Source organism: Trifolium pratense, linkage group LG2 (genome assembly GCF_020283565.1).
Source record: "Trifolium pratense cultivar HEN17-A07 linkage group LG2, ARS_RC_1.1, whole genome shotgun sequence".
Lineage (NCBI taxonomy): Eukaryota > Viridiplantae > Streptophyta > Magnoliopsida > Fabales > Fabaceae > Trifolium > Trifolium pratense.
The window spans coordinates 67,540,822-67,612,910 of record NC_060060.1 but is presented as its reverse complement, the minus strand read 5'-3'; the positions used below and the strand labels follow the sequence as shown (position 1 = coordinate 67,612,910).

At 33.3% G+C, this 72,089-nt stretch overlaps 5 protein-coding genes, 1 long non-coding RNA gene and 1 pseudogene across 13 annotated transcripts; all 7 read right to left on the bottom strand.

The window, feature by feature from the left end:
• Positions 1-2,487: 2,487 nt before the first annotated feature.
• Positions 2,488-5,929, bottom strand: LOC123909411. Of its 7 annotated transcripts, none has more exons than XR_006809909.1 (6): positions 5,432-5,929; positions 4,906-4,998; positions 3,733-4,820; positions 3,448-3,516; positions 3,276-3,349; positions 2,488-2,791 (listed from the first exon to the last, which is right to left on the bottom strand). It is a non-coding gene; the product is annotated as an uncharacterized LOC123909411 (long non-coding RNA). The 7 variants fall into 7 exon arrangements; XR_006809910.1 differs by having other exon boundaries at positions 3,733-4,814; XR_006809913.1 differs by having other exon boundaries at positions 3,733-3,800.
• A 3,605-nt stretch (positions 5,930-9,534) lies between these two features.
• On the bottom strand, positions 9,535-11,146 carry LOC123905281 (replication protein A 70 kDa DNA-binding subunit B-like). The gene is made up of 7 exons (XM_045954893.1): positions 10,997-11,146; positions 10,638-10,905; positions 10,451-10,547; positions 10,239-10,360; positions 10,072-10,153; positions 9,712-9,999; positions 9,535-9,622 (listed from the first exon to the last, which is right to left on the bottom strand). The coding sequence occupies exons 1-7, from the start codon at positions 11,144-11,146 to the stop codon at positions 9,535-9,537; spliced, it is 1,095 nt and encodes a 364-aa protein (XP_045810849.1).
• A 3,563-nt stretch (positions 11,147-14,709) lies between these two features.
• LOC123909626 lies at positions 14,710-16,970 on the bottom strand. Of its 2 annotated transcripts, XM_045960498.1 has the most exons (3): positions 16,833-16,970; positions 16,618-16,684; positions 14,710-15,234 (listed from the first exon to the last, which is right to left on the bottom strand). In XM_045960498.1, the coding sequence occupies exons 1-3, from the start codon at positions 16,850-16,852 to the stop codon at positions 14,971-14,973; spliced, it is 351 nt and encodes a 116-aa protein (XP_045816454.1). In that variant the 5' UTR covers positions 16,853-16,970; the 3' UTR covers positions 14,710-14,970. The 2 variants fall into 2 exon arrangements, with proteins under 2 accessions (XP_045816454.1, XP_045816452.1); XM_045960496.1 differs by lacking the exons at positions 16,618-16,684; positions 16,833-16,970 and adding an exon at positions 15,316-15,624.
• Positions 16,971-31,434: 14,464 nt separating this feature from the next.
• LOC123905280 lies at positions 31,435-32,236 on the bottom strand. Its single transcript, XM_045954892.1, has 4 exons — positions 32,233-32,236; positions 32,157-32,164; positions 31,660-32,010; positions 31,435-31,575 (listed from the first exon to the last, which is right to left on the bottom strand). Exons 1-4 carry the CDS (start codon positions 32,234-32,236, stop codon positions 31,435-31,437), a joined length of 504 nt encoding a protein of 167 aa, XP_045810848.1.
• A 798-nt stretch (positions 32,237-33,034) lies between these two features.
• Positions 33,035-37,914, bottom strand: LOC123905279 (annotated as a pseudogene).
• A 5,238-nt stretch (positions 37,915-43,152) lies between these two features.
• LOC123905278 lies at positions 43,153-46,809 on the bottom strand. Its single transcript, XM_045954891.1, has 9 exons — positions 46,785-46,809; positions 44,921-45,217; positions 44,746-44,827; positions 44,533-44,654; positions 44,347-44,431; positions 43,955-44,242; positions 43,767-43,863; positions 43,607-43,672; positions 43,153-43,380 (listed from the first exon to the last, which is right to left on the bottom strand). Exons 1-9 carry the CDS (start codon positions 46,807-46,809, stop codon positions 43,153-43,155), a joined length of 1,290 nt encoding a protein of 429 aa, XP_045810847.1.
• A 12,844-nt stretch (positions 46,810-59,653) lies between these two features.
• Positions 59,654-61,364, bottom strand: LOC123905276. The gene is made up of 7 exons (XM_045954890.1): positions 61,215-61,364; positions 60,811-61,078; positions 60,635-60,731; positions 60,410-60,531; positions 60,242-60,326; positions 59,870-60,157; positions 59,654-59,777 (listed from the first exon to the last, which is right to left on the bottom strand). The coding sequence occupies exons 1-7, from the start codon at positions 61,362-61,364 to the stop codon at positions 59,654-59,656; spliced, it is 1,134 nt and encodes a 377-aa protein (XP_045810846.1).
• Positions 61,365-72,089: the final 10,725 nt, after the last annotated feature.

The following is a 72,089-nucleotide window of genomic DNA, read 5'->3' as shown; positions in this document are numbered from 1 at the left end:
AGCTTCTTCTTTGGCTCAGAGGGCCCAGTAATCTTACTCCACTGTCTTTTAAGACCATAGATTTTCTTTTCCTTGGCAGTCTTGACATGAACATTAGAAACAACTACACCTTTACCAGCATTGCTCCTTAACTTCCTAGTACTAGAAGCAGGAGTCCTCTTAGTAAGGTTGAGATTGTCCACATAAATAACATTTGAATCTTTCTTAGCAGATTCATCAACATTCAAAGGAACAAACATAGTTTTACCACTATCATCAACATAAGGGATCACATAGATATCATGAACAAAAACATTATCAGTAGTAGTTGCTTCAGAACCCTTTTCTTTGTCAGGAACAATAACATCATCTGGAGACTCGGGTATCACGATGTTATCCAAATTTTCCCGTGCTGCAGATGTTGTAGCATCATGTGCAGCATCTTTCTCAGGAACACTCTTCTTGACATGTTCCAACACAAAGTCATCTTTGACCTCAGTTGGAGCGCTAATATCATTACCAACAAATGTTAAACACAGCAGGGGAGAACACCACATAACTTTCTCTGACAAATACTTTCTCACCACAAGAAACATCCTTATCCTCAACAAACACACAATTCTTACCAAATCTTCAGATGTTTCAACATTACCCATAACAGCGTGCATTACTAAATAAGTTGAAGAGAAAACTGCACGCCACACTTGCAATAATTGCTATAACTCTTCAGATAGGCAAATCCCAAGTTTGCCTCGCAATTTTTCAAATTGGACCGCATCTAGAGCCTTAGTAAAAATATCAGCCAGTTGTTCTTCAGTGGCAATATGCTCAAGAGTTATAATACCTTCTTCAACAAGATCTCTGATGAAATGGTGCCTAATATCAATATGCTTCGTCCTGCTATGTTGGATAGGATTCTTTGAAATATTGATGGCACTAAGATTGTCACGGTACAATGCCATAGCATCTTGTACCACATTGTACTCCAGCAACATTTGTTTCATCCATAATAGTTGGGAGCAGCTACTACCAGTAGCTATGTACTCAGCTTCATCTGTAGATAAAGACACACAGTTCTGTTTCTTGCTGAACCAAGATATTAGATTGTTGCCTAAAAAGAAACAAGCTCCTGAGGTGCCTTTTCTATCATCTGCACAACCTGCCCAATCAGCATCACAATACCCCTCTTGCATAGACTTGTTCTTGTAGACCCACTTGGTACCAATCACATTAGTAGTTTCTGGTCTAGGAACTAAGTCCCAAACTTCATTCTTCTTGAACTGATTTAGCTCTTCTTGCATAGCATTTATCCAAAACTCATCAGTGAGGGCTTCCATAACATTTTTGGGTTCAAACTTAGAAACAAAACAAGCATTAGGAACTAAGTCAAGTGTCCTTCTAGTAGTAATTCCATGATTAGGATTACCAATAATCAGATCTGTAGGATGATTCTTTTGAGTACGAATGGATGACCCTTTCTTTGAAGTAGCAAAGATTGGTTCAGGTGTAGTAATCTCTGTATCATTCTTGAATTCCTCAATAGTTTCAGAATCTATACTACCTGGGATAGATGCTGTAGCATCTTCTGTATCATCTTTCACAACTTCACTTGAAATATCATCTATTACTACATTTAGAGATTCCATCATGGTTTTGGTTCTGTAGTTATATACTCTGTAGGCTCTGCTATTTGTTGAGTATCCCAAGAATATGTCTTCATCACTTTTAGGATCCATTTTAGTTCTTGGTTCTCTATCAGACAAGATATAACATTTACTTCCAAACACATGAAAGTACTTAACAGTAGGTTTTCTACCTTTCCACAATTCATACAGAGTAGATGTAGTTCCAGATCTCAAGGTGGCACGATTATGAATATGACAAGCAGTGTTCATAGCTTCTGCCCAAAAACCATGAGAGAGTTTCTTTGCATGTAACATTACTCTTGCAGACTCTTGTATAATTCTATTCTTTCTTTCTACTACACCATTTTATTGTGGTGTAATGAGAGATGAAAATTCATGGATGATGCCTTCAGAGGCATAAAAGTCAGAGAATCTAGAGTTTTTAAACTCCTTTCCATGATCACTTCTGATCCTTAACACAACATTGTTTTTCTCTCTTTGAAGTAGCACTACAAGAAAATAACCACTTTGCGACAGTTAAAATTGCAGTTTGCGACAGTCGAAACCGTTGCAATTGTACATCTGCGACGGTTGTCAAACCGTTGCTGATTTGTGTGTTGCAAGTGAACTTTGCAACGGTTTTGAAAACCGTCGCTACAACTGTTGCAGCTGTTGTTGCAACAGTTTTGAAAACCGTCGCAATGATTTTTCCTAAATAACACTAAATTTGACGGCAAAGGTTGCAACAGTTACAAAACCGTCGCAAAATTCTTTTTTAAAATAAAAATTTAAAACATTTTTTATTTATTTTTTATGCATTTAAATGTCTTATTAAATAAGCATTACATATCCATACAAGAGGAAGAAAATTAAAATGCACAAGTATATAAATAACTTAATCTCATTCATATAATTCATTCAATAGTGACAATATCCATACATCAAAAATTTAATCTAAGTACTTGAAACTCCAAAGAAAAAATTAATGTAGTTCAAACATTCAAAAACTAAAACATAAACATTAGTAGAGTGGCTAAACATACAAAACATTATGTCAAAATAATAGGTTCATGAAATATCTAAATATTCCGAAGTATTTGATGTTGCTTCATGATCCTTAATTAGTGCTAGCTAGACTCACTTAAGAAGGAATGCCTAACATCTCTTGGGGATTCTATGTTTGTTGCCTGAAAAAACATACAAGACAATGATTAGCAATATCCAAGTACTCCTAACAATCAACTAAAAAGCAGTGACACTCAACAAATAATCATATATTGATCCACCACCTATAATCATGTTTTAGTAAACCAACACCTAAAGCTAAAAATTGTTGGTAATCAAATTACATGATACATTTTATAAAAACAGTTTTTTCAAAACTATTTTACAAAAGGGATATTAAAAACTAAAATCCAAAACAGTATCAAATAGACCTTGAAAAATACTTTCAAATTTAGTTTTAATGCATATTATATCACCACCACTACCATAGGATAAAGCTCTCCTTATATGAACTCTAGATGGTAAAAAGTAGTCCATGAAACATATGAATGTATAACTTTGCAGATGCATAACTTTGCAACATCAACACAAATGGAAGATATGGATAATACTAATCCTAGGATTATCACAATGAAACACAACAACTAATGAGTATTGATATGTTACCAAAAAGTGAAATGGAATATCCAGATTAAGCTTGTATGAAGCGCTTGATTCCATCGTCTCACGGGTCTAAGAGTCTACAGCAAGCCAAAGAATATGCAATGAATGACTTAAGCAGTAAGAATTATAGAAATTAAAATCATATTTTATATCCTTAAAGAAATGAATTACCCACTTATTCAGCATTTGCAAGTGACTTCATTTAGCCCTCCACAACAAACTTTTCTATGATGAGTCCTGCAATCTGAAAGGAATTAATAATCAATGTTCGTTTAGTTGAAGTTTGGACTTTTGATGCTAAATTCTTCTTCAGAATTCTTGCATCACGTACTTAAAAATATTAACTCCTGAGATGAACAACATAAGAAGCAAATAATAAGTTTAGTGAAAAAACATCATCATAATGAAGAAGTGTAGCAGAGAAAATATTATTACATTAAGGGAAGTAAGGGAAACTTACTTGATTGTACAAGCCAAAGCCAACATGATTCATTTTCCCATCATAATCAACACCTAGTTAGTATCTATCTGTAAAACAATAGTAAATGATATTATAAGACCTGTGTCAAAAATAAAATCACAATCACACTTATTAGGCAATGGTGGCATAACGACACTGAATTCAAAATGAGGAATGAGAAAAATTTATAGCATCCAATATTACTTGCCTCACATCTCACAGTGCCTCAAAAAGATTCAATGTATAATTGAATGCATAATTGGAAAAATGATTTTTGAACATTCAGAGCCTTCTCATGATATTTCAAACACATATCACATTGAATTGCAAACATTATGTTCAAAGAAGCAACAATGAAACACAATTGTCATATGAGTTCCAATGATTAAGAATAAAGACTATGTAAATACACCCTTAAGGAAACTCATACGTTATTAACAACACATGAGTGGTATTTTTAAGCTTCAAAATAGTAACAAGTTAAGAGAAAAAGGTCCACAAGAGTTTACCATGTTGAGCTTGAGAGATTCCAAACACAAAACTCAACTGTGGTTAAATGAAAACTCAAAAAGGATTAACACACGAGTACACAAGCTAGATATTTGATCTTTCAAAGCAAATTTTCACTAACCACAGTAGCACAACCTGAACTTATATGATTTTAAACACAAAATAGTCATGATGGTTCAACATAGATGTTTCTAAAATATGCTACATTAAGTCCATAAAATTCTAATACAAAGAGAGAGATCAAGTCCTCACTACTCTACAACCCTTAGTTATCAAAATGTATCAATTTCACTGTCATGACTATTTGAAACAAGTGAATGTCTCGTAAACCCTAATTCACATTCAATGCCCTAAACATCAATCCTTTCCTACTCAACAAATAATTTTGTACAGTTGAACACTATAAAAAGAAAAGGAGAGCAAGTAAACTCAAAGATTAAAGTGATATTCAGACAGATGAGGAGAGCAATTGAACACTGTATAAAGATGTGTTTTGTGATTCACGTATCATCTAATGAGAATCAGTGAGGCAACTGCTACTGAAGAGGAGTTCACTCACAAAAACACCAGATCTGCGGCTAAAGCAATATGTAAATTGACAAATGCAAATGTTAAGAAACACTCAAAGATGGCAGAAAATTGGTGGATTACTCGCCCACTCACCTTGCTGGGTAAAGGGATTCATGAATAGCTTTGTCTTAGAGTTCTCGAAGTGGAATCTCTTCCCCAATTTGTGTTCAGACTTCAAAAACAGAACTGCAAAACAACCAGAAATGCAGTGACAAACTGTAATTATGCAGAAGCACACAAACCAGAAAATAATGCAGCACAAGAACATGGTATGGTAGAAAATTAATCACAATAGTAAAGTAAAGAAATAGTCACAGAAATAAACAAAAAAGAGATTGAAGGGTCAATCATAATAGACAAAGAATTAGAATCATACTATAGCATGATATACTATAATCACTAGTATTAGAGAAATATTAAAATATTAAGTACCATATCTCCAATAATACAAATAATTAATATCAAAAGCATGAACATTCAACATTACTAAATGACCAAGATCCATACTGAGTTGTAATAAAATCAAAATAAAAACCCCTACTCTTCCATGAAAAAAACAGCACAAGCAATTTCTTGATATTAGTAAGCGATTCCCGTTAAGGAAGAGAAAGGAACGCACCTCAGTGATGGTAGTCGACTACGTGAGGCGAGGAGCGAGTGGCAGTGAGGGAAAGTTCCGGCGGTGGTGGTGTGGCACTTACAGGGACGCCATATCTGAGTAGTGAAAGAGAAGCTTCATCGTTGGAGACAGAACGAGAGAACGAACAAGGGAACAATGAATCTCGCAGGAGAAAGAACGATGGAGCGATGGAGATTTAGGGATTTGGAATAGTGGAAAGGAAGCTTCGTCGTTTGAGAAATTTGGGGAACAAGGTTCGTTGATTTGAATCTAGAGAGTGATTGGAGCGATTAGGGTTTAGAGGAATTTTTTTCATGACAAAGAGTAAAGAGTGAGAGTGGGTGGTGATGAGTAAGCTAGTTCCCAATTTTAGATGTAAAAGCTGCGATGGTTCCCTAAACTGTCGCATCAACCGTTGCAAAATCTGGAAAAAATATACATTGCAACGGTTGTGGCCGAACTGTCGCAAGTGAAGTGTTGCAAAGTGATTATTTTCTTGTAGTGTAGAATACATAGATCTTTGAATACATCAAAGGTCTCTGATTTCTTTCCAATAAAATTTATCCAGGTATATCTAGAGAAATCATTTACAACAACATAGGCATACCTTTTTCCTCCTAAGCTTTCAGTTTGCATAGGTTCCATCAAATCCATGTGTAGAAGCTCAAGAACTCTGGTAGTGGTAAGATGCTGCAGCTTTGGATGTGGCTTCTTGGTTTGTTTTCCAATTTGAGATTCACCACAAATGCTTCCTTCTTCGATCTTGAGATTTGGCAAGCCCTTGATGGCTTCTTCAGGTATAGCTTTCTTCATGCTTCTTAGGTTTAGATGACCAAGTTTTTGGTGCCACAATTTTATTTCATCTTCTTTCGTGATTAAGCATGTCGACACATTTGCCTCTTCTTGGGGAACCCATAAGTAGCAGTTGTCTTTTGATCTGACGCCCCTCATCAAAATTTCACCCTCATCATTTGTAACCAAACATTCAGACTTGGTGAAGTTTACCTTCATCCCTTGGTCGCATAATTGACTGATGCTTATTAAATTTGCAGTCAATCCTTTTACTAACAACACATTGCTTAGTTTAGGCAAGCTATTACTGTTGAGCTCCCCTATACCAACAATTTCTCCTTTAGTACCATTACCACAAGTTACAAAACTAGTTGAGTAAGACTTTAAATCAACAAGAAATTTTTCAATTCCGGTCATGTGTCTTGAACAACCACTATCAAAATACCAGTCTTCCCTTGATGAAGCTCTAAGTGATGTGTGAGCAATCAGAGCAGTAATCTTCTTCTCAAGTTGAGTATCATCACTGGTCTTCACATTCTTACCTTTAGGTTTCCATTCTTGTTGAGTGGAGGCAGTTGTGGAAACTGGTTTAGGCTGATGATGCCTGTTAGGGTATCCAAACAATTTGTAACAAAAAGGTCTTATATGCCCTTTTCTGCCACAGTAGTGACATATCCAAGAGTGATGTTTTCTTTTGTTCTTTGACAAGGGATGCTGCTTATGATGTTGTAGCATCTGTTGAGGCATCTTTCGCTTATGAGTTTCTTTTGGATGCATGTACGTGAGATCTGGGCTGTAACCTTTGTGTTTGTTGACATTCTCATAACTAAGCCCAATATGTTTAGGCTTTAGAACATTTTTCTCTAAGATTTCTTCTAGTTGACCATCAGCTTTATGAAGTTTATCAAGATGATCATCATCTTTATACAACATGTCAGAGAATTTTCTCAAACGCCAAATGTCAGCATTTAATTTTTCAATGACTTCCTTAGCTTCATCAAGATCAGAGGATAGATAATTTACCTTCTTCTGGAGCTCATCCATCTTTGATATATTTTCAAATTTTTCTGTCTTCAATTGATTGATGGTTACCTTTTGTTTCTCAATGACTTTGCATATTTCTCCACTCTTGAGGCAGAGTTCTCTGTAAGAATCAGCAAGTTCTTCGTAGGTTACCTCTCCATCACAAGATTCTGTATCAGATGTAATAGTACCTGTTAAGACTGAGATATGTTTGGCAGTCACAGATGCTGTATCATCTTCTGAGTCATCATCATCAGACCAACTGACAGTTAGTCCTTTCTTCGTTCTTTTCTGATATGTTGGACATTCAGGTCTGATGTGACCATATCCCTCGCATTCGTGACATTGAATATTCTTGTTTAAGCTTGACCTTTCATCACTCTTAGGTTTTCCTTGATTCACAATGCTGCGCATAGTGCCTGGAGCATCATTCTTAGAATTTGGTCTGGGTCTTTTGTCCATTTGTTTTAGAACTTTGTTGAACTGTTTTCCCAGCAACTCCATAGCTTCAGAGATACTTTCATTAGATTCTTCATCCTCTTCTAGATCTTCTTCATCATTTTTGGATGAAAAAGCAATGCTCTTATTTTTCTTTTCACTTCTTCCATTTACAACACTTTCATAAGTTTGGAGTGATCCAACCAGTTCATCCAGCTTCATCTGAGATATGTTTTTGGCTTCTTCCATAGCTGTGACTTTCATATCAAATTTCTTTGGAAGAGATCTGAGCAATTTTCTTACTAACTTTTCTTCGGGAATTTTCTCCCCCAAAGCATCAAATTGATTATCATAATCTAGAATAGTCATATGAAAATCTTGAATTGTTTCCTCATCCTTCATACGTAAATTTTCAAACTGAGTAGTAAGGATCTGTAATTTGGACATTTTTACCTGAGGAGTACCTTCATGAACAGTTTCAAGAATCTTCCATGCTTCCTTGGCTGAGACACATTTTTTGATCAGTTTGAAAATGTGTTTGTCTACCCCATTGTATAATGCATATAATGCTTTTGAGTTTCCCAAAGCAAGCTCATCTTCTTCTTTAGACCAGTCCTCCTCAGCTTTTAGTTCAAGTGTTGGCTTTCCATCCTTGTCCATGACCACAGGGGGGTCCCATCCTTTCAGAACAGCTTTCCAAGTTTTGCTATCCATAGATTTTAGGAAAGCAATCATGCGTGATTTCCAATAATCATAGTTGGAGACACCAACTAGAAGTGGTGGTCTGCTTACAAGCCCTCCTTCTTTGTCCATGTTGCCAGACATTCTCCCTGGAGCTCACCCTATAACCAGAAAGGGTGTCTGCTCTGATGCCAATTGAAATCTGGCACGCAGTGAACACAATGCTGCACAGGATGCTATAGCATATGTTGCAGCAAGACAGTCGCAGAACACAGTAAATAAATAAATAAATTGCAGAACAATAAATAACGCAGATAATTGTTAACCCAGTTCAGTGCAACGTCACCTACTCTGGGGGATACCAATCCAGGAATGAATCCACTATAATAGCTCTAGTTCAAAGCCCTCGACCAACACCCGGTACTTGACTTATCACCTAGACACTACCCGTGCAATCCTACCTAAGAACCTCTTAGATAATGAGACCCCGTCCCAAATTCCCTCTAACAACACGTACCATGTTGCTGTCAATAATAACGATCAAGATGGAGACACTCTCCTAGAGACTAGACCACACTCTTGCTTAAAAGCTTATGAGTGAATCACACACACTAACTCCGTGCTTCAAAGCTTAGGAGTAGCTTACAATTAACAATAAAAACACAGTCCTAAACTTGCATCAGAGTGACACAAGAAAGGCTGACAAAAGACACAAACTCTAAACCTTAAAAATTCACACTTTGTAAAAACACGGTTTAGAATACATGAGTTGTAAAGGCTTGAGGCTTCACATATTTATAGTCTCCAATTGTCTTGATGTCCAAGTTAGGTCTTCAGACTTGTACAGCTGTGAGAATTGCGGCCCAACCCTAAATTAATTTCAAAAATATAATTTGTTTGTTTCATGTTGTACCAAACAAAAAAAAACGCCAAAAATATAATATAATTATATTTTTGTTTTAAATCACTTTCCTTTGACCGACTTCAATAAAACTTGCTGAGTAAGTCTCGTCTTGCCTAGACGCACGTGCCTGAATATATAATTGAAGCAAATCTTGACTCAGATTTGAAATAAAAATTCTGCACGAAAACAGAGCTTCAGTATGCTGTACTATAATGCTACAGCATCTCAGTTCAGCATCTGGCTGGTTGGCTTTTGCAAAATGTAGTCAATCAAAACACCAACACATATCATCATCAAAAACAATGAAAATAGCTTGCCCAGATCCATCACAAACCTTGAGCTTTACCCTAAACCTAAATAAAACAACAATAAATCTAAATAACTAAACAAAAAATGGAAAAACAAAACCAAAAACAAAAATATAACAAATAATCAAGACAACCTTGGAACCATTTCAAAAGGACGTTTTGTGCATGGCTTGCAATAAAATGCACCAGAGTCAGCAGAAACTATTCTAGCACAACTACATCCGGGATACCACCAATCCTCACCCTCGACCAATCCATCAACAGTAGCACCAACAACATAAATACCGTTTTCAACACTTTCAAGTAAATTAACTATGGAAATTTTGGGATAATTAACCAAAAAATCATCCTCAAAAGCTGGCTTAGGTTGAAACCCAAAAGCAGGAATGGAAGACAATGTTTCAACACCTTCAATAGGAAGACTGAAGAACAAAACATGCATTAATAAATGAAAATAAAAAAATTAGTATGAAAAATAGTAATTTAACACAAACCCATTCTTGAAAGAAATAGCTTCTGGTATTGAAGGATTAACATAAAACCTTGTGCTCAACACACCTTGAATAGCAACATTTCCTATAAACATAGACAAATAAACTTTAAGTTCTTTAATAAAATAAAGAACTCCAATCAAAGAAAACAAACAATAATTTTAAATAACCTCTAAAATTTCTAATTTTCGCAAACTGAACTATCATAAGAGGTAATCCATTATCACCACAGCCAAGCATCTTCTCAAGATCACCAACATCATCACCGGACATAATGCATTCACACTTTCCACTAAAATAATAATAAATATCAGAGATTAGCACAAAATTAAAAAACAACTCAATTTAACTAACATTTGGTGATAAATAACAAACTACAAACCTATAATCAGCCATCTCAAACACAATCATGGGAGTAATCTTTCCACAAAAAACATATTCCTTAGGAGGAGAAATACCAGTGATCAACCCAACAACATCTGCATATAATTTACAGAAAATATTTAACATCCACAAAACATATTTCACAAAAGTTATACCAATAATAACAAATCGTAAGACATACTAACCAACTAAAAACTCATGACCAGAAGTACGATTGCATATGTCTCGAATATTACTTAGTGACAATCCAAATCGATCTATACCATTATTTTCACAGCTTTGAACCTTTGTTTTCAACTGGAAGATAAGTTTATAGGGGTGTGGAGTTGTGCGGTAAAGACCAGATACCTTATGTACTTTGAAATAAAACAACCTATAGACATCACCTTCATTGAGTTTGAAACGAAACAAATTCAACAAATGGGGAGGAACAGTTGCATGAATCTTGTCACCCTATATAAAAATAAAACAACCAATAAACATACAAAAATGAAAAAGTAAGCTATCAGTAAAATATAAACACTAAAATTAAACATAGACATACCTTTTCATCAATAAGTACCATCTCAATTGAATTAAGTTGATTAGGTTTTGCGAAAGAATACAGATTCCACAAACGAAGAATTCGAACCTTGAATCGCCATGCCCGAACACCAGGACCAACAGAATCAAGAGTATCAAATGCTTTTTCCATAACTCAAAATTATTTGCTCAAGACACTTTACCCCTATATTAGTGAAACCAAATGAAAATGATGAAAATAACAAACTTGGTAGCTATATTTATACCCAAAATAAGGCAAAATAACCTAAAGCAAAACTTGAACAAAATTGATTACTTTTGTTTGTTCCCCATTAATGCTAGATATGTCAAACTCACCAAATCAACTCAAACAGTAAAAAAGAAGAAAATATCTATAAAATAAAGAGTAACCATGTAAAACGAAAACCATACAATTAATAAGTTAGGTGCCTTTCTAATCAATCCCATCAAACACAATAACACATAAAACTCAAAAATAAAAATTCAAACAAATTTTGTTTAAAAATTCAAACCACAAGATTCAATTAAGCAATGAAGTTAGCTTACACATCAATGTGATTAGAGGGAATCAAATATGCAAATCATATCACAAATTACTTAAAATAAAATTACTACATCACAAGAATACATAAAGTGAACACAAATTACTTGAAATAAAATTACACACAAATTATTATATCACATAAATAGATAAGTTCAATACAAAACACTTGAAATAAAATAAAACAGAAATAACTAAATATTTTACATAACCATAGAATCTTAGGATGAAAAAGTTAAGGCTTAATTAGTAAAATGGTCCCTTAAAGACATTTTTGGTTTCAGATTGGTCCCTTAAAGAAAAAAAGGTTCAAATAAGTCCCTTAAAGAAAAAAAAGTCCGAATAGGTCCCTTAAAGACATCTCTGTTAATCAGGTTGGTCCTTAAAAAGAGGTCTAAATAGGACCAAACTGATTAACGGAAATGTCTTTAAGGGACCTATCCGGGCTTTTTTTTCTTTAAGGGACCTATTTGGACCTTTTTTTCTTTAAGGGACCAATCTGAAACAAAAAATGTCTTTAAGGGACCATTTTATTAATTAATGAAATGGTCCAATGGATTCAGGAAATTATGAATTAATCATTCTTCATAGAAATACATAGTTATCAGCTTAAAAATGTATGGTGTGAACCAACATTCTTTTGGCTGATTTAGTTAGCCTGAAAATTATGATATCACCAGCTTTGGCTGAAATATTCTCCATAATCTGCCTCCAATCCTTAGATATATATTTCTCAAACTTATTCCTTTTGGCAGTAAGAATTCTGCAGTTAAACCATTCCCCATGTCTTTTAGTTTGCACAAGGATTGACCTTTGTTTTTTGTCCAAAGCATTCCTAACAACCTTTTTGGGAAAATGCTGTTGATTAAATTATAAACTTTAATTAGTAACAGACATAAATTTCTGAAAAATTAAACAAAGATAGACAAAAACATTACCAATACTTGAAGTTTGCCACTATTAGCAGCTGCAGCAGTAACCCTCATCTTCCACCCAAAAACACCATCCAATTTACAACTAAGGGGATCAATATCTCCAAGTTTTGCTCCAGTTTTACCTCTTATAGGATTTGACTCATTAAAATTTCTTTTGGATCCAGGAACCTTATCAATCAGTGGCTTTTTTGCATCAGATTTATCTTTAACACCACTTAAATTAACAAAATCATGCTTTTCATCAAAGGATTCATCATCACCAGAATCAACACTAATTATCTCCTTATTACCATGTTCAATCACCTTACCTAACACTTTCATCATAAAATCATTACTCTTGGAATTATAACTAAATAGAACTCTGGTTGGTTGAGAAAATGCAAATTCTTCAGAAACAACTTTTCCAGAAGTAAGATAGTTACACGAACGCGAAAGATGCAATGAGACCTCGACACAATGGACACCGGAGCTAATCCAATAACAATCATTCTTCTCAAGTTCAAACCTCCAAAGATTACAAAAATTAGCAGGTAATGGAATCCTTAACTACAAATAAAATTACCATAAATTAATACAGGAAAACGCATAAAACATAAATATTAAACCTGACATAAAAGTCAATTCATACCTCTTCTGGATCAACAACAGTCTCAAAACTTTTGTTCCAAATCTTTCTTTTTTCACTTCTTGTAAATCTGTGAACAATCAAACCCAAAAAATCTATAAATCCTATATAATAAAAAATAAATAAAGTGGGAAATATATTTTCAAATAGAAATATCAACTTCAAGTCCACAAAAAAAATAAGTACTTTATCTTTCAGAAAACAAACAATTACTTAAAAATCAACTTAAACCGAATATAAAATAGCAAGAACATTTAAACACATAACATGTAGAAAAAATAATACATGCAACAAACTGAAATAATTTCTCAATAATAATAAAAACAAAACTCGAAATTTTACCATAATCAAACAATAAAATACATAATGGGTCACAAAATTATCAAAAAACTAACAAAACACAACAAACCTTGTGATGGAAGAAGCCATTGACGAAGAAGAACTTCTGCAAACCCAAACCCACAATAAAATAATAAATGTTTATTGATATCTAATAAATAATGGACCGCTAATTGTGAAAAAAACCAAACAAACTCAAACCCACAAGAAGCCCAACAAAACAAAAACCAAACATTTTGTTATGTAATTTTTAATAAATAAAAAAAATCATATAAAAAAATATCTACAAAAAAAAAATCAATTTTAAAAGATAAACTAATAGAAAAAGACATTCAATTAAGTTTTCAACACTAAAACAACATTTCTATTGTAGTTGTTCCTTAAAACGATACTTATAAAAGCAAATATATTGATAAAACAATATAATTTTTACTATTTTTATGCTTCAAAATTCAATTCAGAATTTTTTTCTTGACCTCCAAGATATGTTTTTATGGAGAGAAGTTTTAAGAAAAATTTGAACAAATAAACTGATAAACAAAAAACAACAAATACTTCACATCATAATTAAAATGAAAACATGAACACTAAGATTTAAAAACGCACAATGTATTAAATGGAACTATATATGAACACACTTTATTTTATAATCAAACATAAGATAAGGGAATAAATTTAGAATGAATTAAGAAACAAAATTAAAAGCGATGATATACAAAACAATTTACGGCGTAAAAACTCAAGTATCATAATAAATAATAAACCACATGATCTTAGTATTTGAAAATATAGAAATGAGTGATCATACATTCCTTACGCTAGTCATTATTCTAGATTAAAATAACTTCTATAAAATAAACCCATTAAAAATTTAAAATATAATATCTCCCAATTCTACTCATTATAACCGGAAATAATTGGTCGAAGTACCTCATAATCAAATAGAATTTAAAAAAAAAAATTCAAAAAAAAAATTACTAAAATCATATTTTTTTGGTTTTTTTTTTTTGACAAAAAAGAAACTACCTAAAAAATTTGAAAAAATATTACATAAAAACTCAAGGTAATAAAGATATCTCCCATTGAGACACTTTGAAACATCTAAAGATAACATCCAAAGTGTTACCAATCCACAAGTAGTCACTGACATAGTATGAATAAACTGTAAAACACTGATTCAAGCAACTACTTACACTTTTTTAGGTACTGCACGCACAAATCAACTATAAAACAACCACAACAACCAAACAATAATATAGTTTTCTAACAAAACACCATAATACCAACTAATCAGTACTAATTAAAGGAATACAAATATAAATATCTTTCAAATAAGCACAATACATCAAGTCTACAAAATAACTATTTAGGATGCTACTAGAAACCATACAAATTCATTAGACAATAAAAATCTATCAAATAAGCTTAGTACATCAAGTCCACGACATTAGGATGCCACTAAAAACCATACAAAATACTTAGTCAATAGAATTTGTAGAAGCACAAATATTGAATTCACTGTAATCCCCCACTTTTCAACAGCCACAACGAACAATATCAACAATAAGAACATCAGGTGGATCAGACACCTGAAACTGAAGCTTGTCCCCTTGTCTTAGTTGATTAGCTTTCTTAAAGGCATGCCATCCTCCACCCAAATGCATCTCTTTCCTACCTTTTTTGTCCTTCCTAGTGTATGTGAAAATACTGCATTCAATTCCATCCAATTCATGTAGAGTTCTAATGACAACACTTTTCCGATCTTTGAAAACCTTCCTAGCAGTACTTGCGGGAATATGCTAGCATATAAAAAATATTAAAAAAATTAAATTTTGATTTAAAATAACATAAATGTAAGAATTCAAACATAAGAAACTAACCAAAACTTGTTGTTTTTGATTACTTGCGCAAGATTCACTAACTATCGTCTCCCAGCCAAAAATACCATCATTCTCAAATTCATGTAAAATATAGGTATTATCATCCTCCATTGGCTCATACGTAATATCGAATGCCTCCTCAACTTCGTTATCACTTGATAGATCAACAATCATTTTTTCTTTGATATTTTCCATTTTAAAATAATTCTCATTGTTTCGGAACTCATATTTAACAATGACTTCAGTTGGTTCTTTAAAAGAATACAACAGCGAAGCTACTTTTCCAGAAGTCATGTAACAATTACCCTCAGTAAGGGTGATCGTGGTTCGGTTTGGATCGGTTTTGAGGCAAAAACTCATCCGATCCAAAAATAAATTCATTTGCGGTTTGGTTCGGTTTTGGATGACAAATAAAAAAGATCCGATCTAATCCGATCCAATATTATGCGGTTTAATTTGGATCGGTTTTTGGATATCCAAATTTTAAATTGTAATTTTTTTTAATAAATATGAATATTATAAAAAACGCTACAAAATAATAGTTTGACATTTTTGACAAAATAAATATTAAGTTTGATGTAAAATATAACATATAATATATTGAAAATTAATATTTTGGAATGACAATTACCAATTATATTCGAAAGATATAAAAAGTAAAAAAAATAGATTAAATTAAACTAACATATAGTATTAACAAAATTTAAAATGAAAAAAAAGGTTAATGCAATATATATATATATATATATATTTATACTAATAAAATGATAAATAAATATTAAAATATATGTATGCGGTTTGGTTCGGTTTGGATCGGTTTTAAGAAATCAATCCGAAATCCGATCCGATCCAGCGGTTTTCACAAAAGAACATCCAAACACATCCAAAAAACTTCGGTTTTTTGCGGTTTTCGGTTTTTTTGGATCGGTTTTCGGTTTTTATTTGGATTGGTTTGGATTTGAGCACCCCTAACCCTCAGTTAAGCATAATTCAAGCATTCCAGTATTTCCACTCGAGTGTAATAAGTATCCCCACGGACGATCCTCCAACTCATTACACCAAGTAGCTCTAAACTTTGGACAAATTTCTATTTTATCCTACAATCATAAACTTATAAACTTAGCTAAACTACAATTTACACAATAACTTATCATAATATCTATGGTATATAAAAACAATTGACAACATTGTATAAAAATTCCAATTTTACCTGTAATCATGTACAAATAAATTTAACCTAAGTTGAAATTCAGAACATATTATACATAAAAAGATAAACACCTATAATCATAACTTTCATACCTCTCGAGGATAAACAACGGTCTTAAACGACATGCATGTTTCTTTCTTGTTCTTAGATCTGGTTAATCTATAAAAAAAAATTAAAAAAAAATCAGATAAAAATCAGATAATAAAATCAATAGTATTAGCGTCTTTTTTTTTCGAACGGAATTCATGAAGAACGAAAACAACCAAGATCCTAACATACAGTGTGTTAAAAAAACGTAACGTAATACCTCTTTGAAGAAGAAGCCATCGAAGAAATTGAGCAATTACCGATCCAACGTTTCTGATTTGGGAAATAGGGTTACCTAAAATACAGAGAAACCAAAAACAGGTGAAACGGATACGACAAACTTAATTTACGAAAAAAATCTCCTTTTAAGAATGATTTTGGAATTTTCCTAAATTGGGTAGTAAAAGATATAATGGACCATACTAAAATACTCCAATTCAGGCCCAACATAAAAAACTCCCATAAAGAGACTAACATGGGAATATAATTGAATAATAATATATATAATATAGCATATTTTAGGAAAAAAATAATTATTTTATAAGACCATCGAGAGTTTCGGAAAAATCCTCAAATTTGGAAGAGGTACGTAGATGGAGTATAAATGTGAACAATGCTTGCAATGCAAATCATAACATTGTATAAAATAATTTTGATTTCAAAATAACGTAAGCGCTCTAAAACCTTCGACACAACTTTATCAACATTGAGAAATTCTCATAAAATCTCGAAAATAAAAGTCGGATCTTAAAATTTCCATCGGAAGTGTCCCACTTTGGACATGAATACACTCCCTTAGTAGAGGGACAAATTAATATTATTTGAAAGTGAAAATAGTAAAATAATTTAATTCTTTTTAGGTTTTACAAATGTTAACATAGAAAAAACTTTAACATACAATATAAGTAGAACTATTAATAAGAGTCGACTATCGGGTCGGCCCATTAGGCTTAACCTTTTACAGGAGCCGGACTTCATAAAAAGGTGGGACTTTATCAGGCCGAACCTTATCGGGTCAGGCTTTTTGATGGCCCGTCATGGGCTGCCCACAGGCTTTAGGGCGAGCACCTTAAAGAATTAAAAAAATTAGGGTAAATAGTGTTATACCCCCTGCAAAATAGGCGAGTTTTGCGTTACCCCCCTGCAAAATATTTTTTTGAGATTACCCCCCTGCAATGTCAAGATTTTTTGCGTTACCCCCCTGGCTCAACAAGTGGGCATATGACATGGAAGAATCTTGACGTGGCATGACACATGGAAATTAATTTATTTTTTATTTATTTTTAATTGCCAACTCATTAATTAATGTGGGTTTTTAATTAAAAAAATGAAAAAAAAACTTAAAAGTTGTTATATTTTTATGAACTTACTTAAAAGAAAGTTTTTTTTTTTTTACTAAAAGTTGTTATTATATATATATATAAAAAAATTCTTATATATATATATATATAATAACTAATAATAGAGTAACCAAAAAAAAAATGAAGATGAAAAAAAAACTAATAATAATAATAGTAACCAAAAAACTAATAATAATAATAATAATAATAATAACTAATAATAATAGAGTAACCAAAAAAAAAAGTTTCTTTAAAAAAAAGTTTTTTTTTTAAAAAAAAGTTTCTTTAAAAAAAAAAAAGATTTCTTTAAAAAAAAAGTTTCTTTAAAAAAAAAAAATTTTTCATTTTTTTTAATTAAAAAATAAATAATTACTGAGTTGGCAATTAAAAATAAATAAAAAATAAATTAATTTCCACGTGTCATGCCACGTCAAGATTCGTCCATGTCATATGCCCACTTGTTGAGCCAGGGGGGTAACGCAAGGAATCTTGACATTGCAGGGGGGTAATCTCAAAAAAATATTTTGCAGGGGGGGTAACGCAAAACTCGCCTATTTTGCAGGGGGGTATGACACTATTTACCCAAAAAATTATTTAAAAAAAATTGTTTAATCTTTTTATTGTTATATTTTGGTCATATTTTTATGCATAAATTCATATATAATTTTTTAAATTAATTTTGTTATTTTATTGTTATTATTTGTATTTTGTTCCTATCTATAATAATAATAATAATAATAATAATAATAATAATAATAATAATAATAATAATAATAATATGACAAAAAACTTATTGGATTGGAATGAGATTATTTGTTAGACATTTGTTTGTTTAATGAGGATAATGAGAAAGATATTGTTGTTTGAGAGATTAAGTGAGAAAATATAGGGATATAACAACTATTTCACAAAAAATAAATATTTTTAATTATTAAAAAATTCTCATCTCACCTAAAATTGTTTAAATATTTCAATAAAAAAATATTCTATATTAATAAAAAAAAAAAAAGAAATCTGATTAAATTATATAAAATTTAAAAAGTTATCACACTTGTATCAACTTTATGAATTTAAATTATAAAAAATATTAAGATAATATGATAAGAAATTAAATAATTATTCATCAAAATATTCTTATATAATTTCTGAAAGAACAAAATACAACATTTAAAGGGTAACATTAGAGTACACAAACATTATCTCAACTCCAATAACAAACACTAAAGTTAAATAATCCAAAAGCATAACAAACAATAAAACTTTTCACTCAATTACTTTGTAAACACTTGCAACATTACTTTGATCGAACATTGTAAACTTGAAACATAAAATATCTCCAACAATAAATTCACCAGTAAAACAAAAATTATTCCAGCCTACTCCAATGGATGTAGTTTGAAGGTGTGAAAACACAAGAGGGGGGGGGGGGGGGGGGGGGGGGGGGGGGGGGGGGGGGTTGAATTGTGTTTTAGCTAAGTTAAAACTTTTTCAAGTTCTTAACTCAACTAAGTTAGCAGCGGATAAATAACACAAATAATAACAAGATAGAGAGAGAAAGTACACAGGCAATTTATACTGGTTCCTCTCACAAAACGAGAGTAGTCCAGTCCCCTTGCACTTCCAAGGGATTTCACTATAATCACACAAGATTACACCTGCTCAAGCACACAAGCAAGAGACTTCACAACAATGCTCAAGCACACAAGCTTAAGACTTCACACTTAAGCACACAAGCTTAAGTTTCCTCAAGTAATAGTAAAGTATATGAAAGTATACAGATGCTCTTAGAAGAACCTAAAGAGAGCAAATACAAAGAGTACAGAGTATATGACTAAAGTGCAAAAACACTTGATAAGAGGTTCAGAGCTTGTATACACAGAATTCAGAGTTTGTTCAGCGCACGTTCAATCCTTAATAATTGTTATTTAATGCAGCTGATCCTTCTAGTATATATATCACCAGAAAAGAGTCGTTGCAAAAAGAACCGTTGGAGTTGATAATCTTTTGTCTTCAAGCAGTCTGTCTTGATGCAGTTTGTTTGTATCTAAACTGAGTAAGAGTTTCAGATACTTTGACTACTGCAGAGTAGACTTTCCTTATTCAGCTAACAAGTCTGAAGACCCATGTTCTCAAGTGAGGACAGACAAAACGAGAGTAGCTGAACTGATCAGGCTTGAAAGGTCCTTTTCTTCATTGGTAGAAGAGTTGACTTGCAAAGGGAATCTTCACAGCTTTCAAAAAGATCTTCAGAGGTTGATGAAGCTTTAGTCACTCAAGAAGTTCTGAAGACTTCATCATCTGAAGGTTGTAACTTCTGAAGTCCAACATCTTCTGAGCGCTTGTGATCTTCTGAATTCACATCCTCTGAGCTTCACTCAGAGCTTATCTGATGCTTATATCTGCGCACTTAAAATAAATTTTTAGTCCTTCCAATTGTTTATTAATACTTTGTTATCATCAAAACCTTTATAGATTTAGGGGCTAACATTTTTAAATCAATTTTGTTCCAACAATCTCCCCCTTTTTGATGATGACAAACATAAGTATTAATTGACAATTGTTGTTAAATTAACTTATCATGTTTCTCTTAGGTTTGTGAGGTTTGCAAGCTCCCCCTAAGATTGATACTTCTTAAAGCCAAAGCTTTAAGTTATATCCATGATATTTTAATTTAGTGTAAGATTAAGATAATTTGAAATAAAACAAATTTCATATCTTTCTTCAGAGTGAGAGGTTTGCAAGCTCTCCCCCTAAGTCTCATAAGGCTAAGTTAAGATTGCACTCTTAACTTATCCTTACTTATGAAATTTATTTCAGTTTCAACTAACTTAGTCTCCACATTGAAATACGTAAAATAACTTAAAAGTAACAACTTTTAACTTAATGGATAAAGGCGTGAGCGTGGTTTCAGCTTTGAAACTTATCACTTATCAATTAATGCGTAACTACTCCCCCTTTTGTCATTATCAAAAAGAAAAAAAAATTTATATAACCAAGACAGTGAAAGAAGAAGAGTGGTTGTTACAAAGGTGAATTTATTTCAAAAACAAGAAACAACGCGCTCAAAGGTTTATAAAAAGGTGAGCGAGTTAACATGCATTCTTCACATAAAAACAAGAATAAACGAGTATATCAAGAAAGATCAAGAAGAATGAGAAGGTTTAGTTCACGCATCGCAGAGTTTCGGAGAAAGAAAGAAGAAGAAAAACGCGAAAAAGATGAGAAAAATAAAGAAGACGACAAGAAACCACAAGAAGCTGAGATTATAATCATCTCATCAGATTCTGAAGCTGAAGAGAATGAAGATGATGCTGACTATGTTGAGTTCTTGGCTGGCTATGTTCCAGAAGAAGAACAAGAAGAAGAAGAAGAAGAAGAGCAGAACCCAGATCCCATAGAAATTTCATCAGAGGATGCTGAGGAGAAATCTGAGATTTCTTCTGAGTATTATCCATCTGATTAGGATTAGGTTGTCTTTTTCTTTTTCTTTTTACCAATGTACTCAACATTGTGAGATCATTAATAAAAATTTTCGTTTAAAAGCTTCTGGTGTTCTTATGTTCTTATTTATCAAAGAAAATTAGCACAAACAAAAATATAACAAACCAAATAACTAAGTGAAAATCCGAAATAAGAAATTGTTCAGACAAAGTAAAGAAAATATGAATATCAAGTTCAGAAGATAAAAAAACATAAAGTGCAAAGAATCCTAAGGTTTCTTGAGAAAGGCTAAGAGCTGGTCAAATTTGTCATTCAGAGACCCCACGTTGGAAACTAGACCATCCACTTTAGATTCCAGGTTGAGGTGAGCTGTCCTTTGCCTTTCCAAACCTTCTTGTTGTTCCCTCAGAGCTTCTTGAAAGATCTGCAGCTGATCAACAACTACAGGAGCTTGATCTTCAACCAAAGGTGCCTTGCCTTTATCAGAGGAGGGTTCACCTTCCTCTTGATACTCAATCATCAGGACATCATCCTGATTCAGTACATCCAGTACATCCTCTTCTGGGGCATCCTCTTGATGTAGCTCATTTGCCAACTGGGCAACTCTAGCAGCAGCTTCTTCTAGACGTTCCTTCTCAACCCTGTGAGCTTCAAGACTCTGAAAAAGCTTGGAATCAATCCAGCAAACCTTGAAAGCAGATAAACGCTGTTCAGCAGCAGCAATGGCTTCAAGTTTGGCACGCTCAAATTCCTCATGACTATAAGAAGTCAATCTCTTCAAATCAGCCCTTGCCAAACTGTCCTTCATAAAGCTTATCACATCCAGATCTCTCTTACCAATAGCAGCCTTAATGTCTTCGCCTACAGCATCCAAAGCCTTGCAGATCTTGGCCTTAAGACTTGACACCTCTAAATCCACATCAGAGGAACAAGCTAAGAATCTGTCCTTTATCTTAGATAACCTAAGTAAGTCATCATGAAGCTGAGTGGATAGATTATCAAAAGGGTTAGATGAAGAGGGTGAGAGATTAGGAATGGTAGAGAAGTTTGGTGATTCATTAGCAGGGTTGTTAATAACAACTTCTGCCTCTGAAGGCTTGGGGGCACAAGTGTGAATACGCTCAGGAGAAGCATGTTCAGCACTTGGGTTTGGTTGAGGTTCAGAAGATGGTTCAGGAGATTTGCGTGTGGATGTTGGTTCAGGAGATTTAATTTGAGAGAGTTGTTTTGTGGGAGAAGCTTGTTCAGTGATTGGAATATGTGATTCTGGTTCAGATGATGGAATGGTAGGTGTTTCTTTTTGTGATTGGGGTTGAGGTGAATTTGGTTTAGGGGGTGATGAAGATTTATGGGTAAAGGTTTGATTATTTAGGGGGTCTGGGCTAAGATGTTTTTCTAGTTCAGAAAGAGGGTTATCAGAGGTTGGAATAATTGTGGGTTCAGGAAGTATAGTCCTAAGGGGTTTTGTATAACCTATTCCAACTTCAGCTTCATTAAAGACAAACTTAGAAGACTTACCTTTAGGAACAGGAACTTGTCTTCTACGAAGTTTGGCAGCAAGAGTCTCTTCATCTGATTCAGTTGCATCTTCAGACTCAGTTTCTTCAGATGAACTGTCTACCTCAACAACAATAGGCTCTTTGGAAGGTCCTTCAGCAGCCTTGTTTGCAACTTCTTCATGTTTCTTCTTGGTTCTCTGTTCAGCAGCAGCTTGCTCCACCTTAATTCTCTTCTGAGCCAAGAGATCTGGCTTAGGTTGATCAGTTTGAGAAACAACCTTTCTCTTAGGTCTCCTTGTAGGATTATACATGTTTGCAGGCGCAGGAGGAATCATACTCCTATCAACAATGAATCCTTCTTCTCTGAGCACTTCCAAATAGTCCTGAATGATGTGCTCAGCATCAGCTTCTGAAATAACTGGATATCCATCCACATACAAACGATCTTCAAGACGAGCAGATAATTCTTGTGGAGGTGCAACCAGCTTTGTAGAAGTAAGACGCATCTTGGTAAGGAAACTGGCATGTAGGATTTCAGGCGAGAACTTCTTCTGCACAAGTTCTGGATGGAACTTCTTCAGATTCTCAACAACATGACCTTGATACAGAAGGTCTGATAGCAGCCTAGGATAAACAATAGTTGTTTTCCTCTGAGATTTGCTAGCGAAGATTGCTTCACATATCCTTTCAAAAAAGTAGTCTCCAAGATTCACCTTCTTTCCTGTCAGAAGGAAATACAGCAGATGACGATGAGTCCAGGAGATTGTATCAGTCCCACCAACCCTTGGACTGATAGCTGCTAAGATGATCTTGAAAAGAACTCTGCATTCATCAGTCAGTCCTTTGACTTTGCCTTTCAATGAAAAATCAGTGCAGATGAGATGCAGAAGATCATCTCTGTATCTGGTATCCTTCTCAAATGCATCTAACTCTATCCCAGAGTTAGGCAAACCAAGTAAAGCATTGAAGTGAATAGGCGAGAATGCCATATTCATCCCACAGATATTTGACCTAATCTGTATACCAGTGAATTCCAACAGACCCATTTCCTTCCTAGTTTTTCCTTTCAGACTAGGATCCCTTTCAATTGCAGCAAGTTCTTCCTTCTTAGCTTCATGCTTGTCAAAAACCTTAGCTTTCATCCAGAATTTCTTCAGCAAATCTGGATATATAGGACCATTAAGCATGTCGAAGTACTTATCCCAACCCTGAGTGATAAAGTACTTTTTAATGTCAAACCCATTAGCTTGTAGACCGTCGAAATCAACCATCTTCTCTGAAAGAAAAATGAGTTCAGATTCTGGAAACTCCATCTCGTTCCCAACGATCTGAAGATTTTTGAACATAAATGGTGGAATCCTTGTTGACGAAGAAGACGAAGCACCAGCCATTGTTGGAGATTAGGGTAAGGTTTGGAACTAATGAGAGAGAAAGAAAGTTTGTTGAAGGTTTAGAGAGAAAGTGAAAGTGTAGGTTGTGAGAGTGAGAAGTGTGCAAGTGTATTGTGTAAGTTTTATTTAAATGCACACAGTTAACACGAAAATAGCAAATTTGGGAAGTTACGCTAATTGACAGAAAGTTGAATACCAAAAATCATCATTAACCACCCACTACCTGACACACGTAGACCACGTGCAGAAATTTACTCGGTAACTGCTATTTTAATGGACAATTGTTCAGCAGTGAATACTAAACGTTTCCCACTTAAATAGATCAGAGCCTCTGAGATATTTAAAATTCTCTATCAGAGTTAAGTACTTCAGAGCTTGTGTTTCAGATGTTCTGAGACATAAGTTCTGATATACATAACCTCTTACACTTTAATTGCCAAAAAAAATTTTCATTCAGAGATTGAAAACATGTTCAGATGTTTCTTTAAAAAATCAAATCTTTCAACATGTAAGGCTTTAGTAAATATGTCAGCCCATTGATTTTCAGTATCAACAAACTTAATATCTATAATGCCTCTCTGAACATAATCTCTGATAAAATGGTGTTTGATTTCAATATGTTTGGCTCTAGAGTGTAGGATAGGATTTTTAGACAAATGAATGGCTGCAGTATTATCACAATATAAAGGAATATTGTTACTGCTTACCTGATAATCTTCTAACTGATATTTTAACCAGAGTAGTTGTGTACAACACTTAGCTGCTGAAATGTATTCTGCTTCTGTTGTAGACAAAGCTATAGTAGTTTGTCTCTTACTAGCCCAGGAGATAAGGTTTTCACCAACAAATTGACAATTGCCACTTGTGGATTTTCTTTCAATTTTATCTCCAGCATAGTCAGCATCACAGAATCCATTTAGCACATAATCATTGGATTTCTTATAGAGAAGTCCAAGATTAGTTGTTCCTTTCAGATACCTAAAGATTCTCTTTACAGCAGTAAGATGAGATTCTCTAGGATCTGACTGGAATCTTGCACATAAGCATACACTGAATAAAATATCTGGTCTAGAGGCTGTCAGATAGAGTAAGGAACCAATCATACCTCTGTAGACCTTTTGATCTACTTTTCCTTCATCATCTGACTTGCTCATGTTGGTAGTTCAATGCATAGGAGTGTTCATTATCTTGCAGTCATCTAGGTTGAATTTCTTCAGAAGTTCCTTGGTATATTTTGATTGATGAACATAAGTTCCTTCCTTCTTCTGATTGATTTGAATTCCAAGAAAGAATTTCAATTCTCCCATCATGCTCATTTCAAATTCATCCTGCATTATCTTAGAAAAATTATTGCACAAGGAAGCATTAGTTGAACCAAAGATAATATCATCAACATAAATTTGAATGATTAAAATGTCTTCTTTGGTTGTTTTTCTAAAGAGTGTGCAGTCAACCTTCCCTTTCTCAAAACCCTTTTCAAGAAGGAAATTACTGAGTCTATCATACCAAGCTCTTGGAGCTTGTTTCAGACCATACAGTGATTTCTTCAATTTAAAAACATGTTCTGGGTTTGAGACATCTTCAAAACCAGGAGGTTGCTTAACATACACTTCTTCAGAAATAAAACCATTTAAGAAGGCACTCTTAACATCCATTTGATACAAAGTTATTCCATGATTAACAGCATAAGATAGAAGTAACCTGATTGCTTCAAGTCTAGCAACTGGTGCAAAGGTTTCAGTATAGTCAATCCCCTCTTGTTGACTATAACCTTGTGCAACCAATCTAGCCTTGTTTCTTACCACTTCACCTCGTTCATTCAGCTTGTTTCTGAATACCCATTTTGTTCCAATAATGTTCTTGTGTGAAGGTTTGGGCACTAGAGTCCATACATCATTCCTTTGAAATTGATTCAGCTCTTCTTGCATTGCTACAATCCAAGCATCATCTTTCAGAGCTTCATCAATCTTTGAAGGTTCCATCATTGAGATAAGACCAACTAAGGATTCCTCATTTCTCAGTTGAGATCTTGTCTTCCTTGGACTATCCTTGTTGCCTAAGATCAGTTCCTCTGGATGTGATGATTTGTATTTGAAGGTATTTCTTGGGGGCTCATCATCTTCAGACTCATCAACATCAGGTTCAGCAGTTGCTTCAGTTCTTTGTTGTTCAGAGTCTGTAGGAACTGTTATGTTCAGAGGTTCTTCAGAGAATGGATGTTCTGAGTAGTTTGGAATATCTGAATATTGATCCTCTGATACCTGAAATCTAGACAAACCTTCCACAAGCTCTGACACTTGGTCAGGCTCTTTGTCATCAAATTTGACATGCATAGTTTCTTCCACAGTGTGTGTTTCAGAAATATACAGTCTGTATGCTTTTGAGCGTTCAGAATATCCTATAAAGATACCCTTATAACCTCTAGCATCAAATTTCTTTAGATGGACTTTGTTGTTTAAGATATAACATGTACATCCAAACTGATGAAAATAAGAAATGTCAGGCTTTCTTCCTTTGAACAATTCATAAGCAGTTTTGTTCAATTTAGATCTGATATAGATTCTATTTTGAACATAACATGCTGTGTTTACAGCTTCTGCCCATAAAAATTTTGCTACATTAGTTTCATGCATCATGGTTCTGGCCATTTCTTGCAGAGTTCTATTCTTCCTTTCTACAACCCCATTTTGTTGAGGAGTTCTAGGAGAAGAGAATTCATGCAAGATGCCATATTTTTCACAAAAGTTTTCAAAAGGTTCATTTTCAAATTCTCCACCATGATCACTTCTAACTTTTAAAATAGTGTAGCCTTTTTCATTTTGAATTTGTTTGCAGAAGATGCTAAACTCATCATAAGCTTCATCTTTTGTTCTTAAGAATTTTACCCAAGTCCATCTACTGTAATCATCAACAATTACTAATCCATACTTCTTTCCATTGATAGAGGCAGTGTGAACTGGCCCAAAAAGATCAATGTGAAGAAGTTCCAATGGTCTTGAGGTAGAAACAATGTTTTTAGGTTTAAAAGATGATTTTGTAATTTTTCCTTTTTGACAAGAACCACAAAGTGTGTTTGAGTGATATTTGATTTTTGGTAAACCTCTGACAAGGTCAAGCTTACTAAGCTTAGAGATTAACCTCCAGTTAGCATGGCCTAACCTCTTATGCCAGATCCATTTTTCCTCACTCAAGGTCAAAAGACACATCACTTTTTGTTCATTCAAATCAGAAAGATTAATTTTATAAACATTGTTCTTTCTCAGACCTTTGAATATAATGGAGTTATCAGATTGTTTAGATACAGTACATGATTCCTTATTAAAGACAACTACATAACCATTGTCGCAAAATTGACTTATGCTCAATAAGTTATGTTTGAGTCCATCTACTAACCAAACATCATTAATAGATAGGGAAGAATTACCTACTGTACCTGTACCTATTATCTTTCCTTTTTGATTACCTCCAAAGCCAACAGATCCTCCTTCTTTCATAGTCAGCTTAGAAAAAAGTTGTTTGTCACCAGTCATATGCCTTGAACATCCACTATCCAGATACCATGAATGATTCATGATACTTCTTTGAGTGGCAGGCTGTATGAGAAACAACTTTAATCATTGCGATAGAACTCTTCATCATAGTTAATGATAAAGTCATCCCAGTATTCTTCCTCTTCATTTTTCAAGTTCTGATTGTTAACTTGAGAACTTGTCAGCCATTTGTCTAGGACATAAGCCCTTCTTCCTTTGCATAGGACTTGTTTCCATACTCTAGGTAGGACATATCCTTTCCTAGTTGGTAAATCTGAATGATACATTATTTCAGCTTTTGGTACCCATCTTCTGGGTCCACGCTTGTTAGTCCATAAATGCTTACTATGTTGTCTAGTGTTAGAGAAAGATCTTGGTTTGGAATAATAACCTTTTTGAAACCTTTTCTTTTGAGATCTGTTATTATTCCAGGATTTGGATTGTTTATGATTCCAGGGTTTGTATTTATCACCAATCCCATGTTCTGATTGATTATATCTACTGACTCTAGAATCATAAATAATCTGAGTCCTGTACTTCATCTGAGATTTAGAATTTTTTCTTTTAAAAACTTCTGATCTTTCAGATTGACTAGCTTCAGGTACTGAAGTTCCTTTGGATCCAGAATTTGAAGTCTCAGATGTTGAAGCTTTCAGAACTTCTGAACTGATGTTCTCAGGTTCTGAACAACTTCTATCTTCTGAACTTTTCTTTCCAGATCCTGAGGAACTGGGTTCCTCTGAGCTGTCAGCTTCTAAATCACTCAGATCATCATTGTCATTTTCAACAATACCAGGATTCTTTCCCTCTTCACTTGGAGGAACAACATAATAAACCCAAGATTTTCCAACCTTTTTAGCAAAGGTCTTCAGCTTTGAATATGTTCTACCATATTCATAGCCAAGTCCTTCTCCTCTATGTCTCAAAACATTATAAATTCTATTAGCAGCTTTGCTCTTCCCAAGGTTGAGATGCACAAACTGTTGAAGAGCTATTTCCTGCTCATCAATAGGTTTGTGACAAACAGCACAACCCTTTTCAAAGTCATTTACTCTATTCAGAGTTTCTTGATATAGACCTTGAAAATGTTCTGCTTGTTCAGTCAGAGTGTTAAGCTTTTCTTGTAAAACTTTTTGTTTACTTAACACTCTGAGATGTTTCTCAATGACCTTGTTAAGTGCAGTTATAAGTTGAGATTTAGAGCAGTCAGAAAATACCTCATCAGTTACTTCTGAATCTGATTCTGATTCATCTTCTGAATCTGCATCTGAGTCAGTTGAAGCCATCAGGGCTAGATTTGCCTCTTCTTCTTCCTCAACTTCTTCCTCAGATGATAGCTCTTCAAAAGTAGCCATCAGACTCTTTTTCAATTTGCTCTTGAATTGTTGCTTCTTTGAGCTGTATCTTTTGCTTTTGTCTTTAGCAGACATTTCTGGACAATCAGCAATAAAGTGTCCTGGCTTCTTACAGTTGAAGCAGTTCTTCTGATCATCCTTTTTGCTGACAAAATTTCTGGAGTTGTTACCTCTGAAATTTCTTTTGTTAAATCTGTTCCATTGCTGAAACTTGGTGAATAAAGCAAACTCATCTTCACCCATTTCCTCCTCTTGACCATCTGCAGAAGATTCCTCTTCAATGTCAAGAAGCTGAGTCTTAAGAGCTTTAGAAGGAGTCCTAGTTGACTGTAAAGCCACAGACTTGGACTTCTTCTTAGCTTCTGAATCAGCATTCAGAACCATCTCATGGCTTCTGAGATTGCTTATCAGAGCCTCAAGACTCAGAGTCTTGAGATTTTGAGCTTCCTCTATTGCAGTGACCTTGGGTCTCCAAGCAATAGGAAGACTTCTCAGAATCTTCTGAACATGGTCATAGGTGGAATAACTTCTCTTAAGAGCTTTAAGACCAGATACAAGGATTTGAAACCTTGTAAACATAGTCTCAATGTTTTCATCTTGTTGCATAGTGAATAGTTCATATTGCCTTATCAAGAGACTAGCCTTAGCCTCTTGAACCTTTTCATTACCATCATAGGTAGCACACATAGAGTCAAAGATAGATTTAGCAGTAGACTTGTTCTCTATTCTGACATAATCCTCATGTCTAATAGCACCAACAACAATGTCCTTTACTCTATGATGCTTAGTGTAGGTTTTTAAGTTAGCTGGTGTGAGTAACTTTCTATGCTCAATGGACAATCTTCCATGTTCATTTAAGTTTTCAAAAGTTACTCCCAGCTCAACCAAATCCCACAACTCATGATCAATAGCAGTAATATTGCTATACAGTCTTTCCTTCCACCACTCAAATAAAGATGCATCACCATTGAATATAGGGGCTTTTCTATTGCCACTATGTTCATGTGATTCATTACTTAAATAGTCAAAACCAAAAGCATTTCTAGGACCACCACCAGCACCACTGGCCTCACCGGCTTCACCGGTAGTTCTAGTACTACTATCGTCTCCTCCAGACATAGTGTTCTCACAAGATCTTTACTGTCTCACTATTAAGTGAAAGTAACAGACCAGAGCTCTGATACCAATTGAAGGTGTGAAAACACAAGAAGGGGGGGGGGGGGGGGGTTGAATTGTGTTTTAGCTAAGTTAAAACTTTTTCAAGTTCTTAACTCAACTAAGTTAGCAGCGGATAAATAACACAAATAATAACAAGATAGAGAGAGAAAGTACACAGGCAATTTATACTGGTTCCTCTCACAAAACGAGAGTAGTCCAGTCCCCTTGCACTTCCAAGGGATTTCACTATAATCACACAAGATTACACCTGCTCAAGCACACAAGCAAGAGACTTCACAACAATGCTCAAGCACACAAGCTTAAGACTTCACACTTAAGCACACAAGCTTAAGTTTCCTCAAGTAATAGTAAAGTATATGAAAGTATACAGATGCTCTTAGAAGAACCTAAAGAGAGCAAATACAAAGAGTACAGAGTATTTGACTAAAGTGCAAAAACACTTGATAAGAGGTTCAGAGCTTGTATACACAGAATTCAGAGTTTGTTCAGCGCACGTTCAATCCTTAATAATTGTTATTTAATGCAGCTGATCCTTCTAGTATATATATCACCAGAAAAGAGTCGTTGCAAAAAGAACCGTTGGAGTTGATAATCTTTTGTCTTCAAGCAGTCTGTCTTGATGCAGTTTGTTTGTATCTAAACTGAGTAAGAGTTTCAGATACTTTGACTACTGCAGAGTAGACTTTCCTTATTCAGCTAACAAGTCTGAAGACCCACGTTCTCAAGTGAGGACAGACAAAACGAGAGTAGCTGAACTGATCAGGCTTGAAAGGTCCTTTTCTTCATTGGTAGAAGAGTTGACTTGCAAAGGGAATCTTCACAGCTTTCAAAAAGATCTTCAGAGGTTGATGAAGCTTTAGTCACTCAAGAAGTTCTGAAGACTTCATCATCTGAAGGTTGTAACTTCTGAAGTCCAACATCTTCTGAGCGCTTGTGATCTTCTGAATTCACATCCTCTGAGCTTCACTCAGAGCTTATCTGATGCTTATATCTGCGCACTTAAAATAAATTTTTAGTCCTTCCAATTGTTTATTAATACTTTGTTATCATCAAAACCTTTATAGATTTAGGGGCTAACATTTTTAAATCAATTTTGTTCCAACATAGTTTTGAAAGGCTTGTCAGTTACAGCAACATCAAATGTATCAATAGTCCCATTATCACAGCAAACAAAAATATACTTGAAGTTGCAGCTCCTGAGATATTCTTCAAATCCATCAAAAATAGTCTACACATTGAAACAAAATTCTATTAATACACTGACTAACATAACAAATACTATAAAACCAAAAACACAAACATGGAAACTAACCAAAAAGGATCGATTGATGTTATCACTAGTTAACTGGAGATAGAATTCGATGGTATAACCAAACCGAATAAAACGACTATGATAGACAGGAATCTGACAACAACATTCCAGACTTTTGCTGCACATTAAACCAAAAACACCATTACCATAATACAAAACATCAACTTCCTGGTTTACATCAAAACCAAACACATCTTTCATCTCTCTCCATCCAATAGTAAGAAGAGGATGAATAAAACTCTGGTTAAAGATCACAGTATGAAATTTATCATTGTAATCAATAAAGTTCGAACTTTCAAGCAACTCAGCACCATACTCTTTAACAAAATAAGGATCAACTTCACCAAAAATCTGCAATGAAGTTTAAAACAAAATAAACTGTAAAAATAAACAAAATAACCATAACATAAAATGACTACAATCTTTCAAATAACACAAAAAGCAGACAATTATAAAAATGCAGTATATTTTATAAATAAAAACTGAACAAAAGATACAATACTACCTGATTGCTCAAATAAATAGCAGTGAAAGAAGCCAAAGGGGTCAAGTTAAGATATTAACTATACAGACCCATTATCCTAAATCTTAAGTTATTAGAAAACTTGGAAGATATCTGTATGGTACATATAGCAGTCAAGAAAGAAAGAAATTATAGATAAAAACAATTCTAAATATGTTATAATTTGGGTAGAATTGGAATAAAACAATTTGAATACAAAATACAAAGACAAACTCTGACAAATGATGTAAAAATAAATGTTTACACTATGATAGATAAGCAAGGGTTCTGTGGCCGAAAGTAAAACAGAAAGATTGATTAGAATAAAGCCAAAGCAAATATAATATTAAGGGAAAAATGAGTACAACATCAACATTAAATGAAATAACTGTAGCTTTGACAAAAAAGACATATGAAATGCATATTTACATTCCAATCTCACTTCCCTAGGAAAAAATTACTATTCCTCAGCAGAATCATTAAATTGAATGTTCTAAAGGACCCACTTTTGAAGTAAACTCAAGGTTAAGAACCAAAACTAATAAACACAAATAGCTGTAAATTTAGTGAAAGACATGTATCTAATCCATCAAATCCTGCTACTAATTAAAATAAATAAATTTAAATTGAAAGAATAAATTGATAAGACAATACATACAAAATTGAGAAAATGATTAATATATACGCATAAAAATCCAAAACAAAGATTTAACAAATAAGTTAAAATAAAAAATCAACAAACTTCTTGAATACTCTTTAACAAAACATAAAAAAAAAAAAACAAAAAAGTAAAACATACTTAAAAATATTAATAGGATACAAAGAAATATATACAAATAAATATTTACCTTTGATGTTTGTGGTAACAGGAAATCACAAAGTTCGAAAAACTTCTTCATATACAATATTAGTCGTTAACGTCGAAGAAACGCCAGAATCATCAAGAGCTAAAATCTTGAGACCTTTCCTGCTCTTAACTCGAGAAACAGCAACATACAACTGACCGTGAGTGAATACCGGCCTAGGCAAATAAACTCCGACATTTGATAAAGTTTGTCCTTGACTTTTATTTATAGACTTTGCAAAGCACAAACATAGAGGAAATTGACGCCTTGAAAAAGAGATTGAAACATTAGATTCAGAAGGTTGTAAGTCCAACCGAGGGATAAAAACTCTTTCTCCATGGTGCGGACCATTAACAATGTCACCACCAATTACACGTGTTCCAAGTTCCGTGACTATCAATCGAGTTCCATTGCAAAGACCAGAAGATACGTCTACATTTCTAAGCAACATTACGGGAACACCTAACTTAAAACGTAACTTATGGTTAGGCATCCCAGAACATTTAATGTCATTTAAAAACTCGATGGTAATCCATCTTTGATCAATTCCAACATCTTCATCACATTTGCCAACAGTATCACAACTAAGATATTCTTTATAGTCACCAGGTAATAGAGACATAACATAATCATTAACCTTTTCGACCAAATTAAGAGTAGGGGTCAAAATAGCTCGATCTTGGAAGAAAGTATAATCTCCAATGTTATTAATTACTTCCGGATAAATTTGCATCAACAATGTCCCCAATATGATTCCCAGAACTTATAACACGAAGATCTTCTGGTATTTCAACTACAGCCTCACCATCATTCGATTCCCCTAATCTACCGTCACCAATGGCTAAAATCCATTCAGCAAACTCACTCATAGACTTATTATTTTCAATATCATTTGAAAACTGTAACCTCATATTCTGAGTCAACTCCAATACAGAGCACCTACGCCACAAAGGAGATGAATTAATAGTGGCATGAACTATATCAGCTCTACCACCATTTGGTACAACAGGAAGAATTTGCCTAAAGTCACCACCAAATACAACAGTTTTCCCACCAAATGGAAGTTTTGACGCACCAGGAACAACTTTACTCATTACATCACGAAGGCATCTTTCAAAAGCTTCAAAAGCAAGTATATTAATCATGGGAGCTTCATCCCAAATAATTAAACTTGCCATTCCTAAAAGTTGTTCCTTCTTCCCCTTTTTATCAAGTCTACAAACCGCCTCTTCAATTAAGACCAATGGTATTCCAAATTGTGAATGTGCTGTTCTACCACCGGGAAGTAATAAGGAAGCAATACCACTGGATGCTACGTTTAAAACTATTTTACCAACCGATCTAAAATAAAACGACACTGCATTCCACAAATATGTTTTCCCTGATCCACCAAATCCATCAACAAAAAATATTCGACCCAAATTATTTTTGACAGCATCAACTATTTCATGATATGCAGACAATTGTTCTTTGTTTAAACTCATAAACAATTCTTCATGCTTAGCAAACATATCAGAGCAATCATATGACAACTCATTGGCAACAAAAAGATTATCAAATGGATCAATATCCTCAGTATTTATCCGCGGCATACATTCAAAATCATTTAAGCATCTTCCATTTACTCTAAGAATTTTATCAATTTCAACCAAGCAAAGTCTTTTCAACTCCTCATTAGAAATAATCAAATCTACAAAAAATAATTATGCTAAATTTAAAATACATTCAATAAAATTTAAATTAATACTACAAACTCTAGCCATAATGCAGACATGAATAAATGGTACACTACTAACCTGGATTATGGAGAAGTCGCCTTTTAGCATACAAAATACCATCTGCCAATATTTCCCATTTTTTATCCCAAACACGTAAAGGATCGCTCATAGATGATCCTAATAACATGACAAATAGATTTCTGATATAATACCCAGAACCATCAAATAAAGTTCATCAGCAAGTAAAAGTAATTCCCCGCAAGCATCACGATAAGTATCAAATACATGTCCATTAACTGTTCGAATATCTTCAAAACTGGTACAACCAACTTGAACATTCAACAACAATCTCATGTAATATAATTCACGATTGCTAGTTGGAATAAAAGTCAACCTACCAATTGATTGACCTTTTTTTCGTGGACGCCAGCTTTGATTATCAGAATCATACACAAATAGAGTAGGAAATTTGGTGTAAGTCAAACTACGTCCTAGAGAATATTTCTTGTTGGCTTCCATCCAAGCAAGAAACATAGTATTCTTCTTTCTATTTCTAGCCAAAACAGCAACCAAATTTGAATCATCTCTAAATGTTATCCTCTGTTCATGTCGAAGATGAAAAGTCAACCTTGTTACCGGTGGCCATCTGTGGTGAATATCAAAACCAAAAATCCTCCATATAGATTCAGAAGGAGATAAATATCTGCAGTCATAAAACTGCTTAATTTCATCAACATGATCCTCTTTCTCCATTTCAAGAGCAGCAGTCACTCTATCAACTCCTTTAGTAATATACTTGAACAAATACTTAATACAATTTGACTTATTGCAAAACTCAATATTAACATGAGCTTGATATTTCATTATCAAGGAAGGGTTATACGGAACAACATTCCTATTATCTAAACAAACATCCTTCTTTAAAACAGTCATACCCAGATCACGACGACGATAAATGGGATACCCACTTTCATCGAAAGATGTCCTACTTACAAATTTCTTCGGATAAAACTTGGAGCATCGACGATCTTTCATACACGGAGAATACTTTCCTTCCTTACCACAAGGACCATGGATCATAAACTTGCATACAGCGGCATATAATTTTGGAAACCTCCGCTCATCAGGTAACTCAGCAGAAATAACTGAATTGATTGAATCCGGTGACTCAAGTTTGTCACGTTCATCGAGCCACAATAATATATGTGCATGAGGTAAACCACGCTTTTGAAACTCAATAGTATATACACCTGATCACAAAATGAAAAATATATAAATGATATATCAAAAATAAATTGATACTTTAAAAAAATATAACAGAAACTTACTTGCAATAACTCTTCCAAAGTACTGACCCTTTCGGAAATCATTCATCATTTCTTTCAATTTAACTTGAAAAACACGACAGGTGATATCCGGACGATATGGAGCATAATTCTTAGATTTTGATAAATGACGACGGATTTCATCCCATGATGGATTACATGTGACAGTTAGAAATAGATCAGGATATCCAAACTTCTTACAAAGAGCCATTGCATCCTGACAATTGTTAAACATATACCTTCTACCACCAACAAAAGATGCAGGAATTACTACTCGAGATCCAACTAAGGATCCATCAATATCACCACGATCAACTGCTTCTTCAACACCACACAGAAAATCAGCTCTAATTTTTGACTGATTGTTTCTAATAAACGACAAACGTTGAGTTTCAATCATCGAGTACAAATCAACTACAAACTGTTGGAAAAGCCGCCTACTACGGAATAAAACTGAATCCTCAATCACTCTTTCTTGCAATCTAAACGCAATAAACTCACGTAAAGTAACACGGACCCTTTTTTTAAAACCACCAATTCTTGTTAGTTGGTTACGCTTTAATTTTTCATCGTATTGATCCTCACCATAGGGAAACAACAGAGGATACTGTAACGGTATATACTTCTGATGAGTCTCATGAATTCTTTTCAATCTACCATCATTTTTCTGAATAACTATACCTCTTCCATCATCAGTGCTATCAAAATCACCAACAATAAGAGCATCAACTTCGCTAATATGAGGAACATTATAAGTTCTGGGATCAAAGTTTCGATTACGAAATAGTCGTAATTTCACAGGCACAACCTGGTTCACCCTACAAAAATCCCTAACCATTCGGAAACTTTTAGCCAACTGATTGTGTTCATCCATAACTTTCATTAAATCCTCAACCAATGATACTTCTAATTGATTCAGCGAAGTTCCATCACTATAATAACAGAAGACACAAAACTTAAATAAATATAAAAAATTCTATAAAACAAATATATAAAATAACAACAAAAAGAAAAACTTATGGTTTACCTAAAATGTGACATACGATTTTGAACCTCATTTTCTGTATCATATACATAAAGTTGAGCAAACTTTGGTCTGTCACCTTCATTTGGTACCAAACTTCCTATTCTATGATAATTTTGCCCAGAAATTACAAAATTAGGAGGACCTTGACCATCTTTCCCAACAGTTTGAACTTTACCACCAAATGAAGTAAAAGAAAACATATTGTTGTAGCACCTTATATGTGAAATAAAATTAATACTCCTAGACTCACGACCAGAAAACAAATCTCTAATTAAAGATGGAGGCTCAATCATAGGGGACAGAGTGATTTCTCCCTTCATGCAACAGAGAGAAATTTCAGGAAGAATTGACTATGTGTAAACTCCAACTGTTTCACCTTTCCAAACCATAGCCGCACATTTCGGACAACAAACATTCATATCCCCAATATCTTTATATTCTGTAAAAATAAAATAAAACTTACAAAACAACATATACATAACCCAAATTTTAAAAAACAAACATACGAAAAATATATAACAATACCCTGTATTTCTGCAACACGAAATATCTCGGCATTTGATAACTGTATATCAATAACCAAAGAACTATCAACTAAGTTATCAACTACATCAGTCCGTATTCTTCCAGAAAATGAATCAACCTCAACCCTCGAATCAGATGGCAAATTCTTAGTGGAAGACACTAAGTAGACAAAAACCATAATTAAAAAACCAAGATATAACAAATGTCCAACACTTAGAAGAATACATGATTTGAATAACTTACATTTACGTCTAACAAAGGACTTTTTACGACAAAAACGAACACCTAATCTCTTCAATTTCATTTTTTCCATTCGTTCCAGACGTTTCTTTCTAGAACAATTTTCACCAATAAAATTGCTTCTATCAATTCTATGAACTACAAAAAAATTACCAAAAATAAAAACAATTAAATAAAGAAAACAACATAATTGAACAAAAATCAACAAATCTTAACAAAAACAACAAACCAAAATAAAATCAACTAACCAACGCTATTAGAATTAGACAAAAAAGTTTTTCTTTTGGCATCCAGCTTATCTTTCCTTTGTTTGCGATTGAATTTAGCAGATCTTTCAACATACCCTTCATAAGATTTAACAGGTTAATAACTACTACAACCTGATTAAAAACTATAAATACAATTGAAAATGACGCAATATAGTTAAGTGAATAATATATCAACTATAACAAACAGATAATAAAATAAAACAGAAACTAACCTCTGTTAGCTAACAAAACAGAACTTTTATTTGCATCATCCTTTCTTCTATTATTCAACTTCTCCCTCCTCAATTTACGCCTAAATTTAGCTAACCTTTCACGATCACCATCATCATCATTACAAACATTCATCCCACAACTAAATGTATACAACCTAAAGAAGATTAAATCACAATTTTGAAATTCTTTTTTTCAAATCCCTAAGAGGTAAAAAAGAGAGAAATTAAAAGAGGCCTAAAGTGAAGCTTAATGATAGAGAAAAAAACAGATAAATTCCAATAATTGATGCTTAATTAACCTAGAAGTAGTTCACGGACACCCTAAAAAACAAATCTCACTACCACTATAGTTAATGCTGAATTATTAAAATACCGGTATCTTTTTTAATAAAAAAATATATCAATAGCTCAAAACAATTAATAAAAACTACAAATAAAAAATAGTATATATTAATAATTTTTTAAAAAAATTACGAAATTTTTAAAAAATATGAGAAAGTTAAGTAAGTAAGTAATATAAAATTTATATTTTTATTTAAAATCACAAATATTATTCTGATTAAGTTTATAATCGAAAAAATATTCATTTTTATTATGAACAGAATTAAATTTATCGAGGATTTGGGGCTAAAAAATAAAAGTAAAACAAATGAGGAAACTATTTTCTAAAATAGTATAAAGAAATTTAAAATGATATAATATGCAAAGGGGAACTAACCCTTATCAGGTCAGCAATTTATTAAACAGTTATGGGTCAACTCACTGGTTTTTAAGCAGACCACTTAAGAAATTAAAATAATTATTTCAAAAAATTATAATTTTATTATTATTATATTTTGGACCTATTTTTATGCATAAATTCATATATGATTATTTTTATTCTTTTGTTATTTCATTTTTATTATTTGAGTTTTTTTCCTATCTATAATCTGTTTTATTGATATTTTTAAGGATAGTTTTTTTTTTTTTTTTTTTATTCATTAACAACGAATGATATGAAACTTTGAATATAATTATTTTAAGCCTATCATCTTTTGATTATATTTATTTTATATTCTTTCTATATTTTTGTTTTTTTTTTACTTAAATTACCACTTTATTTGACCAAATCCATCAAGACCGAGTCAAGTAGGACCAGGGGGGACCTTCGACAGCTCTAGTCATATGTAGACATACTTGTAATTAAAGCAAGAAACCATTTAGTGGACAACTTTGGTTATAAAAAAAAACAAAATATCAAGGAACAACTTTTTGTTTAACAAATATTCACATTTACAAAAATTGAAAAATAAAGAATATAAAATTTAAATACAATTATTTTTAACAAAATAATAGGTACTTAACTAACGAAAATAAATAATAAAAAATTAAACTAATCCTATACTGTCACATATAATAAACACCTTTAACCTTAATGCTATGTTTCGATTGATGGTACATAACAGAACGGAGCGGAATGGAACATAATGAAATTGAGTTGAGTGGGAACACAAATTTTGCTCCATTGTTTGAATAAAACACTACCAATTAAAGATACATGCATGCACAAACATCTCCCGTAATAAAGGTAGGCAAGAATGAAATAAAAGAATAAGAGTAAAGTAGTAATAACATAAAAATAAGGTTTCATTCCATTGTATACACACCAAATTGAGGGGAATAAAAAATCGAAGGAATGAGTGGTACGGAATGGATTCCATCATGTATACATCTCAAATAATGGAATTTTAACTTTATGTCACTCCACTACACTCCATTCCATCAGATACCCTAATCCAAACATAGCCTAAAAGAAAATAAACACCTTCCCAAACGATGCATAAGTAAACAATAAATTTTTAATGTTAATAAAATAAAAACTCAGAACCATATTATAACATAAACAACCCAAAAGCTAGAATACAGATTTCTGATTAGAGTTCAAAACAAACATAGAGTTCAACCTTAGATTATATTACATAACATAAGAACTATAAAATAAAACCACTGTCAAAACAAAATAAGACAAATAATTAAACAGCTAACTGACAGCTTCCTCCATCAATGAAACTTGAAACAGCATCATCTGCACTTTTGTAAATTCTTACGACGAATAATTTCAACTTGCAAAACATCCGGAGGATGATCAAATTGAAATCGCAGCTCATCTCCCTCCCGAAGATTATTAGCCCTGACCCAATCATACCATCCATCAGTTAAATACCTTTCCTTTATCTTATTCTTTCTTTTAGCCTTGCTAATTTTACACTTGACTCCATTTAAATTATGCAGAGTTTCAATAAAAACATGGTACTGTCCCCTAAGTACATATTTCGCAGTTGCCGGAGGAAAATGCTGTAACATAAAATATATAAAATAAGTTTAACCTTGATGATAAACACTTTAACTTTATAAAACATCATAAACAATAAAAATAATCATAACTCACCAAAACTTGTAATTTTCTTTTGTCAGCATAAGATTTGCTGACGGTGAGCTTCCAACCATACAAACGATCGTTAACAAACTCACGCATCACAATGTTCGAAGAATCAGATAAATCAGATGGATAACCAACAGATTCAACAAAGGAAGAGTTTGTGCTATCATTATCAGACTCAGAAATTTGCTTTTCAAACAAATCATCCCCAGAAACACTAACAAAGTTTTCATCTTTTATAATAGTCATTTTAAAACGATTCTCTATACCCTGATAATCAAGAACTACTTGAGTAGGTTCACTTAAGCCAAATACACTTGCAACATATCCCCCTCGAGTCATGTAACAATCATCGTCATCAACACAGAGTTTAACCCCACAACTTTTTCCATTTGCACCATCAATCCAACCATACCACTGATTCTGCTTCTGCAATTCCTTAATCCAAAATGCTTTGAATTTCGGACAGATGTTAATATTATCCTATATCAAGATAAACATAACAATTTTATAAAAAACCTACAAAATTTTATACCATTTCAGAAAGAAAACTGTTGCAAAAAATTTAATACAACAATACCTTTCGTGGATAAATAATAGTTTGAAATGACTTGAGTTTCTGCTTTACAACTTGCAATCTCGTCAATCTTCAAATCAAAACAACAAAAAAAATAAACAATAAAAGAAAACTAATGAAAAACAACATAACGACAATTCAAACAATTATCAAACCGACAAACAAAAATAATATATTCATAATTCATTGAATGATATACTTCAAAACCATGACAAATTAAACAAATAACCGAAACAATCGCGGCTGGAAAAAATTAGGGTTTACCAAAAAAATCCCAGAAAGTTTCAAAACTACTTTTATAAATATCTGAAATCAATTTAGAGGGTAACATTTAAAAAAATGAAATCATAATGTTTGTAAGATTAATATATTTAAAAATAAACACAACGATAATCACTGAAAATCAAAAAAGATAAATATATAATACATTGAATCGAAAATTTATAAGCAAAAATAACATACATATTAGAGACAAAACAAACAGAAAACGATAGAACATACCTTCTGGAAGAAAATGAAGCCATCGAAATCCAAAGAGTACACGAGATTTACACTTGTGCTAGATAACGACGGTATGTTTTTTCTTTTGATAAGCAGATAACGACAGTAGCTAGTAGGATAAAAAGAAATCTTGAAACACTGCAACAAAAGGAATAAAATAACGCAATGGGACCTTGTGTTTTATTTGGTCGGGCCAAAAACTGCTAAGCCCAAACGTGCAAATCCAATAAGTTAAAAATCTTATTTTTTTTTTTAGTATAGCAACAAAACATTTAAATTAACTCATAAAGAGTACAACAAAGCACTAATATTTTAATTTTAATATATATATATATAAATATAAATTTGATTAATATCAAAAACTACTTTAACAAAAAACAAAAACCAAATAAAATATAAAATTAGCTATATATAAAGTTAAACAAAAATATCTAAAAAACTATATTATTCATAAAAAAATTACTTAAAATTTAAAAGCATGTAAACCAAAAATAAATAAGACGGAAAAGTTAAAAAAATATAATGTGTTTGTTTTTAAGATATTATAAGTGAAAAATTAGATAAACCAAGTTTTGAGAAATGTGTTTGTTTTTTAGATATTATAAGAAAAAATTGAGATAAGTAAAAATTTAAAAAGCTTAAAGAAAAGGCTATGTTTGTTACGTTGATAACACGAAAAAACACATGTAGATGAGATAAACCACATTTTTGAAGCTCAAAAATAAAAATACTTAAATATAAAATGGAAAGTATATAAAAATTAGATCAATTCCATACAATACTTTAGTGCCTAGTGTTTTTACACATAAGACAATTTAGTTATAAGCATATTACAAAAAAATCAAAAACTAAACAATAAAAAATATATCGAAAACCAAAATTTCATTAATGTAACATAATTTGCCTTAAATCGATGACTAAGATAAACACATAAGTAGGATATTTTAATGGTACAACAACAAATATAAAAACTTATATTAATTTATAAATACACTATAATCGATCTTTAATATGAGCAAAAATCAAAACATATTCAACTTAAATATTAGTCAAAAACAATTCGACTAATTAAATAAATATGTTTTGAGTTTTGGTTAAAAACCGAATATAGTAATATACAACTAATAAAATAGTTATACAACATTAGGATAAAAAGACAAATTTAGTCAAACACAAAACATTTGAAAAATACTACAACAATAACTTATCAAATAAAAAACAAACTGACAAACTTAGTTTCCTTCACTCTGATATAAATTTCCATTTCTTCATATCAACCATCTTGCAGAAATACAACTGTTGCCAAAATGCAATGGTTTCATGCATCACACCCTTAGATAATATTGGAAGAAGATACATCCACATTGACTCCACCCATAGACAGGATATGCTCATTTCGAATTTTAAACAGCTTATATTTTTCATGGTACTGAGGAGCTGCATCATCTATAATTGTTTGCAAAGCATCCACCACCAACGGTTTCTTCCCAGCAAAAATGGATTCAGGCGGAATAGCTAAGGAATCAGAAGCTAAATCAGAGGAAGCTGTCTGAAAGATACACTGCAAACAAAGTTTCGAATTTTGGCAAAATCATGAACTACTCAAAAGAAAAAATAATCAATGTTTTATAAAACACACAAATCTTATATCTTAGGATTAAAAACCTTAGTTGGGGTGAAATTGTTGTCATTCAAGTAAAACTGACGAATAACATCAACACCATCGCTTATTCTCACCACTTCAACAATATCATTGGATAGTTCATCCACTTTTTGATTTTTTTTACAATCAACAACACTTTCTTATCACTTAATGCTTTTGCACCATCCACACTTAGAGCAAAGGTAGATCCCTTAAAAAAATCCAGAGAAAACAACATTAAAATTATAATCACCAATGAATGAGACCAATTCTTTGAGAAATAACAATTAAGGAATAAAGTATACATTATTTTCAATTGATTCAATTCCATAAAGCAAACTCTCAAACATTGGCAACAACACACAAGATGTGCTATCTTGAAGTGCAATTTGAAGCTGGCACCTAAAAGGATCAAAGGTAACAAAACCATTATCCAACCAAATAAACCAAAAAACAGAACAAATTATGAAAAACAAATAACAGGAAACAATACTTTGATGTAGTGCCAAAAACAGTATGATGACAACGACCGCAATAATATGATCCAGCCACAAACTCCAAAAAATCACCACAATGACAAACAGGATAAAACCACTGATCAACTTTGAAGAGCCCAACAATCTTCACACATAATACAAACAAACCATCTTCCAAAGAATGGACAAATTCATAGAGAGTCTTGTGAGGATACAACCCATTAAACTCTAACTCTTTGCATGGTTTGGAACCTGAATAATACTGATTCTCAGAGGAAATATCGGGAACAGACATATATCCCATCCTGAAAAATTTAAAACAAACCAAAACTTAAAAAATAGAACAATCAAATGCACAAAAAATATGAAATGAACAATACATAAAATAATGATACGAAACCAAACTTACTCAATCTTAAATTGATCCACCTCCAAAATAGCAGGACTCAATAGAACTCTAGTAACAGCTTCAACAGTTTCAACAAAAACAAACCCTTTGCAAAGAATGAAAAATACATAACAAAATATACATCAATTTGAGAATAAATAACTATAATGATAAGAACCCAACAAAGTAAGTTTAACTTCAACCAACCTTGTTTGCATTTAACCATAACAAACTGCAAAACTAAAATTGGCAACTGAGAGGAATTTTCATACATCATATCCTTGAATTGATCAGCATATTCTCCATATAGCAAACACTCACAAATTCCTCTTGAACATGGAACATAAGATGATTAACAAAAAAAATAAAAAACAAAACAACAACACATTTGGAAATACATTTAATTAAACACTCAAATACCTCTTATCAGCTATTGTAACTTTGACAGCACCTGTATCATTAGCTGGATTGGAATGAAAATCAGTTACCACACCAATAACATCTACAATAAGTTAACATCACAAAAAAAAGTCACTAACTGCTTATCACCATTCATACCAACTATCTAACTCATAAATACAAAAAAATTACATACCAATAAGGTAAGATAAGCCATTTCGGTAGTTCATAATCATTTGAGAATCGAAAAAAATGAAGGAATAGCGGGGAATATATAAACTTTGAGATGGCACAATCTCTGTTTTGGGACAAAACAATAACTTGTGTGGATTCATACAAAAGTTAATGTTATCTTCAACTTTGAAATAACTCATAGTGTAGACAAAGTCTTCACATAAAACCTTGGAAAAGATATAAACACAATCAGAAGGAACAATTGCATGGATCCTTTTACTCTGCTCATAAGAAAAAACAAAAAGATTGTCATGAAAACCTGTAAACAGGTAAATTCAAAAACAGTAAAAATATAAACAAAATATAAAAACCACAAGCCTTAAAACTATTACCCCCATATCAAGTAATATAAGTTCTATTTTCATAATTTTTTCTGGATCCAACGGGCTTTTGACATCCCACCTTCTCAATAACCTAACCTTAATACACCACTCAAATGTAGAAGTATTGAGAGAATGCAAAGGAGAGTATCGAGTAAACAAACTCATAATCTACCTTAGATAACCACACTACACCAACAAAGGTTCAATGATATAAAACTTAAAACGATTTGAAAACACGTGCATGAGTCTGAATATAAAGAACATAAAGAGAACTTTCAACAATGGAAGTTACATAACAGTCCTTTTAAGTTGAAAAAAGTCAAAAACCAACCAAAAACAGCCTTATCGATTAAGGCAAAATACAGAAACTTAATTAACTATGGAAGTATTAGACATATGCATTAATGGTGATAAGCAGTGAGTGACTACTTGAGGCTTTTTTTCACTCCTTGATGGTGATAACCAAATCATCACAAATTTGTTGAGTAGACTACACAAATAAAAGCACTAACCATATTAATACTCAATTAAGGAAATTCTAGGTTAAACTATTTAGAAATTATAACATCTTAAAAATCAACAATAAATGATACCAAACATCCACAAAAACTAAATAAATTACCACCTAAAAAAAAATTAAGAGTTAAATAAACATTTATAGATTAATCTAAATTTTTTTGTTTCAGATTAATTCATTAAGTTTCAAACATTTTAAGGTCACAATTCATTTATTTTTTGTCAAACCAATCCAAATAGAAAAAAACACTTAATGAATAATTAACTAAAATAATAAACTATAAAAAAAATAACATTTATCTCAACATTTAATAAATTATAAAATTAGAAATATGATAATGTAATCAATTTACAAAAAAGAAAAAATTTAAAATAAACACACAAGATTTTACTAATTATCCTTCTATTAATTTATTATTATAAAGACTTTATCATGAATTAAATATCAACCATAAAGTAAGCTGTACACACTTTTAAAACTTGAAACTAAACTTATTTTATCAATTGATAACAATATTCTACTAAAATTTTGGGATAACAACAATTTGTTAAATTTTTATTCTCTTTATAATCATATTTACAACAAAAAAATTATATGAAAACTGATGTAAATAATAAAAGATTTGGATTCAAGTATAACACATTTTAAGATATAAAAAATGAAATAAATAGTAACAAATTGACACTAACATGTGTATGACATTTTCAAATATTAAAAGTAGTGTAAATACTAAAATATTTAGACTAAGATGTCTTTAACATTTTTATATATCAAATGCAAGGTAAATACTAAGAAATTTCAACTAAGATGTCTACAATATTTTCATATATCAAAAGTAGCATAAATATTAAGATATTCTGATTAAGGCATCAATAAAATTTTTCAAAATCAAAAACAGCATAAGTTAGATTTAATAAACTAAGATATCTATAACATCTTGAGATATTAAAAGTAGGGTAAATTAGCGATGACAATTTGATCTATACCTAGAGGGTATCTGTAACGACCCATTTTTCGTATTCGTATATTTTATTAAATGTTATTTTATTTATTAATTGGCTTTTATTATTTTAGTGAGCGGCGAATAATTATTTAGCCGAGCGTAAGTTATTAGACGCGAGAACCTTTGTTTTGGGCTTAATGGGCGTGAGAGGCAATGGGCCTAAGCCATTTGGGCTTGGTTCATGACAATGGAAAGTAGTATAAGTAGCAAGTCAAACACATGAATAGTATCACAATTCATTTCTTTGAGTTTGAGTGAGTAAGAGCAAGAGCAAAGCTAAGCTAGGGTTTTGGCTAGGAGAATCACGAGCAAGAGAGGAGAGGAAAGGCTTGGATCATCATCTTTGCTTAAGGTAAGAGATTAGAATTCATGATTCTTGAGTGGCAAGGAGAGGGGAGATTGTCTATGTCTCCATTCCCGAACTCTCCCACTCGATTTCTTTTAGACTTTTGATTAAGCTTTTGTATGTGAGTGTGATGTTCTTCATCATCACTTTGTATGTGTTAATCACTAGCTTGATTCCATGAAAAATATGTATGTGTTTGGATCATATTGAAAAAGTTTATGAAAGTTGCTTAAAACCCAAGTAATTGGCATGATTTTGATTGTTTGAGGTATTTGGATGTTTGGAAGGGATGATTAATGTTCCTTGATACCATATATGCTTGAAATAGCTGTTTATAAGAATTTATAACATGTTTGAATGAATTTTTGAGTTGATTCAATGTTAAACCGCCTTATTGAAACTCAAGAACAGATATTTTTCTGGTATAGTTCGCTAAGCGACCAGGAGTTCGCTGTAGCGAACATGTTCGTTGAAGCTCGCCAATGCTCGCCATGAGCAGGTGACTTCCTGGTGAGGTTCGCCATGTCTCGCTGAGGCTTCGCTTAGCGAAGGCCTCTGTGACAGCAATTTTTGTTGATGTTTGTAAGTGTGATTAGGCACTTGTAACATGGTTTAAGGGTATCCTTACATGATTGTTGATACTGTTAATGCTTATTGTTAATCGTTATATGATTGTTAAACGTGTATGCAATAAGTTGTAGCTTAAAGTGAGCAATGTTATGTTTTGGCATTAATTTGTAATGTTAAGTGAATGTGTTAGGATTGTGTTCCCGCATTCATAAAAGAGTAGCTTCGAGCTAGAGGATATCATATGGTTGATATGTGTATGCATACATGCATTCATGATTGTATGTGAACATTGGAAACTTGGGTTCCAATAACGAAAATGGTTTATGTGTCCATAATGAAGCCGAGGATCGGATTAGATGAATCCATGAGTCCGGAGTTGCTATCCAACAGGATATAAAACTGTGTTGGCTTATCCAAGGGAGATAAGATGGTTCGGTAAGTTCCGACATATCCAGCAAGATATAAAACTGTTCTTGGTCCACCGTTGGTGAGACACCTTGGTACCACATGCATTTAGTTATGTCTAGGGATGGCATGACAGTGAATTAATTGGCATTAGATACCTTAGGGTAAATGCGCATATATTTGATAAATGGTATGTGACATTATTGGGTTGAATTGTGTTGAACTTTATTAATTGATAATTGTTTAGTGCGATGTTTTTGGCGTGAGTTAGAATATGTATGATGTAGTTCGAAAGTGTAAGACCTTTCTTATGCTCGTATGTTATGCGATTATGTTTTCTAACTCTCTGCTTTGTGTTATTTGCTGGACCTTTGGGGGTTCAGATATTCAGGCCGAGGACTGTGCCAACGTTTAGACTGCTGTTTTAGCGTGGTGTTGAAGTACCTTTTGGTGAGGAGACTTAGCATAGATTTCTCCTGTTAGTACTAGCTTTTGGTTAGAGTTTGTAAATAGTAAATGCTCTGGTAATGTAACATCGAGTCGGGGATTACGCTTGGATTTCATCGTATATCGGTGTTACCTTTTGATATGCTAGTTCTTGTATAAGTGACATCCTTAGGGATGAATATGGCTTATGTATATATATGCATGCTTGGTTAGATTGAATCCGCTGTTGCTTTTCATGTTAAACTTCATGATGCTCTGTGTGTATGCTTGTGTTTTAATTACCGCGTGGCACTCTGCCTTTACACTTGTTGAAAAGTTTTTAAAATTACGTTTTTAAGGGTAGTATGGGTTAGGGTGTTACAATAGTGGTATCAGAGCAGGTCGGTTCGTGTGAACCAATTAGGACTTTTCTTTTCCCCGTATGAGCATGTGTAGGGAACACTGTTAGTACTTTCTAACGTCTAGTTGTGATTCGTTCAGGAATCATGGCTGCTGCGAGAACGAATGCCCAGATTGCGGAGGCTTTGGCCGCACTCACCAACATAGTGGTTAGAGATCATCAACCTGGAAGAGAGGTAGAGATGAGGTTGGAACGGTTCATGAAGCAGAAACCGCCAACATTTACCGGAGGTTACAACCCGGATGGAGCTCACAAGTGGCTGGAGGAACTTGAAATAATTTTTGAAGCAATGGATTGTTCCGAGGAAGGGAAGATAACCCTTGGAACATATGTGTTGCGCGAGGAAGCGAACGTGTGGTAGAAGAACGCCAAGTTGAGGCTAGGACCCGGTGGTATGGCTATACCATGGGCAATGTTTAAAAGAGAATTTTTGGTTAAGTATTTTCCTGTTGATGTGAAGAACAAGAAAGTGGTGGAATTCATGGAGTTGAAACAGGGAAATATGACGGTAGCTGACTATGCCGTCAAGTTTGAGACTTTGTGTGCGTTTAGTCCGCATTACAACACTTTGGAAGCGGAGAACGACAAGTGCGTGAAGTTTGAAAGTGGTCTACGTCCAGACATTAAACATATGATTGGATTTTCACAGATAAGGGATTTTGCGACCCTTGTGAACAAGAGTAGGATCTGTGATGAAGATGGTAGGGCAAAGGTGAACTACTACAAAGCTGTGAACGACCGAAAAGGGAAAGGACAAGAGCGCGGAAAACCTTATGACAACCGCGGTAAAGGGAATACAAGTGGTGGTAAGAAGCCGGTGAATGGGAATTGTTACAACTGTGGAGAACGGGGTCATATGTCTTATGATTGCCCGAAGAAGGGAGATAGGTGTAAGAATTGTGGAAAGCTAGGCCACAAGACCGAAGCTTGCAGAGTAAAAGTGGTGTGTTTCAATTGTGGTGAAGAAGGCCACAAGAGTCCGACTTGTAAGAAGCCCAAGAAGGTGATGGGCAAGGTTTTTGCTTTGAGTGGAGAGGATGCTAGCCTTGAGGACAATCTCATTAGAGGTACGTGTTTCATCTATGACACTCCTTTAATTGCGATTATAGATACGGGAGCGACGCATTCTTTTATTTCTTTGGATTGTGCGAAGCGTCTTAGTATTCCTTTAACGGATATGACGGGTAGGATGGAAATAGAAACTCCTGCTAATGGTTCAGTGATTACCCGACAAGTATGTCGTAATTGCCCCGTAACCATTTTTGGTAGGCACTTTGGTATGGATTTAGTGTGTATTCCACTTAGTGGTATGGATGTAATTTTTGGTATGAATTGGTTAATCTTCAACCGAATTCATATCAACTGTCGTGAGAAGGCCGTTGTTTTTCCGAAGTCGGAGGAGAACTTGCATTTGATGAGCGGGAAGGAAGTATCGGAAGCGTTGAAAGAACATGCCGAGATGTTCATGATGTTTGCATCATTGAAACTCGAAGGAGGAGTTAAGGTAGAAGAGTTACCGATCGTTTGTGAATTCCCAGATGTGTTTCCGGATGATATATCTGACGTGCCTCCAAAGCGAGAGGTAGAGTTTTCTATCGACCTAGTACCTGGAACTAGTCCGATATCGATGGCGCCGTATCGAATGTCAGCGTCAGAGTTGAATGAGTTGAAGAAGCAACTTGAAGAGCTGCTTGAAAAGAGGTTTGTTCGACCGAGTGTTTCGCCATGGGGAGCACCGGTATTGCTTGTGAAGAAGAAAGATGGAAGCATGAGATTATGTATAGACTATCGTCAGTTGAACAAAGTGACGATCAAGAATAAATATCCACTTCCGAGGATAGATGATTTGATGGATCAACTAGTTGGAGCTTGCGTGTTTAGTAAGATCGATTTAAGATCTGGATACCATCAGATTAGAGTGAAGACGGAAGACATACCTAAGACTGCATTCAGGACGAGGTATGGGCACTACGAGTATTCAGTTATGCCGTTTGGTGTGACCAATGCACTCGGAGTTTTCATGGAGTATATGAACCGAATTTTCCATTCATTTTTGGATAGATTCGTGGTGGTGTTCATCGACGACATTTTGATTTACTCAAAATCCGAGGAAGAGCACGAAGAGCACTTGAGGATTGTTTTGCAAGTCTTGAAGGAGAAGAAGTTGTATGCCAAGTTGTCAAAGTGTGAATTTTGGATGAAAGAAGTGAGTTTCCTAGGGCATATAATTTCAAGTGGAGGAATCGCGGTAGATCCTGCGAAGGTTGACGCTGTGTCACAGTGGGGAACGCCGAAATCTGTTTCTGAGATTAGAAGTTTCCTTGGTTTAGCCGGTTATTATAGAAGATTCATCGAAGGTTTTTCGAAGTTGGCTTTACCGTTAACCAAGTTGACGAGGAAAGATCAAGCGTTTGTTTGGGATAGTATTTGTGAGAAGAGTTTCCAAGAGCTCAAGAGAAGATTGACTACTGCACCCGTGTTGATTTTACCTGATGCCAAAGAGTCGTTCGTCGTGTATTGCGATGCTTCGAAGTTAGGACTTGGTGGAGTGCTTATGCAAGGGGGTAATGTGGTAGCATATGCTTCAAGGCAACTGAAGGTTCACGAGAGGAACTATCCAACTCATGATTTGGAGTTAGCCGCAGTGGTGTTTGCTTTGAAAGTGTGGAGACACTACTTGTATGGATCGAGGTTTGAAGTTTTCAGTGATCACAAGAGTCTGAAATACTTATTCGACCAGAAGGAGTTGAATATGAGGCAACGAAGATGGCTCGAATTCTTAAAGGACTACGATTTTGATTTGAGTTATCACCCCGGAAAAGCCAATGTGGTGGCTGATGCATTAAGTAGGAAAACTTTGCATATGTCATCATTGATGGTGAAAGAGTTAGAGTTGATTGAAGAATTCCGAGACTTGAGTCTTGTGTGTGAGGTTACTTCTTCAAGTGTGAAGCTTGGAATGTTAAGATTGACGAATCCTTTTCTTGAAGATATTAAAGAACGTCAGAAATCGGATAAGAAATTGATGGAGAAGATGGTACTCATCAATGAAGGCAAAGAGATCAATATCAAGATTGACGAAGGTGGAGTCATGAGATTTCAAGGAAGAGTTTGTGTACCAGATGTACCCGAATTGAAGAGAATGATCATGGAAGAAGGTCACAGAAGTGGTTTGAGTATTCATCCTGGAGTAACCAAGATGTATCAGGATTTGAGGAAGTTATTTTGGTGGCCGGGAATGAAGAGGCAAATTTCTGAATTCGTTTATTCATGCTTAACTTGTCAGAAATCGAAGATTGAACATCAGAAGCCGTTTGGTTTGTTGCAACCAATGTTTATACCCGAATGGAAATGGGATAGCATTGCAATGGATTTTGTGGGAGGTTTACCGAAGACCAAGAAAGGTAACGAGGTGATTTGGGTAGTAGTAGATCGTCTGACGAAGTGTGCTCACTTCATTGCTATCAGGAAAGGTACTTTGGTGCCTAAGTTGGCCGAGATTTATGTGGAGCAGATTGTGAAGCTACATGGTATTCCAACAAGTATTATTTCGGATAGAGATCCGAGATTTACTTCGAGATTTTGGGAAAGCTTGCAAGAAGCTTTAGGAACGAAGTTGAGGTTGAGTTCAGCTTATCATCCTCAGATAGATGGTCAGTCGGAGAGGACGATACAATCCTTAGAGGATTTGTTGAGGGCTTGTGTTTTGGAACAAAACGTGAATTGGGATTCTTGTTTGCCGTTGGTAGAGTTTATATACAACAACAGTTATCATTCTAGTATCGGAATGGCACCGTTTGAGGCTTTGTATGGGAGAAGGTGTAGGACACCTCTGTGTTGGTATGAAACTGGAGAAGGTGCAATTCTTGGACCAGAGATTGTACAAGAAACAACAGAGAAGATTCGGATGATTCGTGAGAAGATGAAAGCGTCTCAGAGTCGACAGAAGAGTTATCATGATAAGAGGAGGAAGGACATTGAATTCCAAGAAGGGGATCATGTATTCCTACGAGTTACATCGACTACTGGAGTAGGACGTGCGTTGAAGTCAAGGAAGTTGACGTCGAGGTTTATTGGACCGTTTGAGATTTTGAAGCGAGTTGGGAAAGTTGCGTATAGGATTGCATTACCGCCATCATTGGCGAATTTGCACGATGTTTTCCATGTATCACAGTTGCGCAAGTATGTGTCTGATCCGACACACGTGATTGAATCGGACGATGTTCAAGTGAGGGATGACTTGACCATCGAGACTGTGCCTTTGAGGATCGAAGGAAGAGAAGTGAAGAGGTTGAGAAACAAAGAGATTGCATCCGTGAAAGTCGTGTGGGGAGGACCGGCTGGTGAGAATGCAACGTGGGAGCTGGAAAGCAAGATGAGAGATTCTTATCCCGATCTGTTTCTAGGTAATTTCGAGGGCGAAATTCTTTTAAGGGGGGTAGGATTGTAACGACCCATTTTTCGTATTCGTATATTTTATTAAATGTTATTTTATTTATTAATTGGCTTTTATTATTTTAGTGAGCGGCGAATAATTATTTAGCCGAGCGTAAGTTATTAGACGCGAGAACCTTTGTTTTGGGCTTAATGGGCGTGAGAGGCAATGGGCCTAAGCCATTTGGGCTTGGTTCATGACAATGGAAAGTAGTATAAGTAGCAAGTCAAACACATGAATAGTATCACAATTCATTTCTTTGAGTTTGAGTGAGTAAGAGCAAGAGCAAAGCTAAGCTAGGGTTTTGGCTAGGAGAATCACGAGCAAGAGAGGAGAGGAAAGGCTTGGATCATCATCTTTGCTTAAGGTAAGAGATTAGAATTCATGATTCTTGAGTGGCAAGGAGAGGGGAGATTGTCTATGTCTCCATTCCCGAACTCTCCCACTCGATTTCTTTTAGACTTTTGATTAAGCTTTTGTATGTGAGTGTGATGTTCTTCATCATCACTTTGTATGTGTTAATCACTAGCTTGATTCCATGAAAAATATGTATGTGTTTGGATCATATTGAAAAAGTTTATGAAAGTTGCTTAAAACCCAAGTAATTGGCATGATTTTGATTGTTTGAGGTATTTGGATGTTTGGAAGGGATGATTAATGTTCCTTGATACCATATATGCTTGAAATAGCTGTTTATAAGAATTTATAACATGTTTGAATGAATTTTTGAGTTGATTCAATGTTAAACCGCCTTATTGAAACTCAAGAACAGATATTTTTCTGGTATAGTTCGCTAAGCGACCAGGAGTTCGCTGTAGCGAACATGTTCGTTGAAGCTCGCCAATGCTCGCCATGAGCAGGTGACTTCCTGGTGAGGTTCGCCATGTCTCGCTGAGGCTTCGCTTAGCGAAGGCCTCTGTGACAGCAATTTTTGTTGATGTTTGTAAGTGTGATTAGGCACTTGTAACATGGTTTAAGGGTATCCTTACATGATTGTTGATACTGTTAATGCTTATTGTTAATCGTTATATGATTGTTAAACGTGTATGCAATAAGTTGTAGCTTAAAGTGAGCAATGTTATGTTTTGGCATTAATTTGTAATGTTAAGTGAATGTGTTAGGATTGTGTTCCCGCATTCATAAAAGAGTAGCTTCGAGCTAGAGGATATCATATGGTTGATATGTGTATGCATACATGCATTCATGATTGTATGTGAACATTGGAAACTTGGGTTCCAATAACGAAAATGGTTTATGTGTCCATAATGAAGCCGAGGATCGGATTAGATGAATCCATGAGTCCGGAGTTGCTATCCAACAGGATATAAAACTGTGTTGGCTTATCCAAGGGAGATAAGATGGTTCGGTAAGTTCCGACATATCCAGCAAGATATAAAACTGTTCTTGGTCCACCGTTGGTGAGACACCTTGGTACCACATGCATTTAGTTATGTCTAGGGATGGCATGACAGTGAATTAATTGGCATTAGATACCTTAGGGTAAATGCGCATATATTTGATAAATGGTATGTGACATTATTGGGTTGAATTGTGTTGAACTTTATTAATTGATAATTGTTTAGTGCGATGTTTTTGGCGTGAGTTAGAATATGTATGATGTAGTTCGAAAGTGTAAGACCTTTCTTATGCTCGTATGTTATGCGATTATGTTTTCTAACTCTCTGCTTTGTGTTATTTGCTGGACCTTTGGGGGTTCAGATATTCAGGCCGAGGACTGTGCCAACGTTTAGACTGCTGTTTTAGCGTGGTGTTGAAGTACCTTTTGGTGAGGAGACTTAGCATAGATTTCTCCTGTTAGTACTAGCTTTTGGTTAGAGTTTGTAAATAGTAAATGCTCTGGTAATGTAACATCGAGTCGGGGATTACGCTTGGATTTCATCGTATATCGGTGTTACCTTTTGATATGCTAGTTCTTGTATAAGTGACATCCTTAGGGATGAATATGGCTTATGTATATATATGCATGCTTGGTTAGATTGAATCCGCTGTTGCTTTTCATGTTAAACTTCATGATGCTCTGTGTGTATGCTTGTGTTTTAATTACCGCGTGGCACTCTGCCTTTACACTTGTTGAAAAGTTTTTAAAATTACGTTTTTAAGGGTAGTATGGGTTAGGGTGTTACAGTATCCACAAAAATTATTCACAACGGGTAGAGTAAAAACCCGCATTTTGGGTACAGACACGGGTATGGGTAATTACCCGCAAAAATGAACGGGTATGGGTGCGGGTACCTTAGTACCCCCCATCCGATACCTACATAATATATATTTATAACATAAATATGAAATTTAACATAAGATAAGTAATAATAATTTGTTTATAATTTTCATGACTCAATAATAAAATCTTTGATTTTTTTTTTAATTCTATTAAAATTATATGATATTTTATAATTAATCAATTTATTTTTAGTAAAAATGTGGGTAACGGGTATGGGTACCTAGGTACCCATAAGATATGGGGACGGGAGGAAAAGTTGTTACCCATGCAGATATGGGGATGGATACGGGGATTTTCCAATCGGAGGGTATGGTTATAGGTAGTATAATACCCTACCCATTGCGATCCCTAGGGTAAATAGTGAAATATTTGACTTAATACACAAAATAAATAAGTTAGATTTAATACACAAAATATTTATTTAATACCATATAAGATTGAAACAAACAATAACTTGCAACAAAAGACACTTATAATTAATAGATAGATAATTGAACAAACACAAGTTCAAAATAATACATAATTAACCAATTGAAGGACACTCACAATTAAAACATAAATTCATTACAGGGAATAAACTTGAAAGATAACAACAAAACATAATATAAATTTTTAGATTCATTTTTATCATCAAGCAACATGTCAACCCCTTCAACAACTCCATAATAAATACCAAAATCATAAGCAAGTGAATTTTCTTCAAGTGAAATTAAGTCCATGAGTGTTGAAATTTTCCCACCATTAATAAAACATTGTATATCATAATTTAAATAAGAGACAACCATGATTAGGAAAGTTACTTATGAACTCCTTAATAATAGTAATGATACCTAAAGATGAAAAGAAACTAATAGACTATAAATAGAAAACAAAATGAATTCAAATCATTTTTTGGAGGGAAACCAACAATCTTCTTCCCTATAACTTGTTACAATACATAATACAGACAAAATAAAACACAATCAAACATGGAACAAAGTGTAGATAGTGACAGAAAGTCTCTAAATGTGACTGGTAGTCACAACAGCACAACAACTTCACATCTTACCCCACTAAAGTAGCAACATTAATGGCAAACTATTTAATGCAGCACAAACAAAAATAGAAACTAAGGAAACTCAACCAATTCTATTAGAAAAAAAGTAAACTCACCCAAGTCATTTAATGGTGGTCATCATTATCAGTGGCATAAGACAAAAACAAAATGAATAAAACAAAACAAAACAAATAACAACTCCTATAAAGTACAACTTTACATCTTTTAGATTAGAGACAAAAAACTGAAAATGAAATAATTCATCTCATAACAACTAAATCAAAGAAAAAAAAACGCAAGATTAATAGTTCTTTGTAGATATATAAAAATAAATTAATAACATCACAACAAACAACTAATTAAAAAATATCAATAACAGGTTTTATAAACATGGATACTATATCTTCCTTCTATCAGATAAATATAAAACAACTTAAGAGAAACCAAAACAAATTGAATTAAAGAAAAAAAAAATGAATTTAAAAAATTATTTGTACATATATGAAAAAATTACAAACTATCTCAACTCCTATAAATATTATTATAGAATAATTTATTCCCAATTTATGCAAATAAAAACAAAAATTGATAATCTGTTAACTAATATAAAATCAAACCTAATATATAAAAAACAAACGATACAACAATAATCAAAATATCTATAAATCAAACCACAGATCCAACATACATACAATCTCACCAAATTTAACATCTTAAATAACAGTTAAACAACTTATTTCATTCTTAAAAACAATTGCATATAAAACAAACCCAGAAACAAATCAAAAGGTTCAAGATGTAAATCAACCTACATAAGAGCAAAAACCCATTGATAAAAAAAAGGAAGAAATTAAAAATAAAAAACCAACGAACACGAGACTGAAATCGTTGAGAACAATACCTGAAGCGATCGATCAATTGCAATCCAACCACAAAAGCAAAAATTCAGTTTGATGAAACTACTCACCTGCCGAACACAAATACAGAAATCCCTTTTGCCATCAATTAACAAAATTCTAATGGGCTTTCTGTTATAAAACCCAACCGGTTTATATGGGCCTAATAATTTATATTGGTTTAGGAATATGGGCCCATTTATTAATTGCTTAAGGAATATTGATAGAAAAAAAAAGTTATTTGACAAAAAAAAAATAGTGTCAATTAACTTTATGAAAAAATAGTATTAGATATTTTGGTAGGAAGAAACGCGATTTGATCGTCGGCAAAAGTGGTGATTTGCGTTGAGTTTGTTAATTTTTTTATTTTTGTTAATAAATTCCATTTTTAAGTAACATATCCGGTTAACAATTTTGGCAAAAGTGGTGATTTGCATTGAGTTTGTTAATTTTTTTTATTTTTGTTAATAAATTCCATTTTTAAGTAACATATCCGGTTAACAATTTTGGCAAAAGTGGTGATTTGAGTTGAGTTTGTTAATTTTTTTATTTTTGTTCATAAATTCCATTTTTAAGTAACATATCTGGTTAAGAATTGTATTAACACAAGTTTAATAACCAAAATCATTAAATAAATTCTAGAATAATTTAGAAACCAACAAAATAACACATAAAAAACTGATAATACTAAAATTGGAATATATATATATAGAGTCAGGATCCGTTGACACCAACTAGTTTGACACCAAATGTTACACCTCTCAATAACGTTTTAACCGATATAAATTTTATAAAATCCACCGTTGGATTGAAAGTTTACATCATATAGATCATTTGTGTAAAATTTCAAATAAATCCAAAATCATTTGATATGTTATTGAGATACATCAAAATTAACGGTTTTTGTATTTTTTTAAATGCCGTTAATCTTTATGTGTCTCAATAGCATATCAAATGATTTTGGATTTGTCTGAAATTTTACACAAATGATCTATATGATGTAAACTTTCAATCCAACGGTGGATTTTATAAAATTTATATCGGTTAAAACGTTATTGAGAGGTGTAACATTTGGTGTCAAACTAGTTGGTGTCAACGGATCCTGACTCATATATATATATATGATTAAACAGAAGCCGAAGCAACCAAATTACAGGTGAAGCAATAGAAGTACATAATTTGTCTTGGTGGTTTCTAGTATATTACATTAAGGGACAATAGCTAGAAAATTCAAAACAAAGACAACAACAGAACAAACTCTTGCGAATAGATAGGCAAGGATTTTTTGGAAAGAAAATAAACAAACAAATTATTTAAACCACAAACTGGACAAATCAAATCTAAGGCCATGAGCATAACTTATTACTTATAAATTTTGCTAATCTTGGAAATACTTGCTTCAACACCAGTACATCCATCGAAAGCAGCAGCCAAATTTCGCTTGGCAGCTACAATCTTGTCAACATCAACAGCAAGAAATTCTCTCACACCATTATGACTTCAGGCTCTACAGTACCAGCACCAACCTTGAGATGAAAGATACAAAAGACAAAATTATAATAGGCAAAAAACAAATGATTACGAAATTAAGTGAACAATTATTGTTACAAATATAATCAACCAACAAATCAAAATAAAAAAAAAAACATACATTAACTCCATGTTCAGCTTTGGCAAACTTTGGGGAAATAATGAGACCACCAACAAACCCCCCCAACTGAGTTTCTTCAACACATTCAACAATCATGTCAACCTCTTCATCAACCCCTTCACCAACCTCTTCATCAACCTCTTCATCAACCTCTTCATTAGGAATGCTCATAGCATCAAAAGTTTCAATGATAGACACATCAGAACAAATCCTCTTCACTCTAAAAGAATATCAAACCTTAGAATTAAGTATGTAAACTTCTCAACCTTGAACAAAAACCTCTTCCCTTTAACTATCTCCAACTCAGGTGGACAAAAGCCAGCATTTTGAGCCTAATAACCAATTTATTCAAATAAAACAATTCCATTATACATAACTCAATTGAACCAAAACAAAATAATAAACAAACAAAAAACATAAAAAACTAAACCTTGGCTCCAGCAACCAATTCTTGACAATGTTTTCCAACCAATATATTCATATCACCATCAAAAACAACAAACACACATTCAGCAGTCCCATCATCAACCATCAGTTTAACCCTGAACCTAAAATTAACATCAAACAAATAAATCAATATATTAAAAAGATACATATAACATAGAATAACAAAACAAAAGAATAAATTACAAAAACAAACCTTGGAACCATTTTAAATACATGTTTGTCACATTTCTTGCAAAAGAAACTCCCTGAGTCAGGAGTAAGACTTTTATGACACTTACAGGCAGGATACCACCAATCTTGACCATCAACCAATCCAACAACAACAGCACTAACTATATAGATACCATCATTAGCCAACTCAAGTAAATGACCTATGGAAGTCTTAGGATACTTGGACAAAAACTCTTCTTCAAAAGATGGCTTAATAGGATGACCAATATGAGCTATGGAAACAGAAGTTTCAGCACCATCAACAACCATGCTATAAAAGAAAATTAATCAATAATCATTAAACCAATCTATAAAAAAAAAAACCAAACCAATCCATAACTACAGAACTACTAACGCTTGCTTGAAGGAAACAACTTCAGGGATGGAAGGATTAACATGAATCTTTGTAGCATTCATAACATTTTGAACTGATACTTTACCTACAATAAACAAAATTAAACTATCACTACATAAATCAACACAAATTTAATTATTTGAGGATGAACAACAGTAAATGCATAACCTGCAAACATCTTTATTTTGGCAAACTGAACCACAACAGTTGGCAATCCAACATCATTCTTGGCAAGCAAATCTTTAAGCTGATTAGCATAAGCACCAAACAATGTACAACCACACTTCCCACTAAACATATAAAAAACAAAGCCTCAAATAACAGACAAAATTAACCTACCATAGACAGTTAATAAATTCATAACAGGCAAACCATAAACAAAAATTAACAAACCTCTTATCAGACAGCTCAAGGACAATCATCTTACAAACCTTTCCATCACGTACATACTCCCTTTCTTCAGTAACACCAGTAATCAAAGCAACAACATCTACAAACAATTACATACAAACTTTATGATTAACAAAATTCAATAATTTAAACCATAATCAAACATTTTAAAAACTAACCAACTAAAAAGTCATGATCAGGTCCATAGCCACAAATTTCATCAATAGAGGTGGGAGATAATCCATATAGATCTATTTTACTACTTTCAGATATCTGAACCTTTGTCTTCATCTCAAACATCAGTTTGTATGGATGTGTGGTTGTACGATACAAACCAGATTCTGGCATAACACTGAAATAAGACATCTTATAAACATTCCCTTCAGCAACCTTGGAAGCAAACAAATAGAGTAGTTGACGGCGAATAGTTGCATGAATCTTAGCCCCCTTTATAACAATCAAAACAAAACTCATAATTAAATAATAAAAAAGAAGCAACAAAAATAATAACAACTACAAATCTGACTTCACCATAAAAAATATAAACTATAACAACACTACAAATGCAACACAATTAACATACCTTCTCATCAATCAGCACCATCTCAATCGAGTTAACCTGATCAAGGTACAAAAAAGCAGAAACACTCCATAAGCGAACAACACGCACTTTGAAACGCCATGAATCTCTACCGGGAGAAACAGAACCAACCAAATCAAAAGGAGTATTCATAGCAAAATACTTAATTGAAATATCCTCACACAAGATTATACATATCAATTCATTATGAAACACAATTTATAGGCAACAAAGAGAGGCAAGCAGACGAAAAAATTAAACATAATTAAATGGGTTTGTATTTCATCCATCAATCAAAGTGATTGACACCACCAGATAAAACAAAAAACATAAATGAACCTCAAATCGCCATTAAATGGAAGTAGAGTGGGACACTGCCTATGAAAAACTTTGAGATTCAACTTTGATTGTGGAGAGTTTGCGCCAAATCCTCAACTCTCAGATGCCCACGTCGAGCCCATACATAGAACAACAGTGCTTTCAAGGCAAATTAGAAGATTCTGAATTAATAAGGGTTGTGATGGTAAAATTAAATTATCGTCAATCAACATAGATTTAGGTTGTACTATATGGTAAAATTAAATTATCGTCAATCAACATAGATTTAGTTTATAGTTGATAACTCATAGTTGATGCCTTATAGAAGAAAAATTACATAATTGAAGTTAATTAAAGTGTTTGGTAAATTTAGATGTTGTAGATTAAAAATAACATAGAAGGACATACTCCCTCCGTTTTTTTTAAAAAAAATTTACGTCGGATTTAGCGTTTCTATTTAACTGTCCATCTGATATTTTAAGGGTACGATTTGTCAATTGCACTCTTTGTCAATTACTCTTATTTTTTTCAATAAAACTAATTAATGTTATATATTTGGAAAACTTAATTTTTTTTTTATATAACATATTAATTTTTTGCGTGTGCATAATATATTAAATTTATTGGAAACAGAAAGCGTATGCAAAAAAATAGAATTTTATTGGTGGATTAATTTAAAATTAGAGTATAATAGGAAGATAAGGTGCAAAAATACACTTTCTTAATTTGATGTTGCTATTCTAAATGGACGCTTAGATAAACGGAGGAAGAGTGATTATTATTTCTTACAAAAAAAAAACTTATTTAATTGATTCGGTGGTTAGTTATAATTTGAATGTTTTGGTAGTTATAAGAATAAAACTGAAAAAGAATATAAAAAGTTGTAAGAAGCTAAAACACTACTTTTAAAAAGTACTTCCTCCGGTTTTATATATAAGAAAATTTTATTTTTTAAATTTATTGTAAAATTAATGTATTTAGGCTATAATGTTATTTAGATACACCAGTTTTACAATGAATCTAAAAAACAAAATTTTTCTTATATATAGAACCGGAAGGTGTATCTATAAAAAAAAAACTATAAACACGTTAAAAAAGCTGCGATGTTCAACATAACATCTAGTGTATCGTAAAATTATAAACTACTTCATTCGTTTCCTTTTAAGTGTCCGTTTAGAATAGTAACACCAAATTAAGAAAGTATTTTTGCATTTTATTTTCCTATTATACCAATAAATTCATTTTTTTTCACACACTTTCTTTTTTCAATAAATTTAATATATTATGTAAAAAAAACAAAATTTAATATGTTATGTACCAAAAAAAAGTAATTTTGTTTTTTAGTTTTCTAAATATATAGCATTAATTAGTTTTATTTAATTTAAAAAGATAAAAGTAATTGACAATAAGTATTATCAACAAATCGTACCCTTAAAATATTAAATAGACAGTTAAATAGGAACGCTAAATTCGATGTTAATGAACACTAAAAAAACAGATGAATAATATAATAATATAATAAGCTATGTTATTTTATAAACCAAATAAACACTAAGAATGTAAGCCACATTACCTCCTTGGCTACAGAACATTTTTCATCCCAAAAGGGTAATTCTTAATTCAGTTGTTGAACTACTTATATCCTTTCTTTAAGACAAGGCAAAAAGATGACTTATCATAAAATCAAGATAAAGGAAGAAAAATTACACAAATATAATATTGAAAAGGGTAAATAGGGTTTTACCCCCTGCAAAATAAGCCAATTTTGCATTACCCCCTGCAAAAAAAAACTTGGGATTACCCCCCTGTAATATTAAGATTCTCTCTTTTTACCCCCTGCTTGACAACTTGGCATAGAATCTTTATTTTTTATGAGGTGGCATGCACACGTGGCATTTATTTATTTTTTTTTAATTTTTTTTAATTTGCACATGTCATTTTTATTATTAAATAAACTAAAAATTAAAAAAATAATAATAAATTCTTTTCTAATTTCCCCTTCATCCCTACCACGATAACTTTCATCATTCAACAAGAACAACAACATCAACACCACCAAGAACAACAACAACATCAACACCACCAAGAACAACAATCCAAAAAGAACCCAATTTTTTTTCTTCCAAAAATCAATCTCGGTAAACCCAGAAACATAATCATAAATTTCTTTTGTTCTTCTATTCTTCATCCCTTTGCAACAACCCAATTTCTTCCTAACCCAAAAACATAATTCTTCTTCCCAATTCTTCATCCCATCAATTCAATCCCTAACCCATAAATTCAAAAACCCAGTTTCTGCCTTTATAGGAAATCTGGTTCTTAGTTCCTGCCTTTGTTCTTCATCAATCATTTGTTTCGACGAATTCGGCGGAGTGATTCGGCGGATTTCTAGATTTTATTTTAGAGAAAAAGGATTCTGGGATTCTGAGTTTGTGTTAGAGAAAAAATAATTTTGGGTTTTGAAAAGAAGAATGAGAAGGAGAAAGATTTGTGTTATGTTACAGGAAAAGATTGTGAGTTTTTTTTTTTTTGCGTTAGAAACAATGGATTAACATATCTTTTTGAATTAACATATTTTATTTTTAATAATTTTTTTTGACACAATATTTTTTATTTTTTTAAAAACTAATTAAGTGGAATTTTTTAAATATTTGTCACCAATTTATTTAATAATAAAAATGACATGTGCAAATTACAAAAATAAAAATGAAATAAATGCCACATATGCATGCCACCTCATAAAAAATAAAGATTCTATGCCAAGTTGTCAAGCAGGGGGTAAAAAGAGAGAATCTTCATATTGTAGGGGGGTAATCCCAAGTTTTTTTTTTTTGCAGGGGGTAATGCAAAATTAGCTTATTTTGCAGGGGGCAAAACCCTATTTACCCTATTGAAAACTATACCAATTAGACACTTTTCTTGTTTTTAGTTTGTTAGTAGGAGTGGAAGGAATTTATATTATTCCTATATTAATTGGTTTATTAATCTTTTAGATTGCATTCAAAACATCTAAAACTTTTTCTTGTATTGGTTGAAGTATCCTTAGACCATCACTAGTGGTAGTATCTATTAGGTACTTATATAGGTACTATCATCGGAGCAATATCCATTGAGTATCTAATAGGTATTGCTTCTCAAATAGGTACTCTCTATTCTCATTATAATATATTTTTGTGGGACATTCTTATAAGGATGTAGAATTATTGATGAGATATAGAGTTATTAGTGAGACATATTTAGAACTTTTTTAAGAGGTGTTGAGTTGAAGAGATTGAGTACTTTTTTTTTAAAGAAGATTGAGTACTTATTAAATACTATTATTAATAAATAATAAATGAATGATGTGTACATATAAGACCGAGTTAAGTACTCAAACTTGAAGACCTCCGTTGTCTATACTGTTAGAGCAACTCAAGCTCTCTAAATTTGTTCGCCAGCTGGAGTTACATGACATAAAGGTATTTTGGCAATATTGCTACTGTAGTACGCCAGCATGACGGTACCATAACTTGAGAATGCAACACAACTTGAAAGGTACTCCCTCCGGCCTGAATTATAAGCAAATGTTACTTTTTAGATATATTGAATAACTAATGTATCTAATCCAGTTTTTTAAACTAAATATATTAGTTATTCAATGTATTTAAAAAGTGATATTTACTTATAATTAAAGTCGGAGAGAGTATGTAAATAATAATATTTCTGTTGAGGCAATTTAAATAATAATATTGTTTGTTAGCTTTTAGTCTTTTTTAACTTAAAATATTAATATGTGAGGTTAAATAGTGGGGTCCAATTTAAGTTCTTTAAAATTAAGGCTTAAATGCAGTTTTGGCCCCTCAAGTTTCATAATTGCTTGATTTTAGCCCCCTACATTTCAATTGCTTGATTTTAACCCTCTAAGTTTCACAATTGCTTGATTTTAGCCCTCCAAGTTTTAATTGCTCGATTTTGGCCCCCCAAGTTTACCCCATTTTGCATTTGCTGGCCCCCATTGACTTTTTTGACTAAAAATTGCTTATGTGACATTTAAAAAAAAAATTAAAAATATGTTTTAATTAAAAAAATTAAAAAATAATAATATTTGCTTTTATAAAAATGTATTAAAAATTGTTTTTTTAATAAAAGGTTTAATAATTATTTTTTATTTAAAAAAAAGTTTACAAAGTTTTTAAAAAATAGTTCATAAAATGTTTTTTTTACTTTTTTATATAACAAAATTATTTTACAAACTACATATAATAAGAAAAATATTTTATAATTTATTTTTAAAAACAATTTGTAATTTATTTATTTATTTTAAAATACTTATTTAATTTTAAAATGCTACATAACCAATTTTTAATCAAAATATTCAACGGGGGGCTAGCAAATGCAAAAGGGGGTAAACTTGGGGGGCCAAAATCGAGCAATTTAAACTTGGAGGGCTAAAATCAAGCAATTGTGAAACTTAGGGGGTTAAAATCAAGCAATTGAAACGTGGGGGGCCAAAATCAAGCAATTGTGAAACTTGGGGGGCCAAAACTGCATTTAAGCCTAAAATTAAAATCGTAACATTTGAGTAAAAAAGAGTGAGTTGATTCAAGATGACGTGACTTTAATGGATACACAAAATAATTTGGTGATGGGTGCGCTATTGGAGATGCTTTTAATACTTCTTTTATACTCCCTCTCATATTATAAGAAAAAAATGTTTTCACACTTATTAAGAAAAGTTGAATATGATAATTTGATGTATGACTTTTTTTGTTTTTCTTGAAATAAGTTTCATTGGAAGATATAAAAAGAATTTTGATTGGTTATCGATTATGAGAAAAAGAAGAAAGAGAATAAATTAAATACAATTTACATTAAATTTCATGAGAGTAAGTAAAAGTAAATTTTGAAAATGATAAAAGTAAATTGTTTTTACTTATAATTTGGGACAAGAAAATGTGATTTTTTTCTTATAATATGAAATGGACGGATTACTTTTTGCTTATAAAAAAAGGGCAAAATTACACTACAAATCCTTTATCTTATTTTTTTGTAACATTTTGGTCCTTTATCTTTTTTTTGTAACACTTTGGTCCTTTATCTTTTATTTGTAACACTTTAGTCCTTTATGTTTTTTATTTGTAACACTTTAGTCCCCTTTTTTGTAACAGTTTGGTCCTTTATCTTTTGTTATTTGTAACACGTTGGTCCTTTATTTTTTATAAATAAATAAGATAAGGACCAAAGTGTTACAAAAAAAAAAATAAAGGACTAAATTGTTACCAAAAAAAAAGATAAAAGATCAAACTGTTACAAAAAAATAAGATAAAGGACTTGTAATATAATTTTGCCCTAAAAAATATATTGAAAACTATGCCAAAAGTTAAAATGAGCCGTCAATGACATACGCAATATTTATCTCGTTAAAAATTTTACTAAAGAATCTCGATGAGCCGTCAATGACATAAGCAATATTTATCTCGTTAAAAAATTTACTAAAGAATCTCGATGGGATCGATAAATCCAAAAAATGTGTACATATTAAGATTGATATAGCTTCTCAAATTCACGGCAAAATATGATGTTGAAACGCAATTTTGTGGTTACCATGCTTTCCAAATCCGATTTTTTTTTTATATTAAATGTTTGAGAAGCAAACCTGGATTCTCTTTGGTTTTCCAATGTTAACATGATACTGGAAAACATCTTTTAAACTGATTTGTTTTTATTCTATTTTACTGAATTTTATAGCTTACTATATATTCATCTTTCCCCCCCCCCCCCCCCAAAATCTCTTAATTGATAATTCTATTTGAAGCGTCTCATACATTAAATAAAAACTAAACAAACATAGCGGCACCATTATTTGGTACGAACGGTCAACAAACGAAATGCAAGAATGCATGACTTGCACGTGCCATGTCCCCACATAATTACTAAATCAATGGTTTTAGGTTTTTGTAAATAAATAATAAATAAAATAAAAGCTACTCCGGAAAGAAACCGCCGCACCAATTCTTAAGCTTCCACACACTTCTCACCTTTTAGCGTTCCACAGATAAGCTTTTACTCTAATTCTTAAACTTCCACGTATAATCTTCTCTACTATGTCAAAGGTACATCTCCTTAATAGATTATTTGATAGTGCCAATCAACATCAGTTGAAAATTGATCAAGAAAATGTGTGTTGTTCATGGGTCTACTGATCGTCTACGGTCTCTCCCTTCTCCATAAACGAAGACAACAATACCAAGCAAAAGAGTTTGTTGTTTGAGTGAAGCTCCACACTTGAAAGCTTAATTAAACAGCTAGATATTAAAATCAGAAAGTAAAAAAGATTAAAAAAAATGGATAGATCATTAATAGTGAAATTTCAAAAAGATGGAATTGATATCTTACGAATCACAATGATGGAACTACTCAGTGTAATTTTGATATGTTATGTGCCGGTAGAGAGAATGAGTTAAATTGTTTTCCCAATTTTTTGCCTTAAAAGAAAATGAAACTTGGTAAACAAAAAACAAAATGGATGGGAGCCGAAATTCAATGGAAACCGAAAAATTGTTAAGTGCCACATCATTCTCACATTTCTTGTATGGACTAAATCGTACAAACAAGCATTTTCCTAAACATAGACACAACAAGCACACATACCGACCCCCACCAGGCCACCACCCACAAAGAATAGAGAAAGGTAAGAGGCACAATGAGTCATTATCTAAAGAAATACTACTTCTCTAGATATAAACTCAAATATTTGTTGTTATGTACACTCACAAGATATACAAAAGATAAAGTAAAAATGATTAAAATAATATATTTGATCTTTATCACGTATGCGTAAGGAGTATGGGGGTTTGGGGGTGCGACAGTTGAGGGAGTTTAATTTAGCTCTATTAGGGAAATGGTGTTGGAGGTTGTTGGTAGATAGAGGGGGTCTGTGGTTTATAGTGCTAGCAGCTCGTTATGGTCTGAAGGGTGGTAGGGTGAAAGCGGGGGATCCTCGTTGGTCTTCATGGTGGAGGGAGATCGTGAGGATTAGGGACAGTGTTAGAGGGTCTGCGGGAGGCTGGTTTGGAGAGAGTGTTTTGAAAAAGGTGGGGGATGAGTCTGATACCTTGTTTTGGACTGATCCTTGGATATGAGAGATTTCGTTGTGTCAGAGGTTTAGATGATTGTTTGACTTATCTGAGAAAAAATCAGGGTAGGTAGTTGAGATGGCTTCTTTAGGGTGTGGGGATGGGGGGCGTGGGTGTGGAGGAGGCAGTTGAGGGAATGAGAGGAGGAGATGTTGGGGCAGTGTCAGACCTTACTTGGTGTCACTTTGCAGGTTCAGCTTTCTGATAGGTGGCTTTGGTTGCATGATCCCGAGCACGGTTACTCTGTTCGCGGTGTTGGGAAATCGTTTCATAAAACACTTTTATAAACGCAGCGGAATTTTAAAATTAAAATTTCCCATCAATGGATTCTTGTGAATGAGCATGATCAGGTCTAGAATATTACCTTTGAAGAACAAATCTGTGGCCGCCTTTCTTGATCACAAGCACCGCACTTGCAGCACCTCCACTTAGTCCACACGAACAGGAACCTTCGATCTCACAGTGCTAGCTGTTCTTGGATGAAGGCTGAGGGAATTTTGTGCGGTTTAGGGTTTAGAGAAATTCAGAATTTTCTAAACTCAGTTAGGGTTTCAAAAAAACGTAACTACTGAACTTCATAAGGCTCTATTTATAGAGTTTCTTATGAGGTCTTTAGTTTACACGAAATTGGGCTTCTCAAGCCCAATAACCGTTTTTCACTAACTGCACCCCCACAATAAGTCTTACTTATTTTTCCCTTCTTAACTGTCCTTATGTGTGTGACCCTGTAGGTTCTTATGACGTTGGCAATAATATTAATCGTAATATTATAAACAGTGAGCGGTATCTAGCAACACATCACTGTTACCCAAGTCACAGGAATGTCACGTGATCTGACTAACCTTTCCGTGATAAATATCTTATGCACAATTACCCTTTTGTCCTCATGTCTATATTGAACACAAGGCATAGTATGTCATCCTTGTCTAGTTCAATATTGGGCCCATAGACATATCTCCCGTTATGTAGGAGGGACAAATTCCATCTAGGTCACTCATGTCCCTCAGCATGATTCGTGGGATACCCATCAACCAACTTTATAATTATCCAGTTACGGATAACGTTTGAATGGCAACAAGGTATTACACTCCTGCATCTAGGGTACATAGTGGTTTCAGGTCGAAGGGTGGAATACACCTTTTATCACTATGAGAAAACTTATGACATTTCATAACACTCTATGTAGTATTCTCATGGTGGGTCAATCCGATATAAAGTTACCCTTAACATTTATATCTATGTGAAGACTTGATAACTCATTATCCATGATCAGTGAGATATGATCATCAGTCTACCAACATAATAGTCTTTATGCTTTAACGTTATCCCATTTCACAATAAAGCTTGACTATGGATATGTTTAAGAATAGTGTTCTTATATTTAATGGAATCTCACGATTAAGTCATACTTAACATTCCATACAATGAACTTACTATTCTAGGGACTCTATTATTATTTAACACATAAACATAATAAAGAAACGCCTTTATTTAATAAGTAAATTATTCAATACATTTATTATGCAATTATAAATAATTGGCCTCTAGGGCTTACACCAACAATCTCCCACTAGCACTAGAGCCAATCAGGCATACTCCTAATACCTATGCCCCTAGTGTGGCCCTCATGCTTCGGCTGAGCAAGAGGCTTTGTAAGTGGATCAGCAGCATTGTCAAGTGTTGGTACTCTGCATATTTTCACATCTCCTCTATCAATTATTTCTCGAATAAGATGATAGCGCCTGAGTATGTGTTTGGACTTTTGGTGAGATCTAGGTTCCTTAGCTTGTGCGATTGCACCATTGTTGTCACAAAATAATTCAATGGGATCCACAATGCTAGGGAATATGCCAAGTTCAGTAATGAACTTCTTTATCCAAACAGCTTCCTTTGCTGCATTTGATGCAGCGATGTACTCAGCTTCGGTTGTAGAATCAGCAACTGTATCTTGCTTTGAACTCTTCCAGCTCACAGCGCCACCATTTATGCAAAACACATAGCCTGATTGCGACCTAAAGTCATCCCTATCTGTTTGGAAGCTAGCATCAGTGTAACCAATTACATTTAGCTCTTCTTGGCCTCCATATATTAGGAATGAGTCTTTAGTCCTCCTTAAGTATTTAAGGATGTTCTTGACAGCCACCCAATGAGCCTCACCAGGATCAGACTGATAACGGCTTGTTGCGCTTAAGGCATATGAAACATCTGGTCGAGTACATATCATGGCATACATGATAGATCCTATAGCCGATGCATAAGGGATCTTACTCATGCGGTCTCTTTCTTCCTTAGATGAAGGAGACTGTGTCTTTGAAAGACATAGGCCATGTTGCATAGGAATGAATCCTTTCTTGGAATCATGCATATTAAAGCGTCTTAACACTTTATCTATGTATGTACTCTGGCTCAGGCCAAGCAGTTTTTGTGATCTATCTCTATAGATCTTTATTCCTAATATATAGGCTGCTTCACCCAGATCTTTCATAGAAAAGCAATTCCCTAACCAAGTTTTAATTTGTTGCAAGGTAGGGATGTCGTTTCCTATTAATAGTATGTCATCTACATATAATACTAGGAATGCGACTATGCTCCCACTAACCTTCTTGTAAACACAAGGCTCATCTTCATTTTGAATGAATCCGTACTGTTTTACAGTTTCATCAAAACGAAGATTCCAACTTCTGGAAGCTTGCTTCAATCCGTAGATTGACCGCTGTAATTTGCATATCTTTTTGGCTTCTCCTGGAATGCAAAAGCCTTCAGGTTGTGTCATATACACATCCTCAAGGAGACTCCCATTAAGGAAGGCAGTTTTTACATCCATCTGCCAGATTTCATAATCATAGTATGCAGCGATGGCAAGTAAGATCCGAATGGATTTGATCATAGCAACTGGTGAAAATGTTTCATCATAGTCTACCCCATGAATTTGTTTGAAACCTTTAGCAACCAATCGCGCTTTGTAGGTCTGTACCTTTCCATCCATGTCAATCTTCTTCTTAAAGACCCACTTGCATCCTATGGGTTTAATCCCATCAGGAGCTTCCACCAAGTTCCAAACTTGATTTGTGTACATGGAATCCATTTCAGATTTCATGGCTTCAAGCCACTTCTCAGATTCAGGGCCAGTAATGGCCTCTTGGTAAGTCACAGGCTCATCTTGATCCATGAGTAATACATCACCTTGATCCGATATGAGATATCCATATCTTTCAGGTTCTTGACGTATCCTGTTGGACCTACGTGGTTCTTGTGTTATATGAGCAGGATTCTCTGTCACAACATCTTGTGCATCCCGCTCTTGTTCCTCCATTGGTGTGTCATTACTTTGTGGATCGTGAATTTCTTCAAGATCTACTTTCCTCCCACTGATTCCTTTGGAAACAAAGTCCTTTTCTAGGAATACTCCTGTTCGAGCGACAAACACTTTGCCCTCAGAAGGATT

Excerpts from the sequence above, each read along its gene's own strand:
- LOC123905281 (XM_045954893.1), bottom strand. The coding sequence starts at position 11,146 with ATGGAAAAAGCATTTGATACTCTTGATTCTGTTGGTCCTGGTGTTCGG. Across the intron at positions 10,361-10,450 it reads TTTGAGATGGCTGATTATAG|TGGAAAGTGTGAATGCATTA; the intron begins GTTTGTAGTTTG and ends TTATTATTTTAG. Across the intron at positions 10,154-10,238 it reads GAAAATTAGAAATTTTAGAG|GAAATGTTGCTATTCAAGGT; the intron begins GTTATTTAAAAT and ends CTATGTTTATAG.
- LOC123909626 (XM_045960496.1), bottom strand. The coding sequence starts at position 15,609 with ATGACTTCTGGAAAAGTAGCTTCGCTGTTGTATTCTTTTAAAGAACCA. Across the intron at positions 15,235-15,315 it reads ATCAAAAACAACAAGTTTTG|CATATTCCCGCAAGTACTGC; the intron begins GTTAGTTTCTTA and ends TTTATATGCTAG.
- LOC123905280 (XM_045954892.1), bottom strand. Across the intron at positions 31,576-31,659 it reads ACATCAATCGATCCTTTTTG|ACTATTTTTGATGGATTTGA; the intron begins GTTAGTTTCCAT and ends TTCAATGTGTAG.
- LOC123905278 (XM_045954891.1), bottom strand. The coding sequence starts at position 46,809 with ATGGGTCGTTACAGATACCCTCTAG. Across the intron at positions 44,655-44,745 it reads GTTACAATAGCTGATAAGAG|AGGAATTTGTGAGTGTTTGC; the intron begins GTATTTGAGTGT and ends TCCATGTTCAAG. Across the intron at positions 43,673-43,766 it reads TTGAATCAATTGAAAATAAT|GGATCTACCTTTGCTCTAAG; the intron begins GTATACTTTATT and ends GATTTTTTTAAG.
- LOC123905276 (XM_045954890.1), bottom strand. The coding sequence starts at position 61,364 with ATGAATACTCCTTTTGATTTGGTTGGTTCTGTTTCTCCCGGTAGAGAT. Across the intron at positions 60,158-60,241 it reads GTTGTTTCCTTCAAGCAAGC|CATGGTTGTTGATGGTGCTG; the intron begins GTTAGTAGTTCT and ends TTTCTTTTATAG. Across the intron at positions 59,778-59,869 it reads GTATTTAAAATGGTTCCAAG|GTTCAGGGTTAAACTGATGG; the intron begins GTTTGTTTTTGT and ends TGTTAATTTTAG.